Genomic DNA, 70,792 nt, shown 5'->3' with positions numbered 1-70,792 from the left:
CTGGGATTAGAGCCAGAGCCTTGCACTTACTATGCAGGCAATTTGCCATGCTCCCAGCCCTGGAGTTTGTTTTTAGATAGTGTCTCATGCTCTTTGTTTGGCCCTGGACCAAGGTCCTCCATGATTCTCCATCTCCTGAGTAGCTAGGATTATAGGCAGGTGCCACTATGCCTGGACTTTTTTCCTTGTTGTGCCAGTACTGCTGCTTGAACTTGGGGCCTTGAATTCTTATTTGGCTCTTTTGCTCAAAACTGGCACTCTACCCTTTGAGCTACACCTTCCCTTCCAGCTTTTTGTTGGTTAATTGGAGATGAGAGTCTCATAGACTTTCTTGCCCTGGATGGCTTTGAACCATGATCCTCAGATCTCTTTTTTGTCAGTCATGGGGTTTGAACTCTGGGCCTTAGTGCTGTCCCTCAGCTCCTCAGCTCAAGGCTAGTGCTTATCACTTGAGCTACAACGCTACTTCCAGTTTTCTGGTGTTTTATTGAAGATAAAGAATTTCACGGACTTTCCTGCCCAGGCTGGCTTTGAATTGTGATTCTCAAATCTCAGCCTCTTGAATAGCTAGGATTACAAAGTGAGCCACTAGTGCCAGGCTCTGTTACGGGCTTTTAACATGGGCCCTTTCCAAGTGACTTTGAAGGGGAGAATTTGTCATCCTAGCTACTCAGGAGGCCGAGGTCTGAGGATCAAGGTTTGAAGCCAGCCCAGGCAGGAAAGTCTGTAGAACTATTTTCTCTAATTAACAAGCAAAAAACTAGCAGTGGTGGTGTGGCTCAAGTGGTTACACACACACACACACACACACGGCCTCTCCTCTCGGACTGCATCTATCGGCAGATAGATGAAGAGATGACACAAGGCTCTAGCTCTTGGGCCTTTCTCCCATCTCTTCCAAGTGGACATTTTCGATCCTCGGTCCCCAAGCCCAGCCTTTCCCTGAATGTGGCCAAGCTCTTCCAGGACCAAAGAGATTTGCAGATTGGTCTGGTGGCTCTCCCCAGAGCTTGACCCAGCAGGAAATGCAGACTATTTGGTGGTGGCTGTTTCCAGGCCTGGAAGGAGGGTCTCTCTTGTCTGCATCTCCATTGGATGAGGTCAGAGTGAAAACTAATGAGCGCCTTGTGCCGATGACGATGACGGGAGGTTGGGGCTGGTGTTCGCGTCACTGAATTCCAAGTGTTTTTGTGGTGCTGGGGATGGGGCCTGGGGCCTGGGCATGCCAGGCAAGCATCCACCACGGAGCTGCACCCTCGCCCCACCTCACCACTGCACTCATAGGAATGGCGTGTGAGCTAGGAACCTGGAAGGAGCTGGGAGGGAAGAGTAGGGAGAAACAAACTTCTGAACGGACAGCTACTTAAAAACAGCTGCTCTAGCCAGGGGCCAGGGCTCATGCCTATCATTCTAGCTGCTCAGGAAGCTGGGATCTAAGGATTGCAGTTCAAGGTCATCTGGGCAGATAAACTCAAGAGACTCTTATCTCCAATTAGCCAGCAAAAAGCCAAAAGTGGAAGTGTGGCTCAAGTGGTAGGGTACCAGCCTGCGTGAGAAAGCTAAGGGAGAGCATGAAGCCCTGAGCCCAGCGTCAGTGCTCCCTCCTGTATGTGACCACTGCAGAGGCTCACTCCTCGTGAGTGCCTGCCCGCTCCCATGCCAACCATCTCTCCCCTCCTGTGTTCCCACTGTCTGCTGCCTCTCCTCATCCAACTCACCTCCTGAGAGGAGCCCCCTGCTCTGAGTACAGGCAACCACTCTTCCATCCTTCCCTCCAGGGTACAAACCCAGTCCAGCCAATAAATCAGACACACAGCACAGGAGAGGACACCCACTCACTCTACCTGTGAAATGGCCACAAGTTCTACACCCGATTGCCCCGGCTTCTTCTGAACCTTTGTTATTTTTTTGTGTGCTGGTCCTGAAGCTTGAAGTCAGGGCCTGGGCACTGCCTGGGCTCCTGTGATCAAGGCTAGTGCTCTACTACTTGAGCTAATTGGAGATAAGAGTCTCATGGACTTTCCTGTCCAGGCTGACTTTGAATCATGATTCTCAGCCTCTTGAATAGCTAGAATTGCAGGTGTGAGCCACTGGCGTTTGGACTGATTTTTTAAATTTTGTTTTAAAGATTTAAGGTCATAAATATGTCATTGTTGTTATAACGCATTTTGACAAAACAACTCCTTCATCCCTGAAAACCTAGGGCTTTGCACACGTCCTGAGCTACATCCCAGCTTGGACCATTTAATCATTCTTGGGGTCGAAGATGACATGCGATGATATGGTATTGAGATAGGTTTATAGACCCAGATTCTATACATAGGTGAGCAATGTCCTTTAGTGAGGTGTGTGAGGTGGGGTGCGGGGAAACCTCAGGGAGAAACTTCAGAAACTCCCCAAGGAATCCAAAGCTCTGTATTTCACAGCATCTACCTGGGTTCACGTTCTTTGGAGGTGTTGCCTTTGATGTAAAAGGACAGCGCCAACAGTTCCTATGGAATGCTGTTGTGAAAATTTACTGGACTGATAATGAAGAGTGCTTGGTGTAAGGCTTCATATGTGGTGAGCTCACTGAATGGAGGCTGCCATACTGTTATTAGGACACCAGTCTCAAGGATGTTTGCTAGGCTGCCTCTTTCAGCCTCTCTTCTCCCACTCTCACTCCCCTCCCCCTGCTTCCTTGCTGTCTTCCCTGTGTTGCTTTCTTCTTTAAACAAGTATCTAAGCCTTGGCATGGTGGTGTGTGCCTGTAATCCCAGCATCTAGGAGGCTGAGGCAGGAGGACTGCCAGTTGGAGGCTAGTCAGAGCTATATTGTTAAGATCCTGAAAAAAAAAAAAAAAGCCCCAACTAACTAACCCGAAAGCTCCACCTGTTTATGGGAAGTCTGCCAGTGTGGACAGCAGGCCCTGGATTGGTTCATGAGCAGGTGGGGCTGCCACAGCGGGCAGGCACAAGAGCCAGTCCTGCTGGCTGGCTTCCACACACATGCCGCTGATGGTTCTTTTGTATTTTGAGCCTTTGCACAAATTCCTTTAGTAGCCGTTTGATTTTCTTTCGTTAAATTCCAGCAAAGTTACATTTTGGGGCTGGGAATGTGGCTCAGTGGTAGCGTGCTTGCCTAGCATGCATGAAACCCTGAGTTCGAGTCCTCAGTACCATATAAACAGAAAGAGCCAGAAGTGGTGCTGTGGCTCAAGGGGGTAGAGTCCTAGCCTTGAGCAAAAGAAGCTCAGGGACAGTGCCCAGGCCCTGAGTTCAAGCCCCAGGACTGGCCACAAAAAAAAATGTTATATTTTATAACTTTATGTTGCCCATTTCTGGGTTATGGGTCTTGTTACTTTCTTCTTTGAATTAAAAAAATTATTTACTTATTATGTCATCATCAATTATAAATGCAGTGTGTGTGCGTGTGTGTGTGCGCGCGCGTGCACGTGTGTGCGCCAGTCCTGGGGCTTGAACGCAGGGCCTGGCTGCTATCCCTGAATTTTATGTTTATGTTCTACTACTTGAGCCACAGCTCTACTTCCTCTCCTTTGGAGTCTTACTGCTTAAATTGTTACGACTGCCAATTTGATTTTTTTAAAATTTTATTTTATTTTATTTGTGAACATACTGTACAGAGGGGTTACATGAGCGGGATAATGCGTACATTTCTTACCAAGAATTGCAGCCTCCTCCTTCAATTTGATTTTTTTTTTTTTAAAGAGCATTGTTGTTCCAAGGAAAATGGTGGCCCAAGAGCTGTAAGTCTATGAGCCTCCCTCTCTGGGGATAAGATCTGGGCTTTTCTCTTGTGTCCCTACAGCACTGTGCATACAACTTGGGGACAGCCGTACTCACCTCATGCTTGTGGGAGTTCCTGGCTTCTCCGTCTCCTCTGGAGATGGGGACTGAGTTTCACATATTGTGTCTGGCATCTGGGCAGAGCCTGGCGCAAGAATTGAGGGGGCCACTGAGCAGTTCTCTTAGGGGGTTCTTGCTGGGAGAATTCGTGATGTAAGCACGTGTAGGAGTTGGACACTGGAGACAAAAGCAGGGGCTTGGCTTTTCCTGCCCAGCCCTCCTCCATCAGTGAGAAAAGGCAGAAAAAAAAGGCAGGAAATCTGGCTTGTGTGGCTGCTGGCTTTGCAGGCCAGATTTTAAAGTAGCTCTTGCATTTTGGGGGGACAAATAAACAAAGAAAACTCCAAACTTGTCCTGTGTGAAGGACAACCCTAACCAGGCTTTGTCTTTTGTAAGTTTGGGGGTGGGAGGGTGACATGAAAGTTGGGTAGCATGATATGGAAGTCTTAATGGGGACATTGCATTTTTCTGGCGCTGTGAGGTCTCTACAATCCAGACAAGTCTGAACCAGACTGCAGTCAGCAGAAGCTAAAGACATGAAAGAGCAGGGCCAGGACAGAACATTCCTCTTCCTTCTCTGGCTCCTGGCCCCACTTCACCCTTGATAGTGTGTGTATGTGTATATGTGTGTGTGTCCCGGGCTTGAACTCAGGGCCTAGGCACTGTCCTTGAGTTTTATGCCTAAGGTTAGCACTCAACCACTTGAGCCACAGCTCCACTTCTGGCTTTTTGGCGTTTAACTGGAGATAAGAGTTGTATAAACTTTCCTGCCCAGGCTGTCTTTGAACCACTATCCTCAGATCTCAACCTCCTGAGTTGCTAGGAGATCAGGTGCGACCACCAGTGCCCTACTCCTGTGTAGACAAAGGACTGTGTATCTGAAATCAGGCTAGGTAAAGTGTCCGCTCTCACCTTAGACTCAGCGGTAATGGGAGGAGGAAGAGGGTGGGTGTTGCTGATACAGCAGGAAATTCTTCCTGTAAGGTGGGTGTTCTGAGGGCAGAGCAGGTGTGAGCCTTCTCAGTCCTCTCCGTCTCTGCTTGGAAGCCTCCTCATGTCCCCTGAGATCTACCAGCCATCAAGCCCTGAAGCCATGGTGTGATCTTACCTCTCTGCCCCCGAAGTAGCTGGGATTACAGATGTGCCTCACCATGCCTAGCTTGCTCGTATAGTTAAACATACAACTTGTTACAATATTACTCAACTTTGGAGCATTTCAATGCTGATTTACATTTTTTATTTTTTTGTGCCAGTCCTAGAGCTTGAAGTCAGGGCCTGAACACTGCCCCTGGGCTTCTTTGCTCAAGACTAGCACTCTACTACTTGAGCCCCACCTCTTATTTCCAGCGTTTTGCAGTTCAGTTGAAAGTAGAGTTCCTTCTATTTATCTGCCTGAGCTAGCTTTGAACTGGATCTTAGATCTCAGCCTCCTAGGAAACTAGAATTACAGGCGTGAACCATGGTGTCTGGCTTATTTTTTGAAATTATAATCGTAGCATTTCAGCTCGCAGGGACCTTAAAAAGAAGCATGTTCAGTCTTTAAGTCATTTTCATTTTCAAAAGCTACAGCTGATCTGCAAGTCGGCAACCCTTCTTTGAAGAAGTGCTATTTTTGTCAAACACCTGTAGGACCTGAATCATCTCTGAGGAGTCTCTTTCCAAGCTTCAAAGTGAGATCTGAGAATCATTTCCACACATTGATGGTCCTGAACAGATGGGAACCCAAGCCAGGAAAGAAGTGGAGCTGCGATCAGGACATGCGCGCCACCTGTGCAACAGTGGACGCTTCCATTTCAAAGGGGCCAGTGTTTTCCTGCTCGTTTCCCAAGGGTTCCAACCCTTCCCTTTTCTACTGTTGGGGAAGATGCTGGCAGTCTGGACTTAAATGAAGGGGTCTGGGTGACTTCAAATAGATTTGGTCTTCCTCTTAGGTATGGCTGAAGGAAACTGATAGTTCCTCACCTTTCACTCCCTAGACATACTTCCTCTTTCAAGGTTTTTCTTCCTATCTTCTTCCTGTTTTTGTTTTTGTGCTGGTTCTGGGGGTTGAAGTCAGGGCCTGGGTGCTGTCCTGGGCTCCTTTTGGTCAAGGCTAGCTCTCTATCACTTGTGTCACAGCGCCACTTCTGGCTTTTTCTGTGATTTAATTGGAGACAAGAGTCACAGACTTTTCCACCCAGGATGACTTTGAACCACAATCCTCCAAGCTGACTCCTGAGTAGCTAGGAGGAGTAGAATGAGGCACCTGGTGCCAGCTTCCTTCTTCCTTTTCCTCCTCTCCTTCCTCACCCCTCATTGCCCCATTTTTCTTCACCTTGTTTTGTTCTGTTTTGGAGACAGGTCTCACCACACAGTCCAGGTAAGCCTTAAACTCAATACCCTCCTAAGTTCTGGGATCACAGGCATGGCCCACTACCTCTGGCTCAAGTAAAATGTCAATATATACTTACTGTGAATAGGCATAAGGGTTTGGAGATGTAGTTCAGTCTAGAGTGCTTGTGTAACTATGTCTGGAGTTACCTCTCCAGCATCACAACATAGGAACAAACAAAAAGTAAGTAGGCCAAGACATGAAGATCTGGAATTTTACAACCCTAAGTCCAATGTCATATTCCTGGGTCTAATATGGCCAGAAAATGTAACTGAGCCAATTTTGAAAAAGCATATGCTAGGAGATGGTCATCTATGTGGTCTTAGAGGGTATGTTGTTACTAGGCGCTGGTGGCTCACACCTGTAATCCTAGCCACTCAAGAGGCTGAGATCTGAGGATTGTGATTCAAAGCCAGCCTGAGCAAGAAATTCCACGAGACTCTTATTTCCAGTTAACCACCAAGAAAGCCAGAAGTAGAGCCGTGGCCTAGACCAGTACTAGTCTGGAAGGGGGTGGGGGGAGGTCAAGGATAGCACCCAGGCCCTGAGTTCAAGCCCCAGGACCAGCACAAAAAGAAATAAAAAAAGGGGGCATTTTTGTCCACAGGAGCCAGAAGAGATAGACACATCCCTGGGAATGTAGTGGTACCAGCCTTGCTTAGACTCCATGAGAAGTTAAACTTCTGGTTATTTCATTTCTTCAGTGGAAGGAAGTATGGGCTAGCATTTGGGTGTCCACACTGTTTTAAAGATGGGGTGGAGGCATTTCCTTCCTTCATCTTGTTTTGCCTGGGAGATCTTATTTGCAAAAAGATTATTTAAACATAAACACTTGTTTATGGCTGGCTCACCTCAGGATTCAGAACCAGAAACGTCCCTCCTCTGACCCCCATTTTCAAGATGAAAGCTTTTTGGCCTACTCAGCTAGCAAGCTATTATTTGTAGCTTAGGTTCATGTTGGAGAAAACATAGCTCATGATGGTTCATGCCACACAGAGATAGCAACATGTCTACATGTGTTATTGACATCAGGTTTCCAAAGGTATTTGCTGGTGAAGAACATGTCACTCTCATCTTCCTTACTTTTAGTCATGGGAATGGTCGAGCACACACTGGTCACGGTCTGGGGCTGGTACTATCTTTTTGACAGCCGACGAGTCCTCTTTGGTTCCACCACAGAATCAGTCAGGGAGTGAAAGGCCTGGCTATGTGTTTGCGTGGGAAGGAACAAGGGCAGATCGGTAGAGGGCTTGGAACCAATCCAGTGACCACAGGGAGAGAATGTGGTAGTGAGGAAGGGGATTTCACAAACCACTACTAAAGGTGATGGGCAAAGAGTTATCTTTAAAACTAGGGGTAGGGAAAAAGATGGAAGAGAAGGGCATGTCTTTTCCACGTTCACCTGAGCGAGGGGCTGAGCTGGCTGTCCTACCCTAGTCCATAGTGATATCTCAGATCTCAGCCAACCTGGGCAGATCAATTCAAGAAACACTAATCTCCAGTTAATCAACAAAAAGCTGGAAGTGGAGTGGTAGTTCCAGTGGTAGAAAACTAGCGTTGAGCAAATAAAAAGAGAGATCTCTGGCCTTGATTTCAAGCCCAAGTACTGGCACAAAAAGAAATAAACAAATAAAATAGAAAAGGAGAGTGTTCTCCAGGCTGCCCCTTTCCTATCCTCCCAAGACTCTAGTGTCCAAGTTTCTGGATCATGGACTCCACTCACCTCAGTGGGCAGCACAAAGCTTGTTCTCTAATGGGTCGAGATTGGCAACTCGGGCAGTGAGGTCCCAGGAACGCAGGACAGGGTGAGAGAAGGCTGGGTTCTGTGCTGACACCAGCAGGTGGCTGTGACAGTGCCCAGCTCCAAGAGGAACAAAGAGTGGAGACACACGGAGGACAGCATGGTGCAGTGGACATGGGTTTTTATTCTCAGTGCATGACAGTATCGGTTTCTGCTCATCAGCAAAAAGCTTTATTGGTTCAAAAAAAAAAAAAAAGAAAAGGTATCCCTTTGAAAACTCCTCTTCTTCCTGTCTCAGTGGAACAACACGTTTGAATTTCAGATTTGCCCAAAGAACCATATAAATACATGCAAAAACATTGTACATAGAGCTTCAATAATATCAAAATGCAAATACGGATTTGGGTGCACTGTTAAGCTGAACTGCAAATTATGGCTACACACACACACACAAGGATACACACTACTCTGTGATCGCTGTTTGCCATGCGGACCACAAGAGTCAATCCTCTGAGGTTGGGGGTCTTTGTTTTCTGTTTTTTTTTTTGTACAAAAATACCAGTGCTTGTTATATTAGTTACCGAAGAGAAGAAACTCAAAATTCCTATCTGCATGCTAATCTGAAAAGAACAACGTCCATTTGTTGGCACGTAGATATGGCATAGGCAGATCCACATATGGCGTATATACAGGTGGGCAGAACACAGGAACCAAGGGCTAGTTCAGCTGTGGCGAGCTCATCTCCCTCTGCCTCTCGGAGTCCAGAGGGAAGGGGCTGGGCAGGCCTAACTGCCGAGTTGGGAAGGCAAAAATTCTGGCACTGAATTAAGTGGAAGAGGTCTGGTCTATTCTGAGGAAGAGGCTGGAATGGCTTAAGAATAACAGCGGCTATTTATAAGTGCCCACCATCACTGGTGCAGTGGGGTGGAACTGAGACAGGAGAGGTGAACAATCGTGCGTGCACACTGGGATGGTACCATGGGTGGCTTGGGTCATAAGGCAGGGAAGCGGGAAAGAGAGGGCTGCCTTAAGAGGGTTTGGGGCCCTCTGGGTTTTCGGCAGTGAAGTAACTCACTCGGCTTTATCTGTGCAAATTTCCCCTGGAAGCTGGAAGGGAAGAGGAAACCCAAACTTTGAAGAGCCCACAGTGCCCAGAGGCGCCTCTAGGTGGTCTTGCTCTTAACCCCAGTGGGGCTGGGGAATCATTTTGGAGGACATCTAAGGAAAGGACCTAGTCCTGAGATTATCACCTAGGACTGGAATCAGCCATTGTATCTCCCCCCCCCCTCCCACGGAGCTCTGTCTCACATCTAATATATTGCACAAAATCATTCTAGGGGAGGGAAGCAGTCACAGATCAGACTCTTGCACAAAGACTCACGAATGGAAAAGTCTAGGGGGAACAGGAAGTGAAAGAACCATAAAAAAGAAATGCAAATTCCAAATCAGAGTATCCTTGAAGATCCACAATGTCTTTTGTACCAGTCTGCCAGCCAGCTGTTTAAGAAACACCCATCTAAACACAAGGCCCCTGATACTAACCACTGTTTACCAAAAGCCCAGAAACCCATGTGTTGGGACAACACATCCAGTCTTCCTGACTTTGGTCAACTTTCTCCTTCCTTGTTTTCCTTCCTACCAGTCATTCACTTCCTGTTTTTTTTTTTTTTTCTCTAGGTTTATCAAGAAAGGAATCTAGGATATTTCCTCCACCTCTCCCATTGGACCCTTTACAAATCCAAAGCACCATTTTGGGGAAAAGCGTTATTTAACTTATGCCATATTCACTTACTGCTAGTGACACTGAATAGAAAAACAACAACAACACTACCGAACTATGTATTAAAAAACCATATGCACAGAAACACAAATTGACTCAACCCCATAGCAACAAAATTTCTATTAAAAAAGTCTAGAACCCAACAAATTTTCCCCCTAAGTATAAAGATGGCTGTTTGGAGAAAAGAAGTGTGGTCTATTGGCTTTTAAACCAATTACAAATATACTAACAAAAGTCACCTGTCATGTCCAACGCTCCCTACCACAAGGCTATGTGGTACACAATGACAGTACTTTATTCTAAATCCTTTAAACAAAATACATATGACTGACTCAAAAATATCAGTTTCTGAGCTAAAGAAAACTATGTTTTTGCATAATATTTCTATATTATTTCTTACTATGGAAACTAGGACATACACACACGCACGCACACACACACACACAAACACACAGACACACACACACACACACACACGAAACGGTTGACTTTAAAAAAGTAGACACAAGCTGTGAGAAGTAGCCCAGCAGGCTCTGCGAGGGTGTTTTGGGAGCAGAAATGGTAAAACCGCCTTGGAAGCTTGCTATTGGCTTGCTTTTGTTTTTCTTTAAATGATCTGAGGTAATAAAAGACTTGACAGAACTAAATCCTCCAATGTACTTAATACACATGGGAACACTGGATGCCTGGGTGAGCTGCTCTCCCCTCCCCCCACCATGAGTGTTTAAGACAGAGATACTGTTGAAGCAGGTGACCCTGACAAAAGTGAAATCACATCGGGTTTCCTGTTTCTTACCGATGGAAGTCGGAGTGATGGGTACATTTCTTGACTCCTCCCACCTTGAACGGCTCAGGTGAGAGGAAGCAAGAAGGAAGGGGCAGTAAAAAGGGCTGGAGGAGACAGGCTCCAGGTCACCCTCCCCTCCCAAATAGAAAAGTGGAAGTTGGGAGGCTCCAGTGCCCTCTTCTCACTGCCACTGCTCAGGACAGTGGGGGTTGGCGGGGGGAGGGATGTGCCTCACTGATCCCATGGGAGATGGGACTTGGGGACAGGACAGCTTCATTCGAATAGCATCAGTGGGATTGAAAAAAAAAAATCAAACCCAAACTGGTACTCCTGTGAAGGTGAACGGGGTTCCACCTTGTCCCAGAGTAAGGAACACTTAAAAAGCCTCCTGGCAAAGTCAACTCCTGCGAGGCAGGTGGGCAGGGGATGCGCTGGGCTGTGTTCAGGGCAAGAAGGCACAGGGTTTTCCTGGGCAGCGGCCAGAGTGGGGCATGTGAGCTCAGGGAGGAGAGGGGGTCGGTTTGCCTGAGGTCAGCACAATGTCACCAGAGCCTCTCCCTTTGGGTATGTATTTCCAAAACCAGAGGATCTTTGGGAGGTTGGAAGTGTCCTCATGAAGATGTCAATGGACACAGCGAAGAGGAGAATGAGGAGCTAGTACACAGGCACCTGGGCTCAGGGTTTCTGGGGTCTGCAGGGAGGCCTGCTCAGATCCTGTCAGAATAGCTCTCTTGCTCTACCCAAGGTTTCTTAGTTAATTACTTGTTCCCCAAGAATCAGGTTCTGTGAAGAACTGTGGCAGATGGCTTTGAAAGAGATGGTGGGCTCCGTGGGAGCCCTGCCTGGACGGCCTGCCAGCGTCTGGCCCCAAGTCCCCAAGAGCAGGGAGGGGGCAGCTCTCCTTCCAACTCAGACCGACGGTAATAAAAGCTACTGACCACACACCGCAAGCCCCGCAGTCAAGGCTGATCTCTCCAGCAGCTCATGTAATGGCGGTTTAGAATTAGAAGCCAACCTGGTTGAACAAGAGGGAACTCCCACGGCCCTACTGGGAACTTTGCCTTTGAACAGAGAGACCGGTCGACCTCTAGAACTAGTCCAAGGGACCATAAGAGCCAGGGGGGATGAACGTTGACTCACATCCATCCACGTCCCATTCATTCTCTTAATTTTCACAACTTAAAAAGAACAAGAAAGAAAGCAACAAAGAAAGAACAGAGTGAACGGAGGGAAGGGTCACACCAGACCAACAGAACCTTGGAAAAGAGTGAGAGGCTGAGAGAAAGGGTAGAAATAACTAGAGACCTTCAGGTGTAAGTTTTCAACATGGAAACAAAATACCTTAACTACAATCACTCTACTGGCTGATTTTATACATTCCATCTCTGCCCAGACACATTTCACTTGTGGATATCTGTCACTCTCAATTTAGCTTGTAAATAACAGAGACTTTTCGGATCACTTCCAGATGTCAGGAGCTGGTGATGTAGGTAGAAACACCATGAATATTTAGGTTGGGGAGGTGCCAGGAGGATTGCTGTTACTTCTTTAAAAATGACAATTCACCAAAGGAGGTGGATTCTACCATTACCTGCCTGGGGTTTGACTGGGTCCTGCTACAAACCCCAGCTCAAATTGCAGTTGAAATCCTTGTGGGTGTGTGCGCTTGTTCTTTGTGGTCAGGCGAGGGATTTTTCTCACACTCGGGAGCAGCTGACATGACAAGTCCCATCACCACCATCATCGATGGGATGGATGCAAAGGAACTTAGAGAACAAGCAGGGATGGGAGTCGGAGGATGAAAAGTTCAGACAGATGTCTCCAGGCTTTGGAGAGGGCTGTCCAAAGGGGAGGCCACGATGGCATTGTTGTTTTTGTTAGCATTTGGAGAGGCCTCGCCGTCCAGCAGGAGCACCCTGGTCCCACTCTTCGAACCCTTTTCAGCATCTTCTTCCTGTCGGTTCTCCAGGAATGGTGTTTTTGGCGCCTCCTCATCTATGGAGAATTCAGGGGTGCTCATGAAGTTGTGGATGGACACTTGGCTCTTAGGTTTCTTAATGAGTTCGTGGACGGAATTATGGAATACTTTGACCACTCTGATCTATAGCCGGAGAAGGAAAAGGATGATAAGAAAACAAGGAGGTGAGAACTGGCCAGCAGAACAAGGAAGGAGTGGTGTGAGGAGAGAAATAAAACCCAAACTGTAAAACGTAATTGCTCCACACAACCCCAACCAAACACGTCAGAAGCAGTCATGGGGCACCGGCAACATTACACAGCTCAAATCTCAAGCAAAAGGGCAGGTGAGTAATGACGGCACACAACGAGAATGTCTCAATGGTTACATTCACAAAAAAGTAGAAAACCCAAAGCAAAGTTAGCATTCCTTCCTCCTCCCCCCACAATGCACTCTTAAAAGAAACCAGAAACCAATGGGATTCATTAGCTCTTTTGGATAAGAGGGCAGGATGCATTGGAACTGAGTGCAAATTAATAGCCAAACTTAACAAAGGATTCGCATGGTGGCTTTCTATGCCAAGGCCAAACATTCTGTGAATGTGGAGTAGAAAAATGACACACTAACAGTTTTGTGAACCGCGTAAAACTCTCCAAGAGCCAAGAGCTACCAGTCTTCACATAATACACAATGGGTGGCATGTGACCAGAGATAATTGTGCAGCCAGGCAGACAGACCAATCTTCATTCAGCAGCATGCAGGAAATTAAGTAAACAAAACCAATGTAACAACTGGCCTCTTCAGCCAGAAGTCATGCATATATTTAGATCCCAAACCTCCACAATGTCCTCTCCTCTCAAAGGAAGCAGAATGCCACTCTATGTCCTCCCCCAGAAAAGGTGGACCAAATCAATAAAGGTGTGGAAAAGATGGCTTCCCTTGCTCACGAGGAACACCTGGCTCTCGTGGCTCCTGGGCGTATCTGTGGCTCTGCTGCATTGCCACGGCGCCCCACACCGGCTGCCTGCTCCAGCTATTTCCATACTGTGAACAGGAGCAGGGTCTTATATGCAGGAGGGAAAGTAAGGAACCAAGAGAAAAACCTAGTCTGGGAGCCAGGCTACAAACAAGTGTTCTTTCTGATGGGATAGATGGAGAGGGGGAAGGGGAAGAAATTACAGTTTTATAGGTTCATTGGGTAAAGGGATATGCTTTGCCCTGCACCAAAGTCCTTGATCTGTTAGCCCAAAAGGAAGGGATTAATAAATAATTTGAGAGTCAAGAGAAAAAAAAAAACAAAATCTAATGATGGATTGCTGAGAAGAGCTGTTGTTTATCCGCAGCTCATTTGGGAGTTTGGCTTTTCTGAACTGTACGTCTTTCTGGACGGTGGCTTAGGAGCTACACTGGGAGAAGTGAGAAGAGGAAGGTGAGAAAGGAGAGGAAGAGGGAGGTGGGGTCCTGGACACCGGAGAGGGAGCCCAGGGAAAGGGAAGTGGTTGTAGACTAGTTTAAAAGAGATTGAGGGAGGTGGGAACTGCTAGTCTTGTCTAAAAAAGTCTCCTTCCCTCAGAAAACAAATGGGGAGGAGGACAGAAAGGTACAGGGGGATGGATGTTGGGGCAGGACCTCTCTTTCATTCCTGTGTTGTTTAAACAAAGGAAGTAGTAGAGCACAGTAGAAGTGAGGCTAACTCACAGGGTGAGGTTCCTGTGTTGGCAGGGCACTACCACTGTGGATGGAGACACTACACAGCCTCAGGTGTTCCTTCCCTCTCTCTTCCAGGCTGCACACCTACCCAGGACTGGGGGTTCGTTAGAAGGAAAAGGCCTCCTCATCACTCAACTGTATCAGCTTAACACCTTGACAAACCTGGCTCACCCTCACCATGTGAAACTGAACCACTTTCCCACCTTCTTGTGACGCCTATTGACCCTCAGATGGTGAGTTTACCCATCACACAGCCTGTGCTCCAGATTTAGGTGCGATCATTGGGTGGAATGGACACTCCCTAACCCTTGGAAGGTCCCAAATTCTGGTGACGGGCATCACATCTCATAGAGAGGCAAGGTGACTGAATGAGTCTGAACTCAAGGCCTTCTCCCTTGGTGCTGGTACAGACCCAGTCACTGGTCAAGGGAGGGGTTCAAAGCCCACCCATCCTTGTAGGAGTGATTACAGTCTGTGTTTTTCAGATACTTTTAGATGATACAATTTCTCATGACTCCTAGAGACAGCCAGCACCTGCTCACTTGCTCTTCACTGGCTTCTTTCTATCTTGGGGATTTTTTTTTTTTTTTGGCTTGTCCTGGGGCTTGAACTCAGGGTCTGGGCTCTGTCCCTAAGCCTCTCTGTGCTCAAGGCTAGAGCTCTATCACTTGAGCCACAGTGCTACTTCCAGCTTTTTCTGTTTATGTAGTGCTAAGTAATTGTACCCTGGGCTTCATGCATGTTAGGCAAGCACTCTATCACTAAGCCACATTCCCAGCCCCTCTGGATGATTTTTAAACTTCCTGCTTTTATTTTATTTTATATTTGTTGGTCATGGGGCTTGAACTCTGGGCCTGAGTGCTGTCCCTCAGCTCTTCAGTTCTACCACCTGATCTACAGTGACACTTCCAGTATTCTGGTGGTTAACTGGAGATAAGAGTCTCACGGACTTTCCTGCCTAGACTGGTTTTGAAATGAGATCCTCAGATCTCAGCCTCCTGAGTAGCTAGGATTACAGGTGTGAGCCACCAGCGCCTGATTTACCTTTTTTTTTTTTTTTAAGCAACTGAATACTCAGTTGAAATAATTATATGTGAAATCCAGGATAACAACAGCTTTTGAACATTAGGTTGGAGTGAGGTTCTGGAACCCTGCTTGCTGGCTTTTTCTTTTACCTGTCCGGGTGACCAAACAGACTGTTATGAAATAAAGGTGAACTGAGGGACAGGAAGGTACAGAACATAGGGAAAACTTGGGGGCAGGCAAAGAACAATCATTCAGCTAGACTGCGGGACTCTGGAGTTCAGGGGAGAGCCAGTCACCTGTAAGGGAAGCCTAAGTGAAGAGGAGTCAGTGGGCTAGGGATGGAGACAAGGAAGAGGAAGGGTGGAGGGCATGAGGGGCTGTGCTAGAATGTTTCTCAGCACCCACACGGGCTCAGAGAATACATGTTGATGAGCAATCACATAAAGTATTACCAGCAGCCCTTCTGGCAGCAGGGGGTCTGTTGTGAGCGGTGGGCGGGCACAGGGCCTGGCTACTGAAGCAGTGTGGGGACAGCCTCGTTCGCCATCCATTCAGCCCAATAAGTCCTGCTCTCCCACAACACTGTTTTGCAAAACCTTTGGGCCATGAGCCTGGGGCCTGACAAAGGGGCAACTTTTCGTGAACACAGGATCTCTGCCTCCTGAAGTACCAGGATAGGAATGAGTGCAAAGACCACTCTGGGGGAGCTGAGCAAGTGGTCTGATGAAGAGTCTACTTTCCCGAGCTGGGACTCAGTTGTGTTTGGGGAAGAAAAGAAGGATTAGGGTTTCCCTCCAGAGGAAAAGCTCAGCAATTACCTAACAAAGACCAGACACACATGTGAATCCATCTGGAGCTCTAGAATGGGAACAAAGGCTTTGAAAACTCCTGACTACAATCTCTAGGATCTCCAGGTAAGTGCAGGCTTTGGCCTGTCTCTCTCCCCATCGTGTAGACTTTGAAGAGGATACCCCCTTCAAGCCTCTTTGAAAGAGCTACTGGCCTCTGTGGCCTGCTTAGTTGCCTTCTACCATCTAATCACTGGGACATGTGACAATAAGCCTCCCCCGCCCCTCCCCGCCCGAGAGGGATGACAGAGCAAAGGTAGAAGCCCAGTAGAAGGGGATGGCAGAACTAGGAGAAAAAAGGAATTACATAAGGAATCTGGAAGGACTACAATGAGGGGGTCATGGCTTTGACTGACTTTGAACCTGAAGATATAATGTCTTCAAGAATGCCAAGACCCTACACCACCCACAAGAATGTTTGTCACTGGCTAGAAAGAAAACCAACCAACAAATCTAACTCTGGTCATTCTTCCCAGCTTGTAATCATGTGAACCACAAGCATTGTATCTGTTCTTTCTTTCCTCTGTCCCAGGCCTGGGTCAGAAGAGGATAGATTAAACATTAAGTATTAACCTTAAGTATCACAATATATTCAATACAGTGGAACTCCTTCCTCATCAGATACCTTAGTGGCTGCCTCAATGTCTCCCATTTGGGAAAGGTAAAATGGCCAGGAAGAGCAAGGTGCTAGCAAGGGTCTAACAACCTATCAGTGAGTGCCAGGACCTAAGTTGAGAGTATTCCCATCGAAAGACTGGCAAGGAAGGGGTTCCTAAAATGTTACATGTGAGATATGATATAAAGTGCTGGTTGGGCTGGGCATCATTGTGTCTCACACCTGTAATCCTAGCTACTCAGGAGGCTGAGATTTGAGGATCATGGTTTTAAGTCAGCTGGGGCAGGGAAGTCTATGAGATTCTTATCTCCAAGTAAAAAACCACCAGAAAGCCAAAGTAGAGTTGTGGCTCAAGTGGCAGAGTGCTAGTCTTGAGTGCAAAAGCTTAGGGATAGCACCCAGGCCAGGCCTGCAAGTGCGTGCACACATACAGGACAGACAGACACACACAGAGTTAAATAAAGGGCTGGTTGGTGAAATAAACTACAGCAGAGGAGGAACAAAATGGGTTGCTCTTAAATTCCTTAATTTTTCTTTCTTTTGAGATGGGGTCTTGTTATATAGTCACCTCGAATTCTTGATCCTCCTGCCTCAGCCTCCCAAGTCCTGGGATTATAGACATACAACTATCCTGCTCAGTTTTAAAACTTTTAGTAAATAAAAAAGAAAAGTTGATTTTGAACTTTTCATAGAGTTCTGATTCCCATATGTGAATTATTTCTTTTTGGGGGGGCTGAGAATAAGACTTGAACTTAGTATCTGACACTTTTGCTTACTGGCTGGCACTCTACCACCTGAGCCATGCCTCCAACCCCTAATTAATTCCTAAACCACAATCTGGTTGAAAGAAAGTCCCTGAGAGTAGGATAACATGGATGCTCATTTCTCTACCTCTGAGCTACAACTTTTATTGACATCAGGGCTGGTTGGAGGGATTGTTATTACGGAGCAAGTTCAACATGGATTCAATTAGGCGAAGTCCCATGGCCAGTGCAGAGTAGGTCCCTACTACCTTTCTTCAGGAGGTCCCAAACTTGCTCCAGGTAGAGTCTCTGGGTTGATATTTGTCCTAATCTTACGTCTAAGCTTAGGAGATACAGTTGAGATTCAGAGGAGCAAGAGGAGGGGAGAAAAAAGGAACAAAACAAGAACAACAAAAAAGCAAAAGCCAAAACCCAAAAAGAAAAGAATGAAAATGAAAAGCAAGCAACAACAACAAAAACTCCAAGGGAAGAAATAAGCAATGCAGAGGAACATTTAGGAAACAGGATGGTTGAATTTACCATGGTGAAGATTTAGTAGCTTTCCAACATGAAAAAAAATAAGGCAATATGTCCTGATTTTAGAAGTTGAATTTGTGTCTTTTCTTCCCTTAAGTCCAAAGATTGAAGAGAAAAAAAATCAAAAGAAAAGGTAACTACAAAGTGGATGCCACGTGCTCTCTTGTGGTCATTCTAGCAAATCATGCAGCACAACAGACTATCACTCACTGCCCATAGGAGATGAGACAGCAGCAGAGGTGGTGGGGGAAGGTTTGACGGGTCCAGCTGCTGCATAGGACGAGCTAGGACCCATGGTCTGTCGCTTTATGACGCCCTTAAAAGTGGCTCCCGTCTGGAATGTGTTAATTACTTCGATCTGCAAAGAACCAGAGGGTGAGACAGCTTTGCTCCACAGTCAGAGAAGAGAGGGGAAGGAAGAGGAAGGCAATGTCTGGAGGGCTGGTAAAGGGGATGGAAAACAACAGAGAGTCCCTCATCCACAACTGGGGAGTGTGGAAGGGAACATGAATTGTGTATCACGCACCCTTTAAGGAACAATTCGCCGTGGACTCCAAGTGCTCAGCCACAATCTAGTATTCTCTCTCCTCATATCCTGGGTGGATATCTGCGGTACACAGGTATCCAAGGATCTTGAGAATTTAAAATCCTATCTTCCAAATAGCTAGACAAAGACCAGCAGCTTATCCATTGCTTTGACTGTACTCTTTTTATTTTGAGGGTCCGGTTGTGGGGCCTGAACTCTGGGCCTGGGCACTGTCCCTCAGCTCTTCAGCTCAAGGCTAGCGCACTACCACTTGAGCCATAGCACCACTTCTGGCTTTTTTTTCTTTTTGCTTATGTGGTCCTGAGGAATCGAACCCAGGGCCTCATGCATTCAAGACAAGTGCTCTACCACTGAGCCACTTTCCCAGCCCGATTGACCTGTACTCTTAAAAATAAAGCATGTGTTGGGTGCTGGTGGCTCATGACTGTAATCCTAGTGACTCAGGAGGCTGAGATATGAGGATTAAGGTTCAGAGTCAGGCCAGGCAGGACAGTTTGTGAGATTCTTATCACCAGTGAACCACCAAAAAGCTGTAGGTTCAAGTGGTAGAGGACTGGCCTTGAGCAAAAAAGCTCAGGGACAGCACCCAGGCCCTGAGTTCAAGCCTCAGTACCAGCACCAAAAGAAAAAGTTAAAAAAGGCATGTAATCTGAGATACTGAAGGGTAAAATTCATATGACTAAATTTCAACTCAATTAACTAGACATTTGTTTCCAGATTTCCTAGAAAAATAACGTGTTTAAAGAAAAGCAGAGGCAGTGGAGTGGCCTGGGTGCCGCGGCCCTGGTAGAAAGGGCTGAGGACATGAGGCACTTAGCTCACCCTCTGCTATGGGGTCTCTCTGAGATACATTTTCTCTAGCTAAAGTGGAGTGCAGGAATCCACAGCCAGGCCCATTAGAGAGAAGGCCAGGGCACTGCAGCACTATGCATGGGAGATCCTGAAATCTGACAGGTCTGCTGACAGAGGAGGAGGCCGGCAGGTAGAGCTGTGGGATGGTGGTGGGGAGTGACTATACCAATATTCTTACCAGACATAGGCAATTCATTCCAATTTATTTCAACAATGGCTATGCTCTGGGCCTCAATGCAATCCCTGACCCCTAAGCAATGAGGAACATATCAAAAGAGATCCAGAGGTCCAGGGTGCTCATGAGTACGCTCAGCCTCCTCAGCTCACAGGGTCAGGTGCCCAGTAGAATGGCACCGATTTGGCCAGTGGCATTCTTTAACAGGTTGCCTTTGATACCTGAGTTCAATGCTGTTCTAGTTCAGCTGCCTCAGGCTTCAGTGGGGAAAGGTCGACTGCGTAAAGCTATGTAGGCAATGAGAGCACAGAGAACAGTGGAGAAGATGGAAGTTGGCAGTGGAGGGGAAGAAGACCCATAAACCTCTGCCCCCATGGAGAGGACACTGGTATAGGAGTGAGGAGGCACTGGAATGGAACATGGGGAACCTGACTAGGAAAAAAAAAAAAAAAGAGGAAGAGGACGCAGATGATCCTGAAGGAAAGAAAAGCAAAGAGGTTATTTGGAAAAGAGCAGACCCAAGGGAAAGCACTGGGGCTTTAGAGACAGAAGCTAAAGCACCAGCTTCTGGGGGCACCTGATGGACTCAGAGGCCTGGCAGGTGGGTGGGGGCAAATCTTGACACCACGAGGCAGCTGGTGCAGGTCTCCTAGGAGGAGGAACTCAGGACGGGAAGGAGCCCCATGCTTCTCCCAATTTCCCACCTATTGTGTTGCCCATGGGAGGTGAGTTCTTACTAGGTGCGTGGTTTGGAATAGTCACTGCACCTGTCATGCTAGAGAATTAAAAAAAAAAAAACCATTTGCAAGACCAGTTTTGGGGAGTGGAACATTTTGGGGGGATCACCAGCCAATTAGAAGAGAAATAAGCCTGGGCTCTTTTAGCAAACCTTTGAGATCTTAGAATGGACAGTTCTTTAAGATGGGGAGCCCGGGACTACAACAGTAAAGGAACATGGGGTGGGATCAGGGGAAGAGAAGTAGCAAGGCCTAGGCCAGCCCATCCACCCAGAAGGGAGCCACAAAGGATGCATGCATGGAAAGGGGGAAAAAGTTACTGCAGGGCTAAGGCCAGGCTACAGGTGAGGACTTAAGAGTTCCTTCTACCCCAGTTCAGAAAGTACAAGATGGTCTGGAAGGGTCTGGAGAAGTGATAGCTTCTTCTATGTCAGGAACCAAGTCTGAATGATGTCAAGGATACTCAGGCATCGAGAGACTGCTGTTGTTTTTATACACTTAACCATCAGATTCCCCATCACGGCTTTAAACTGTAAGAGGGTGCATGTCTGTTACAGGAGCCCTCCCAAGAGCATGTGTTACCATGACAGCAGCACAGCCAGTCACAGAAGTGAATACTGGGGCTATTGGCAGAGGGATGCTGTCTGCTGTCTTACTCCTTTTCTTTTCCCTCTTCGAGACAGGGTCTAGTTCTCTAGTCTAGGCTGGCCTCAAATGCATAATTCTTCTGTCTCAGTCTCCCAAGTGCTGGCATTACAGGTATGTGTCACTACACTCAGCTCTATTTCTTTAGGGCTAGTGGGAAGCTTGCTTAGCCAGCAGAAGGACTCTGCTAACAGTGGCCCAAGGCTGGGTCTACTGTCTCAAGAGGAACCCACGCACACACCCCTGCCCCTGTTGTCTGAATCTTAGGATAGAGGGCTGCCTTGTAGTGGTGAGCCTAAGGAAGGGAAGAGATGCAGGGCACCAAGACCTTCTGCCTTCTGCACCCCTGCAGAAAGTGAAGCCAGGCCAACAACTTAGTACCTGAGTCTGGATACGGCTCAAGCCCCGGAACCAGAGGACCTGGCCACGGCGTAGCTCCATCTCTGCGAGGTCAATCTCTTCGAGGCCCTCTGTTTCCTTGGAGATCTCATCATTGGAAATACCATGGCCGGCCTCCTTCAGGAACTTCAGAGACTTGGTAGGTATGGCAGAGATGACCTAAGTAAATGGGGTGCACCAGAATTGGGGGAGAAGAGCTGTCAGCTGGTGTGAATGTCATAGTCAGAGCCTAGAGAAATGCCCTTGCCTGCCACCCTTCCCGCCAGAGAGCAGCAGGAAAAGCACTGGTGTGTTCAGGAGCCAATCAGCAAGTGCCCCAGCTGCCCAGCTCATATTTATGGATGCATGGAAGAGACTTGCTTATAACACCTGCCTGGATAGATACTTCCTCTTCCTGCTTCAGTTCTTCCTTTCCAGTGCACTTTTTTGTGTGTGTGTGCCAGTTCTGGGGCTTGAATTCAGGGCTTTTGTATTCAAGCCTAATGCTCTACCACTTGAGCCACAGCTCCATTTCCAGCTCTTTGGGAGTTAATCAGAGTCTTTCCTGCCCAGGCTGGCTTTGAACCAGGATCCTCAGATCTCAGCTTCCTGAGTAACTAGGATTATATGTGTGAGCTACCAGTGTCGGGCATGTCGTCTTTTAAGGGAAACAGGACTATGAAGCAGGGCATAGAGCAGGAAGGGCAGAGATCAGGACCAGGACTGGGGGAGGAGGAGGCAAATCCGGGGAGAAGATGGTCCTACTGCACGTGAGTAGGTTAGGAGAAAGGAGCTGGCCTGTTGGTGACATGAATGGATGAAAAGATGGGAAGTTTCCCTGGGCTTGGGTAAGGAGGTGGGTGGCACAGACCATGAGGTAACGGGTGTCTGGCTATTATCAGAACACGTGGCGTGCTATGCTGCACTTGCAATTCAAAATGTATCACTGGGAGCCATCAGCCAGCACTTTATAAGTGCATGCTTTATGACAGAGCTCAGAGGGGACAGAGGGACTTCCCAGGCAGGCCACGGTAGAGCCCACAAAAATTGATTTGGAATGGGAGCCATGTGCACAGCAATGGCTGCTACCTGGCATCCGGGCTCTCAGGAGAGAGCCTCAAACAGAAGGTGAAGCAAGAGCAGGGGTAAAACTGCTGTAAGGACCCCCTGGGTATCAAACTTTAGCTAGCAGACCAGGGAGGACGAAGTGGGCTGGGCACAGAGAATGAGAGTAATGAGGAAGGCTTCAGGAGCTAGCCTCGGGGAAGCCCTGTGGCCCAGGGAGGGACCTTGGAGACTTGTTAAGGTGCAGCCTCTATGCCTCAGGTGGCAGGGCACTAAAGGGTTATTAGCTGAGATATGGGGTTTACAAAGAGAAGCACAGCCTGGTCAGAGCTGAGTGAGGATGGCATTTGAAAAGGAATGAAACTCTTATCACACTTGAGAGTCTAAGAACTATTATTAATAGCCACCAAGTACCTGGTACCAGCAGGTAGTAAGTGGCTCACAACAGCCCAGTTTTCCTAAGTTGGAACACTGAGGCAGAGTGGTTAAGTAACTTGCTCACAGTGATCTAGCTTGTGAGCAGGAGAACCGGGATTAAACTCAGCCATTCTCTCAGTCCATGCTCGGAACTATGTGCCATTCTGCTTCTCCCAAGGTCTTGAAAAATCTAAATTTATCTCAGGTTAGTGTCACATATTCCGCTCCTGTAACCCAGCATGAGGCTGGGGAGATCTGAATTATGTTTGTACTGTGGCCATACTGCTGTTCCATTAGAATAAGATTCCTTGGTTTTTAGAAAAAATGGGTTGAAAAACTGGAGTCTGTCTCAAGAGACACCAGCAGGTAGGAGTAGAAGAGACCTGAGTCTTTTAAGGGACAGCTAGTGATTATCCATTGGAGGGTTCCATGAATTGGAGCTAACTTGGAAACTTGGGAGGGAAGGTGGGGGAAGACAGCTCTGTGGGAGGGGCGAGTGCACTGGAGGGCATGCCATACTCACCTGCCCCCACAGAAGCTCTCCAATCCCGATGAACAGACACCACAACCACTGCATCAGGTTGAGCTTCGTACAGCTGAAGGGCTTACCCCCAAATTCCACGATGAAAACCTACCACAGAGAAAAAAAGCAATTTGCTCTCCAGACGTGGCTTTTGGCCCAGGGGTCCTTGTGGTACAGTTCCTGATTTGCTTACTGAAGCACTGGAAAGAAGCAATCTTGAAGGAGTTAAGGGGAAACAGATCCGGTCTTTGTAGACAGATGGACAGATGGAGTCTTTTGGTTGATCCTGGGCTTGAACTCAGGGACTAGGTGTTGTCCTGGGCTCAAGGAACCCTAGCTTCAGTCCCCCTTATTCGTGTACTCGTTTTCCTGAGTGCTTAGGGAATCCTGGCCCCCAGCTAAGGGCTTGCATCTTTCAGACCTCTTTCCGCAACTGTGGATGGCCTCTCACCTGGGCGATGAACGTGCCTAAGACTACAGAGCAGAAGATGGCGTTTCGGTGGATGCCTGCGAAGACATTCTTTTCCCCGTGGATCTTTCGGGAATTGATTTCATTGAAGAGCTGCATCAGCACGAAGGTGTTGAAGACGATGGTATAGTGCTGGCTGGGGGGCGAGTGGAGAGGTGCCTTTCTCCCACTGTCCACGTCAAACAGCTTCTCGCCTGATAGGGAGGACAAGCATGGAGGGGCCACTGTGGCCTCAATTAAGATTCAGGTTTATTTTATTTTTTCCATTGTGGGGCTTAAACTTAGGGCCTGGGCGCTGACCCTGAGCCTCTTTGTACTCAAGGCTGGCACTCTACCACTTGAGCCACCACCACTTCTGGTTTTTGGGTGGTTAATTAGAGAGAAGACTTTCATGGGGGCTTTTCTGCCTTGGCTAGCTTGCCATCACGATCCTCAGATCTCAGCCTCCCGAGTAGCTAGGATTACAGGTGTGAGCCACCAGCACCTGTCTTCAAGTTCATTTTAGAATGTGTGGAGATAGCCATGTCAATGGCTTATGGATATTATTATTATTTTGTGCCAGACCTGGAGCTTTAACTCGGGGCCTAGGCACTTTTTAGTTCAAGGCTAGCATTCTACTCTTGACCTATAATTCCACTTCAAGTTTTTTGGTGGTTAATTCGAGTTTCATGGACTTTCCTGCCTAGGTTGGCTTTGTACCTGGGCCCTCAGATCCCAGTCTCCTGAGTAGCTAGGTTCATAGGTGTGAGCCACCAGTGCCCAGCTGATCAAATATTTTAAATTGCAGCCCTGGTTTCAATTGATCTAACTTTGTGTCTTGGTTTTCTCCATTCATATTTACTTTCTTGCAAAAGGATATGGTGGACGGTATGTGCACCCATTGTGTAGTGGGAATGCACAGGGAGCATCTGGCGGGGGGTATTGGGGTGGGGTTGGGTGGGGCTGCTCTGCCTGCTCTGGGCTCTACCAACCCCATGTCACCTTCTTTCCTCAGGCTATTCTCTGTCCCATCTCCACTAGCAACCCAACTGCTCACCAGCAAAGACAAGGACAAAGATGACAGTGAGCTGGTAGACGGCATGCCCCAGGATGTTCTTCATCATAGTACGAGAGATTAGAGGTTTATTTCGGCCATAGGGGCGGCGCCTCAGTAGGGACTCTGTAGGGGGCTCTGTGGCCAGGGCCAGTGAAGCAAATGTATCCATAATTAGATTAACCCACAACATCTGCACGGCTTTCAGTGGCGAGTCCTGTGGGAGAGAAGAACCAGTCCTTCAAGCTTCCCTGAGAAGCCACCCTGCCTCCCTCACCAGCCCCTCCTTCCCTTTGGCTGGCTTTGTTCTCATTCCTGGTATCCACAGAGACTCTGAATCCGGCCACCAATAACCTTGAGAAAATTACTCAGTGTCTTCAAGCTTGGGTCTCTCACTGGTAAACTAGCTTTTTGCAAACTAGCTTTTTTTTGTTTTGTGCTGATATTGGGGCTTGAACTCTGGGCTTTGTGCTCTGGCTTAGCTTTTTTGCTCAAGGCTGGGGTTCTACCACTTGAGCCACACCTCCACTGCCAGCTTTTTGCCAATTAGTTTAAGATAGATTTTCTTGGATTTGTTTGCCCAGGCTGGCTTTTTTTTTTTTTTTTTTTTGGTCCGGTCGTGGGGCCTGAACTCTGGGCCTGGGCACTGTCCCTCAGCTCTTCAGCTCAAGGCTAGTGCTCTATCACTTGAGCCGCAGTGCCACTTCCGGCTTTTTTCTTTTTGCTTATGTGGTGCTGAGGAATCGAACCCAGGGCCTCGAGCATGCAAGGCAAGCGCTCTACCACTGAGCCACCTTCCCAGCCCCGCCCAGGCTGGCTTTGAACCATGATCTTTCTTTCATAGTGTCTTACATAGGATTACAGGCGTGAGCCCAACTGCAAGCTTGCTTTTAAAGACCATGGATAACACATCATAGTGGCTGACACCAACATGCTCAATTAATACAAGTACATTATTAATCACTCCACATACGCAGATGTGCACAGTGGACTTGGTTGAGTGAACTTGTATCCCCACGTTACTGGGGAACCCTTGTAGACAACTGAACATCTACCCATAATCCTCAGCCTCTGCTTGCCCCTCTGCTGTCAGCCCGGCTCGTGCCCCTTCACCTGAGTGATACAGGCTCCAGTGAAGGCCACAATGACGGCCACCACGTTGACGGTGAGCTGGAACTGCAGGAACTTGGAGATGCTGTCGTAGACGTTCCGTCCCCACATCACAGCCTTCACAATGCTGGTGAAGTTGTCATCAGTCAGGATGATATCAGAGGCCTCCTTGGCCACATCTGTGCCTGCGATACCCTGTGGGGTGACACGGGGAAGGAAGACAGTAAGGAGCAGACAGAGCAGAGCCCACGCTCCCATTTTCTGACCCACAGGAAACCTCAGAACCAGGTGCGTCCACTAGAGGGCTCATCAGCCACACAGAAGAAAAGGAAGCTGTCAGGTCACTAGGCTGGGCCCTGATGCCATGGCCTGACTCCTGCACACATGCGGGGAGATCTCTGATCAGCCTTTTCCCACTGCCCTCCCCCAGAAAAGGGCAAAGTCCTATCTACCCCATCTCCAAATTCTTAAGTTTCTTTGGCTGCTACCAGTATCTCACTTAAGTCATTTTGTTCTACTAGTAGTGCTCTCCAGAACATTCTATCCTTCTTCAAAATACTGCCACTGGGGAACCATGGAAGGTTTCTGAATAAACACAGCAATGGTTGGAAGCCATGCTTCGGACACAGTAACCTTTCCAGCCTGTCCTCACATGGAAGCCCTGATTCATTTTCTCAACCTGCTCTTATGTAACCTTTCTGCTCAACACCTATTGGCATATTTAAAATCTCCAAATCTCAAGCTGGCTGCTGGTGGCTCATGCCTGTAATCCTAGCTACTCAGGAGGCTGAGATCTGGAGGAACAAAGTCGGAAGCCAGCTGGAGTAGAAAAATCCATGAGACATTTACCTCCAATTAACTAGCAAAAAGCCCAAACAGGAGGTGATGCTCAAGTAGTTGTGTGCCAGCCTTGAGTTAAAAAGCCAAGTGAGTGCACCAGGCTTTGAGTTCAAACCCCAGGACTGGCACAATAAACAAATGAATAAATAAATATCTCCCAAATTGCTCGTTCATTTCTAGAGTCTATGCTTCTGTTCCCACCATGTACCCCACCCCTGAAACATCCTTTTCCCCCATACTTCCAAATCCTGTCTACCCTTAGGGCCCATTCAATTAAACCCTAACTGCTTCAAGAAGCAAACCGAAGCCATATCTTGAGATTCCTATAACCCTCTGAGTTGCTCTTTCCTTACTTTGGTAGCTATTTGTTCTCTTTACCTAGTATAGTATTGTCCTATTCAGACTGGAACAAATGAAGATTCATTACACAGTGTAATTTAGTTTCTCCATAAATCAATTCCCTAGTGTGGGGCTTGGTGGTGTACATTTGTAACCCTAGCCCTCAGGAGATTGAGGTGGGAGGATTAGAAAGTTGATGTTATAATGCAAGATCCTGTCAGAAAGAAAGCAAGAAAAGAGTTCCCTAATACAGTGACACATTGCACTGTGGAAAGAAATACAGGGTCTATATATAACTATCATGATGGAATAATCTAATTAGTTGTTAACTGAATAAAACAATTAAGTGGAAGAGTGGGCAGAATGGAGACACTTGTCTACGGAGATAAGATATAAACATACCACACATTTGATTATAGCACTAAAGACACAGGAGAAGAATAGGCCAAAACTAGGGCAAAGGCAAAAGACAGAGGAGCCAAGCATGCCTTGTTTTGTATACCTGACTGCAGCACAATCTATTTTATACAAATAAGAAAACACAATTAAAAAGCAATCTCTAAAACAGAAAGCAACATGACATAAATGAACTGCTTCTACCAACTGGTAGCACAAACTAAACCAAAGACAAATGTTCAAACTGCTTCTTAGTAATAAATTTCTGTTTGGCAATTGTTAGAAATAATTATACTAGCCACGTGCTGGTGGCTTATGCCCGTAATCCTAGCTACTCAGAAAGCAGAGATCTGAGGACTGAAATTTGAAGTCAGCGAAGGCAGGAAAGTTAGTGGGACTCTTATTTCCAAATAACCATCACAAAGTGGGACGTGGCACTATGGCTCAAGTGGTAGAGTGACAGCCTTGAGCGAAAAAATTCAGGGACAGCGCTTAAGCCCGAGTTCAAGCCCCAGGACCAGCACACATACACAAACTGGGGATATGGAACAAGCCTGAGGCCCTAAGTAAGCTTCATCTCTAATACCTCAAAACAAACAAACAAAGGACAAAATAATGTCTTGGATTGTTCAGTTAATTCAGCTAAGATGGGTGCAGTGGTACATGCCTGGAATCCCAGCCACTTGGAAAGCTGAGATTTGAAGATAATCAGGCAAAACCTTCATGACACTTCTATTGCTGGCTCACACCTGTAATCCTTACCGTAACTCAGGAAGCTGAGATCTGAGAACTGGAACCAGCCTGGGCAGACGAATCCTTCAGACTCATCTCCAAATAACTAGCAAAAAGCTAGAATTGAAGGCATGGTTCAAATGATAGGGCAACAGCCGTGTGCAAACAAGCTTATTAAGAATTTTAAGGCTCTGAGTTCAAGCCCCAGTATGGACCAAAAAACAACAACAAAAACAAAAAAAAGAAACTCATGAGATTTCATCTGAACAGAAAAAGCTGGCTGTGGTAGCATGTGCCACCAGCTACAGCAAGATGCATAAACAGGAGGATGTGGTCCAGGCTGGCTAGGACAAAAAGCAAGGCCTCTATCTCAAAAGTAAGCAAGGCAAAAAAAGCTGTGTGCATGACTCAAGTGGTAAAATACCTGCTTTGTAAGCTCAGGGCCCAGAGTTCAAACCCCAGTACCACAAAAAAAAAAAATCAGCTTGAGGCAAGGAAAGTGGTGAAGTGGTATTGGGTGGGATAAAAAATAAAGGTCAAAGGAAGGCAAGAGTTGAAACTGAGTGACAGACAGGCACATGGGAATTCATCATAAGATTCCTATTTTGCGTATTCTTAAAGTTTCTAGAATTAAAGCTTTGGCTTTTAAGTATAGAATACATCTTAAATTACCTTTTCTGCTACTTAAAAATCACCAACAGATTAGTCTGTACGGGAGGCTTTCAAGCATAAGCTACTTGAATCTGAGGCCTGTACTTTGCCATCTGGGGGCTTCTAAATGTCTCTGAACATCAGAATCAGCTAGGGTGTTTGCTTAAAAAAAACATACTCATTATCTGACTTATGGAATGGTAACCCTGGTGTACAATATCATAATAATAACAGTAAAATTATATTAAAAAATCAAACACTTCTAGCACCATTTTCGAATGGCACTGATGCTCTTGGCCTCACAAAGAAAAAGCAGAGGGTTGGGAAGGTGGCTCAATGGTAGAGCGCTTGCCTTGCATGCATGAGGCCCTGGGTTCGATTCCTCAGCACCACATAAGCAGAAAAAGCCGAAAGTGGGGCTGAGGCTCAAGTGGTAGAGCTAAGGGACCGCTGTCCCAAGCCCAGAGTTCAGGCTCCACAACTGACAAAAAAAAAGAAAAGAAAAGAAAGAAAAAGCAGAGAGGCAAACGTCCCTCAGGCACGGTCGCATGGGGTTCTTGTATCACCATCATGCTCAAGTTTCAGTTGGTAAGGGGCTCTAGGATTTCCCTGCCTGCCATCTTGTTTTCATATTACAGCACACACATATTGTTGGCCAGATAGGGAAGAGATAGAATTAGAGATGTAAGGGCTGCAGGGCAACAGACTGAGGGAGGCCTGTCCTGACTTCTGATGGAGAAGGTGCTGTGCACACATGGAGACTCGCTGTGCTGAGCTTACCATGGCAAAGCCAACGTCTGCTTTCTTTAGAGCGGGCCCATCATTCGTGCCATCGCCAGTGACAGCCACCACCTGCCGCTGATCCCCAACAGTGCTGTCAATGATGCCTGAGAACAACAGATATACGTCACAATGAGCCTACATTGCCCATGGAGGATACTTGGCAAGGGCAAGACTCTCTTTCCCAGGAGAAGGGCTCTTCCTCTTCAGTTCACCTTCTCTACTACCTCCCACCCCTTCTACCTCTTTCCTACCTTTCCCCTAAGCTGGAAGTCTATAGTAATCACCCAGAGCAGCAACTGATTCCTGGGTAGCACTGTGAGTGAAAGAAGTTAGTCCTTGGCTGGATGTGGTGGCTCACACCTGTAATCATAGCCATTCAGGAGGCTGAGATCTGAGGATCACAGTTCGAAGCCAGCCCAGGCAGGAAAGTCTGGAAGACTCTTTTCTCAAATTAACCAGCAAAAAGCTGGAAGTGGGGCTGTGGCTCAAGTGGTAGAGCTCCAGCCTTGAAAAGAAAGTTCAAGGATGGTGCTTTGACCTTGTGTTCAAGCCCCAGTACTAGCACAGTCCAAAAAAAAAGTCTTCATCTAGTGACCTGACAGAACTAGTGTGTGTGTGTAGGTTAGAGTTGGAGTTGGAGAGGGAGAGTGGCAGATGAATTTGAAGGCAGATACTTAGAGGTCAACTGCATTCCTTCTGCCTACCTACTAGGCAATCTGAGTAAGTTACTTGTCATTTTGGCTTCCAACTTCCTTACTGAGAAAATGGGAATGGTCTTACCTGCCAGGCTTAGTTCCTAGTACCTCTCATAAATGTTTTATTCTTAATTAATTTTTTTAATTGTAAAAGGCTTTATCAAGAATAGAAGAGAGAAAAGATTGGGACAGCAGCGAGGGGCAGACCTGACCTCACAGGGAATTAATTATTTTTGCCAGTCCTAGGCACATTCTCTGAGCTTTTGTGCTTAAGGCTAGTGCTCTACCACTTGAGCCACAGTTCCACTTCTAGCTTTTTTTTTTTTTTTTGTAGTGTAGTAGAGATAAAGAGTCTCATGGACTTTCCTGCCTGGGTGGCTTTAAACCATAATCCTCAGAACTCAGCCTCCTAAGTAGCTAGGATTACAAGCATGAGCCACTGGCGCCCAACTGATAAATGTTTTAAAACCCAACTTTATTCTCTGAATACTCCCCCAGGGCTCAGATGTTTGCTAAGCTGCATCTTCTCCCATTAGCCTGAGAGTTCTCACAGGACTCCTGATTTGGAACAGGAGGGTTGCTTTGGTTCTTACCTGTCCCCACCCCTCAGCTATGGCAGACACTCACTCAGGAGCCAACCTCACCTTTCACCAAGGTGTGCTTATCTGTGGGAGAAGACCGTGCCAGCACCCGAAGCTTAGGCCAGATCTTGTCCAGCTTTTCTTGCTCCACCTGCCAATACCAGACCATGCCAGGGTCAGTCAAACTCAGATCAGCTCTTGTCCACCCAAGCCCAGCTTCTGGGAGTCCTGGAGACCCTAACCCAGTGGGAAATAGTATCCTGTCCTGGCCTCTTGGGGGATGAAACCCACAAGGCATTCTCCAAGAGTGGAGCCACTGATTAGAGCCACTCAGTGCCTGTGTATTTTCTTTTTCTCCTCCCAACTTCCTAGCAGGGTACCAAGCCTTTGTTCTAGAATCCTTGCCCAGGAGGTGAGCTGGGGCCAGAAGTTGGCTCCAGAGGCTCAGGTAACATTTCTAAGGCCTCATATGTATGTGATTTCTCTGGAGACCAGGAATCTCTGGTCTACTTGACACTTACGCCACATCCAAGTACAAACTGTAGCCACCTATTGGCTACCGGGCAGTGACGTGGAAGGTGTTAGGTAGTAGGGGAAATCTAAAAAACCATCCCATGATTGAAAGGTAGGAAGGCATGCAAAAGATCAAGTGATTTTTGTCTCACAAGATAACTTGTGAATGAAGACAAACACCCCCCACCCCCTTCACCATCTGGGCAGCTTTTGTAGCAAGAGATGTTTCACTATGAACAGATTTCTGTTTAGAAGCCACCCACCTGCCCAGATGCCCCGCCCTCAGCAGCCCGAAGGCCTGGCTCCTCCCACCCAGGACCCACCTCTCCCTTCTCATTGCGGATGAGTCTGTTGAATTCTTTCCCTTCTAAGCACAAGAATTCGTCTCCAGGTGTCAGAATGCCACATTTGGTGGCAATGGCCCGAGCAGTGTTGACATTGTCACCTGTCACCATTCTGACAGTAATGCCAGCTCGTTTGCATTTGGCAATAGCTTCGGGTACCTAGGAGAAAGAAGAGAGGTGGGTATGGGGCTAGTGATACCTCACCTAAGTAGTCACACCTAACCTGCCACTGTCCAGCTACTGGCTGTACCTTATTTCTGTCCAACCCTGTATTAGTCACATCTGAATTGTTCTCATTGTCCTGCGAGTTGAAGCGAAATACCGCTTCAGAAGCCAGGTTTGAACTGAGGTGTCCCCGTAGTCCTGCAAGCTATTGGCAGGGCAGGGCAGCATCTGGGGACGAGGCCTTGGTTTTCCTTCTGTGCATAATCTCAGACCAACTCTCTGTCTACCAGCCCAGGTGCCAGCACCTCATCAGCTCTTTGCAATCTCCCAAGTTCAGGACGCCCTTGCTGGACTTGGCCTTGACCAAGGCCAGCCCATCTGTCTGCATGGCTTCGGGCATGAACTGAGAAACGGGAGGCATAGAAACACCTGTATCTGCGCTGCAGCAGTAGTGGTCAGGCAACTTTCCGGGGGTCACAACTGGACTCAGAACTAGCTCTCCCTTCCTGGGACTCCATAAATGGCCTCTCATTAGGCTTGTGCTTAGGCTAGCAGCTTTTGGGAGATGGTGGTTCATATTTTCTTGCTCCTTCTCCAAGACAAAGCCTCACCTCTGGACGCACAGGATCCTCAATGCCCACTACGGTGATGCAGGTCAGCTCCGTGAGGATTTCATTCTCATTTTCCCACAAGGGCTCTGCATCATCGAAGTCCCGGTAAGCTATGCAGATGGTTCGGAGTCCCTCGCTGGCCATGGGCTCGATGACAGTGTGGACCATGTTATCTCGGTCCTTGGTCCTGAATGGCACCACTTCCCCATCCTTGTTAAGGATTTGATTACACCTGGAAAAGCCCATAGTCAGACATCAGTGTTTCCTTCCCTTCCCACTCCACCGGCTTGCACAATCACAGACACTATCCCTAAGAACAGTCCTCTGTCAAAGTTCTCCTTTATTCATCACCCCGCTGAGTCCTTCTAAGGAGGCAGGGGAAAGGGTGTCCCAAGGATCTGTGGGGTATAGGTGGGCAGGGCACAAGGTAAGACACTTGTAGATCATCTGCTCTTCTGAACTCTTAAAAATAGAGAGATTTTTCAGCCAGGTACCAGTAGCTCATGCCTATAATTCTTGCAACTCAGGAGGCTGAGATCTGAGGATCATGGTTTGAAGTTTAGACAGAGCAGGAAAGTATGTGAGACTCTTAGCTCCAATTAACTACCAAAAGGCTAGAAGTGGAGCTGTGGCTCAAGTGGTAGAGGACTGGTTTTGAGCAGAAGAACCTGGGGACTAAGCCCCTATAGGCCCTGAGTTCAAGCTCCAGGACTGGCATGTGCGTGCACATGAGTGCTCATGTGAGCGTGCATGCACACATGCTTGCCACACTCCCCCCCCCCAAAAAAAAACAAACAAAAAACACATAGGGTTGCTAAATAGGAATGTGTTGATGAAAAGAAGGTGGCTGAAGTCAAGCTGGGATGTTGAAGTTGGGGTGCTGGTTAAACTAGCTCTACCTGACCTATACTCAAGTTGGTTCAACTAGCCACTTTATGTGTGTGTGTGTGGGGGGGGTATTGGAGGCTTGAACTCAGGGCCTCAAACTTTTTTTTCCTTTTTCACAGATGGCACTCTACCATGTGAGCCAACACCTACACTTCTAGTTTTTGCTGGTTGGCTAGAAATAAGAAGCTCGAGGATTTGTCTACTGGGGCTGACTTTGAACCAAGATCCTCAGATCTAAGCTTCCTAAGTAGCTAGAAATTCTATTCTCTGGATCTCCTTGAACAAATTGCACAACTGCCTTGGCACCTCTGTTTTCTCATGGTAACAGAGAGGCGATTGCTATGCACCTGAGTTGGGAGGATTAAATAAAAGGAGCCACCTGAAGTACTTCAATACCAATGTTTGGTTAGTGCTTAGATGTCAGTGAGGTGTCACAGGCTGGCTGGAGGGCTTGCTCATCATTTAGAGTGGCTCAGCGTGGGGCCTGTCACCACGACCTTCCCAAGGGGACCATGATGAAGGCAAGGAGAAAGGGGGATGGGTACTCACTTGCGCAGCATGATCTCAGAGGCGCCCTTGCTGAACATGCGGAAGCCCCCATCGGGCTTCTTGATGACGGTGCTCATGGACTTGCGCACGGAGTTGAAGGTGTAAACCTTGTACAGCGACTCCTCGGGCACCTCATTGCGTATGGCCTGGTAATCCTGCTTCAGATCCTTGACAAAGCCCAGCAGGGCACACTCCGTCTTGTTCCCCACCTGCCGTGGGAGGCCTCCCTCCTTCTCAGGAGGCTGAGAGGAAAAATATACACGTGATGAATGAATGACACGCGGGGAGACAGAGGGAGAACTCAAGAAGGTGAATGTCCTGGGCAGCCCCCAGCCCCCAGGGAGGCAGTGTGTGTTTTTGTCTTTTCAAAGGGTGGGCAAATCTTGACCCCAAAGCCATCCAGGTTAGAAACTTTAAATTCACTCTCGTAGCAGTGCAGGTGTCCCACCCTGTAGGGATTAGTTTCTAAGTATTTTACTCCAGATAAAGCAAGTCTGCTAAGAACATGGGATCCCTCAGAGATATCGCCATTACAGTGTAAATGGAGGACCCTCAATTTCTTTTCTTTTTTTTTTATTCTGTGCCAGTTATAGGGCTTGAACTCAGGGTCTGGGTGCTATCCCTGAGCCTTTTTGTGCTCAAGGCTAGCACTTTACCACTTTGAGCCACAGCTCCACTTCTGGCTTTTTCTGAGTAGTTTATTGGAAGTAAGAGTCTCATGGACTTTTCTGCCCGGGCTGGCTTCAGAACTCAGCTTCCTGAGCAGCTAGGATTACAGGTGTGAGCCACTGGTGCCTGGCTGGGGCCCTTGATTTCTACAGGCATCATCCCCATCCTTCCATCTACTCCCATAGACCGATCCCAAGTTTTTCCTCATACATGTTCAGTCAGGGGTGAGAAATGGGACATGGGATGGTGATGCAGGAAGAATAAACAAGAAGAGATATGTCTCTGAGAAAACGAATGTTCTCCTCCTGGTGCCCAGGTGAAGGCAGGTGGGACTTACCAGAATCTTGGAGGTATAAGCACTGTTGATAGAAATGCTATTGACAATAAGGTCCAGGACCCCGGGCACGATGACATCAGGGCTTGGGACCTGATGGTGGTGTGTCTCCCCAATATAAGCTTGTACCACTGTCATGCGATTCATAGTCAGTGTGCCCGTCTTGTCAGAGCAAATGGCTGTGGCATTACCCATGGTCTCACAAGCATCCAGGTGTCTCACCAGGTTATTGTCCTTCATCATTTTCTAGAAAGGAAAAGGGAAAGGACTTGAGAGAAGACCGACTAGGATCTCCCAAACATAGGTCAAAGGCCATGTCCTGGACCGTATTCCTCCACATGGTCAGATACTCTTTCTATAAGATTTTTTTCTTTCTTTCTTTTTTTTTTTTTGGTTGGTTGTGGGGCTTGAACTCGGTCTGGGCACTGTCCCTGAACTCTTCAGCTCAAAGTGAGCACTCAACCACTTGAGCCACAGTGCCACTTCGGGTTTTCTGGTGGTTAACTGGCCATAAGAGTTTCACTGACTTTCCTGCTGGCTTTGAACTGAGATCCTCAGATCTCAGCCTCCGAGGAGCTAGGATTACAGGGATAAGCCACCGGTGCCAGGCTTTTTTTTTTTTTTTTAAGAATTTACTGGTTTATTTAATCACTGAAGAAATGAAAAGCCATAGTGCTTCCCCATTGCCAGGACTTGTGTTCTTGTGAGATGCTGCCCCAAATCTGAAGCAGACAGAATAGATTATCCTTCCACCAAAGAATATAATCATTCCCAGAATTATTCTCTTAAGAGATGCGTATAATTTCTTCTAAAATTTAACCTTAAGAAATCACTATAGGGGCTGGGAAGGTGGCTCAGTGGTAGAGCGCTTGCCTTGCATGCATGAGGCTCTGGGTTCGACCCAGCATCACATAAGCAGAAAGAAAAAAAAGCCGGAAGTGGCGCTGTGGCTCAAGTGGTAGAGCGCTAGCCTTGAGCTGAAGAGCTGAGGGACAGCGCCCAGGCCCAGAGTTCAGGCCCACAACCGGACTCAAAAAAGATAAATAAATAAAAAATAAAAACTTAAAAAAAATCACTATAGAAGGATGTGTTCAGAAGGAATGAAAAACTCTAGTGTAGCAGTGTCAAACTAACATCAAGCATCAAAATGCTACCTAGAGACCTTGTTAAAAAAGTATGTGCTTCAGAGTCTGACCCTTGCCCTATAAAAAGCATGATCTTTGGGGTTAGCATCATAGAATTTCTGGTTTGAAGTCCCTCAAGTAACATTTTATTTGTCATCCCCATCTTTTAGGACACAGGCTCTAAAAGGTCGGGGATGTAGGGTTTCTCCATTCATTGTGGAATCCTCAGGGCTATGATCAGTGGCTGGCACACATTTTACTGCTCATTATTTGTTAGTGGAGGGAACAAACTATCTTCTTATGCTTTGGAAAGTATTGGAAACAGAAAATGCTTGGTTTGAATATCAACTCTGGAAATTATTAGCTATTTGACTTTGGGCCGTTTCAAGGTAATTTTGAAACTTACTGTATTTTTTTTTTAGAATTTAGAATTTATAGATTTGAAGTTAATTATTTATCACCTTAGTAAAGAAAACTCTGAAGTCAATGTAAGGATCTGAGATGACATATGTTTAAGAAAAAAACTTGAAAAGGGCAGGGGATCAAGAGAAAGGGCTGGACAAATGAGAAGAGGGAGAGAATGCATGCAAGAATCCAATGTATATTAAGAAGAGTGAGGGAAGGGGTAGGTAAGAGAGAATATTGAAAGAGTGACATTGATCAAGATATGTTGTAGTCATAAACTGCTTTGTTAAATAGCAACTCCTTTGTAAACCACTTAAAGGATATATTTTAAAAAAAAGTTTACACACAGAAAAATCTTTCTCAAGAACAGCATCTATGATTTCTATTTAAAAACAACAACAGCACCAACAGAATTGTTCCAGTCTCACCTTCACAGAATAGGCCAAAGAGATGGTGACGGCCAAGGGCAGCCCCTCTGGCACAGCGACCACCAGTACAGTGACACCGATGATGAAGAACTTGACAAAGTACTGAATGTAGATGGGTGTGCACTCACGTAGCCATGGCCTGCCCTGGATGATGAAGTTGTCGACCACAAAGTACACAATCAGGATGAGGACTGTGACAGCAGACATGAGCAGGCCTGTCCAGGAAAAGAAGGTGTAAATGAGCCAAGCTTGAGGGAGTTCCCAGGGCTCCAGCCACAGAAAGACCAGCCCCAAGTTGTAGCCTTTCAAAGTTGCTTTAAGACCACCAGCTTTAGGGAGTCAGACTAAAATCTTCTAAGTCAAAAGGTGCCGGTTCTAAACTCAATGGGTCTATACTCTGGTTTCTCTTCAGATCGTATAAATCTTTTGCCTTTTACTAAACTCAATGGGTCTAAAGATGAAGGTTCTATTCCCAGGCCTGCATTTGTGTGACTCATGAATTTGAATTAGCCATTGATTCTCATGGGGTCCATGTACTAGGTTACATTTCTCATTCATAAATAAGAGGATTGGTCTGCTTTCTGAGACAGCATCCTGTGATTCCATTCTACAGTCCCTAATACAGACACTGTATTTGTCCATTTACTGTAGCTTATCAATTCTGACTTGTCATCTCTTAGCCTACAAATGTGGGACAATTTACAACTTTGGTGACAAGGACACCCCTGTAGCCCTAGCACATTATCCATAGTGGTCAATCTTCTATTTCAGCACACAGGAAAGATGGCAGCAAAAATGTATATGGTGCCTACTATGGGTCAGATGTGTCCTTCACCACCACCTCACAACCAACCTATAAGGTGAATTACTGTTTCACCCCCTCTCTGGCTCACCCACTTCTCTGATACTGGGGATTGATTACAGGGCCCTGTGCGTGAGAAGCAAGAGCTATACCACTGAGTTCCATCCTCAACCCCATCACAGCCTTTTCAAGGTGATAAAATTAAGGTACACAGAAGCTTCTGGTATGGTACACTGGTAGGGTAACAAGCATCCTATATTGTCAAGTTTTGCCCTTGGCTTTTGCTGAGGGCCCGATGATTCAGAGGCCTCAGAGCAAGGCTGGGGGTAATGATACCAATGGAAGTGTATTCATTTGTAGTTGGCTCGATTAGGACCAGGACAGTCACCTGTAGCACAAAACTTAGGGAGGTGCTCACTCTCTGGGTGGGGTAAGGCACTTGCCTCCTCAGTCCTGACCTGATGTGACATATAAAACAAGCAGTAGAGACTACTGGTCAATCTTCAGAGAGCTTGCACCCCGAAGAATAATGAGGAACAGCTAGAATGGGGTTTGGTGAGGTCTCTTTAATGTTTCAAACCTGTGGACCAGATTCAATAACTTGCCTCTGTATTTCATCCCATCCAGGCTGAGTTTATATGCGAAGAGACTTCAAGATAATCAAAATTAGGCTGGGACAATACATGCCTATAGAACTTTCTATGGTGCCTAAGATGTTCTCTTTTCGTGTTGTCCAATACAGTAGCGACGCAGAAGCCCTGCTTTCCTTCTGCCAGCCTTAGTGGGTGCAGAGAAGGATACAGAAGCTGGCGATCTCCAGCGACAGGCAGGCAGCGCTGGCTGACTCACCAGCTTTCCCGATCTGCACAGCCAGGCGCGTGAGTTTGCCCTGCAGCACTGACTTCTCCTTCTTGGGTAACTTGGTTAACTTCTTCTCCTTCTCCTCATTGTCTGTCCCCTCCTGGCTGTTGAGTGGTTGGATTTCCAAGGCTACTCCATCCTGGGTCTTTGCTAGGGTGTACACATAAACAGATGAGTGAGCAGACAAGGTGGTAGCTCTGAGCAGTAGACTGGTAGAAACAACAAACAAACAATAACAACAAAAATCCTATCTTCTTCTTGGAGTGCCCTGACATTAGTTCTGAGACCACCCGTCTCCCCACCACCAGGGCCTATGGAATGGTAGGTAACAGAGGAAGAGAGAGAGAGAGAGAGAGAGTTTTGGGGCATCTTTAGGGCCTGGACTTCCTCTTCAGTGGCAGCTCCCTGGCACCACTTCAGAGCCCCAGGCTAGGTTTATTCCAGCAAAGGGGCTTATCTTGCCACTAAGTGTAATTACCAACGCCATCCTTCCTGGAATCCAGTGTTTAAATAGTGAATGTTTACTGCAGAAAAGGACTAAAAGGGGAGAGGCTTCTAGAAGGTCTTAACCTACTTTGTTAAAAATGTTTTTCCCTCCTCTCTTCCTCTGCAGCCTCTCAGACCCAAGACACCTTCCAGTCCCTCTTTATGTAAGTTAAAGGATGGGGAAGGAAACCCCCCTTTTCCCTCCCAGATGTGGCAGGGGAGGGTCCAAGATGGGATCTGAGATTAAGTATTCAGGGGAGGGGAAAGATGCTGACATAAAAGGATCCTCAGAGTAAGAGAAAGCCGAAATTTTTGCTTTTAGAAGAATTAAAGAGATCTAAAATTAAAGCACTGTTTCCGTTCAGTCCTGGTTCTCTGACTAGGTGAAGAATTAACTGTGATGTGCTAACAAAGGGAAAAGGGTCTCTCACCACTGCTCAAGAGAGTGCTTCCTGCTACATCCCCTGATTATAGCCCAGGCCCGAGGGGTCCCTTCCTGAGAGGCGGACTGTGGTGTCACACACACACAAACAAGACAGAGACAGGATGGAAAGATGGCCACCAAAAAGAGAAACACACACCAGATCAGGAGGAACAAGATAGACTGTGGCAGGAAGAAAGAAAAGAGTGGGAGAGAGAATGAGAGGAAGGGCTCTCTCCAAGCACCCTTGAGTTAGACTAGTGCAGAATCCAGACAAGAAGACACAGATGAGGCGGCTGGGAAGAGGAGGGTGCAGGATTGTTTGGTCCTCTGCCCTCCCTTTTAAGGACTGCCAAGACTTCTAACCCAGAAACCAATGACAGTGGGCAGGGAGCACCCTGGGAAGAGGAGATCCATCCTCGCACACCCAAGAGAAGCTGGAATGTGAGTTTCTGCAAGCCAACAGCAGAGGGTGCTGCTGTCCTGTCTTAGATCCAGCCTAGGACCTTCAGCCCACCCCAAATCTCTGCACCTTCCTCAGAATAAAGCATCTGGACCAGGGATAGTAGGTAACAGATTAGTGAGAGGGAAGGGGAGAAGGCAGATGATAGCCTGGAAAAACTGGTTTGAGCGTGGGCAGATAGAAACGGTAATAAATGAGTGGGTGGAGAGGTTACCTTTGTTGCGATTTTCAGAGATTCCTTGTTTTTTACCTGTTTGAACAAGAAAGAGAAAAGTGGGGTGGGGACCCAAAGAGATGGGATATGCAATTTGTTGGTCCTGCCATCAGCCCAGAGGGCTACAGTGAAGGAACAGATTGTAGGACAGGGAAATAAATATAAAAAGACTCCCATATTTCGGCTCGTTCATTCTTCCTAAACGTTCTAATGAATCTTTGGGATGACAGGCAGAGAGATCAGGTGGGTGTTCAAGCTGCTTTCTCTTGAAGCATGGCTGCCACTTGGAAAAATGGAGTGGAGGCCAAAGAGAGAGAGAGAGGTGGGCACTGCTTCTGCCCTGTGGCAAAGGCCCTGAAAGGTGTCTCCATGTCAGTGCGACATCACTACGCGACCTGCCTCCTCATTCACCTGCAGGCAGCGGTGGCAACAGTCTGCTTCTGGGATTCAGAATGTGGGCACCCACTGAACGGCCCAAGATGGTCCTCGGGCCCTGGGTGGCAGCAGCAATCCTCCTCTTCCCGAGGGGAAGATGGAAGGCTCAGGAAAATGCATTGATTTGGTTTTCGAATCTTTTTTTTTCTTTTTGCTACTTCAGGAAAAAGTGATTGCTACTTCAGGAAAAAGTGATGGGCAAAGACTGGGCTAATGTTTAAGGGAGAAGGGAATGACACTGTCTGTTCCCACTCTTCTAGCTGTGTCTTTCTGCCTGGAGAGCCCATCCTTTCAGCAGGAACCAATTTTATCCTTTGAGTCAGTTTCCCCTTAATTATGATGCTTCATTTACTCCCTGATCTTTGGGGAAAAGGAGACCTGGAGTTAGAGCACCTAGCAGCTTGCTTTGAGCCAGACTGACTCAACCTTTCACTCCCCACCCAAGACACAGGGATTGAGGCTCAAATGACACCTGGCTTGGAAGCCTGGAGTCAGCATCTGACTTCTATCAGGGCTTTCCCAAGAGCTGAGGGCTACACCTGGATCTCAGCCCAAGGAGTCTAGGGCTCTGCCTTTTCATTCTGGTAGATATTTTCATCTGGATCTGTTCTTTGGCTTTGAGTTCATCCACAGGGATGAGAAGAAAGAGAATCCCATTCTGCATGTTCTTTACCTTTCTTCTTCTTCTCCTCCTCCTGGTTATCATCATCACTGGCCCCTAAGAGGGTGAAGATGATTCCTGTCTGGGAGTTGATCCCGACAGCAGTTACTACTATTCGTCCAGAACCTTCCATCACATGGGTCCCTAGAATAGGAAAGAGAAAAGATGAGAAGGGGTGTTATTTATCCCTGGACAGGATTTTGTATGAAGCACAAATTTAAAAGAAAACATCACCCCTCCACCATCACCACCACCTTTCTTAGCAGAGCGTAAAAACAAAAGGTCACAAACTGAGCCCATTTAAAACAGCCCAAGCAAGTTGAGGTTAAAGTAGGAAATGTATTTAACTTTGCAGCAATCTCTCAGGCAGCAGAGTCCCTCTAAGGCTTCTAGAGTGCCTGCCTGTCTCATAGAAACCTCTTTTAGGTTCCCTAATACCTTTGTGTTTAACTCACGAATAGACTACTGCCCGAGCTGGTCCCAAAGGAAGAAACAGGACAGGGCTAGGAGAGAGAGTGTGAGGGGAGGAAGTTAGGCAGTAAGAGGCTATACCTGAGAGCAACATGGGGTCTTTCTCCAGGGTCTTCTTGACATGGTCTGATTCTCCTGTCAGAGAGCTCTCATCAATCTTCAGATCATTCCCCTGGATCAGGACCCCATCTGCCGGAAGTAGGTCACCTGGTGCACAGGGGGAAGGAGACCATGAGGGAGAGAAGGTAGGAATCTGGTAGAGGTGGGGACCTCCAGCTTCTGCACTCCATCTCAGGCCTCCTCCCGCTGGCCCTCCCACCACAGTCCTAGCCTAGCGAGAACTCATAAACTTTAAAAGCTAACTCCAGGCTTGAAGGTGGCACACTGTCAGAGTGCTTGCCTACAGTGTATAGGTCCCAAGAGAAAGTGGGGGGGAGAGAAGGAGAGGGAGAGAGAGGGAAAGGGAGAGGGACAGGGATAGGGGGAAGGAGAGAGGGAGAGAGGGAGAAAGAGAGAGGAGAGGGAGAAAGAGAAAGGCCAAAGAAGGAAGGAAGAAAGAAAATGAGAAAAAGAGAAAGAGAAATAAAGGAGTAAGGAATGGAGAGAGAGAGAGAGGGAAGAGGGAAAGGGAAAGGAGAAAGGACGGAAAGGAGGAAGGAAGAAAAACAGCTAAGTTCATCAGGTGGGAACAGATTTCTTTTTAAACTCAAATGATTACTGATCCTCCAAAACAAACAAACAAATACTCCCCCTGGTCTGGCTATTACATATCCTCAACTCTAACACAGAGTACACAAGTCTGACCAATTTGAGAGTTTCAGCAACTGCTTTCTTTGAAATTCCTTCTATTACTTCCTTAACCTCTAGCCTAGAATCCAACACAGCTTCATGTGCCAGACATTTTTATTTTTAAACTTCTTGAGTCTTCACAAAGCCCAGCACACAATGGTCCTACTCCTCAAATGGGTGTGTGTGTGCATGTGTGCGTGCGTGCGTGTGTGCGTGTGTGTGTAGTTGATATAAGACACATGGCGCTCTCACCGTATTTGATCTGGGCGATATCTCCCACCACTATCTCAGCCACAGGCAGCTGGATGAGCTGACCATTCCGGATAATGGAGAACTTTTGCTCCTGTTCGATGCGGCTCTGCAGCCCCCGAAATTGCTTCTCTTTGCTCCAGTCGTTGAAGGCGGTCACTAACACCACGATAATCACCGAGGCCAGGATGGCCGCCCCCTCGATCCAGCCAGTTTCTGCTTCCTCTGAATCTTCTGCGCTAGCTACGGTTTGACCACAGACTATCCAGGGAAGGGAGAGAAGGAATCACTGAGGGGCTTTTGTTGACATAAAGAATTGTAAAGTGGAAGGCCAGAGGAACAAAGCACAAAACTCCAAGGAAATCAGGACAGCAGGGTGAAGCACTGTCTCACCACCAGCATTAGATCTGTTTACGCTACTTGGAAGGAAGCACATGACTAAAAAGCAGACCCTTTGTCAATGCGGGTCACACGGAAGGACTGGAAGGACCCTAGGACTCCCAATGTGGTTGGGCCCTTTCTGCTTTTTCCCAGAGTGCCATGCCACAGTGGAGAAGCAGGGTCTTGACACTTAGCTAAAAGGGCAGAGGATGGATTTGATGGGAGGAGGGGAAAAAAGGATGACGTCACTGGGTTTTCTTTGAAGACCCTGCCAAATGATAGTCATGTGTTGTTTTTTTATGGGTCCTTGGGCTTGAATTCTGGGGGTGCTGTCCCTGGACTCCTTGTACTCAAGGCTAGCACTCTACCACTTGAGCCTCAGTGCCACTTCTGGCTTTTTCTGTGATTAAGAGTCTCATGGACTTTCTGGCCTGGGCTGGCCTCAAACTACTATCCTCAGCTCTCAGCCTCCTGAGTCAAGTAAGTAGGATTACAGGCATGAGCCACTGGCATCTGTCTAGGCATAACTTTTATTCTCTCACCTGCAAACTACCAACAGAGGGAAAAGGCGGGGGCTGGGGGGCAGGGGGGGTGATCAGAGCTGTTCACATACTCACTTTCATTATCTCCACCAGGGGGGCGATAGAAGGATAGGACCAGCGAGATGATGGCTGCGATCTCCAGGATGATGAGTGTGACATCTTGAAGTGCTTCCCACACTAATTCTAAGAAGGTCTTAGGCTTTTTTGGAGGGATTAAGTTCTTTCCAAACACATGTCTACGTTTCTCCAGGTCTGCAGGGTTCCCTGATAGACCTGAAAAAGAGATAGCAGATAAATGAATAAATGGATGAAAGAGAAGTGATAAAAGAATGTGGGTATAAAGAGACCCTCTAAAAAGATCCCTTTAAAGAAGAGTTCTTGGTGCTGGGTGTTGGTAGCTCACACCTGTGATCCTAGCTACTCATACTCAGGTGGCTGGGATCTGAGGATCGAGGTTCAAAGCCCACCTGGGCAGAAAGTCTGTGAGACTCATCTCCATTAAACTACCAAAAAAGCCAGAAGTGGAGTTATGTGGCTCAAGTGGTAGAGCTAGACTTGAGCAAAAGAAGCGTAGGGACAATACCCAGGTCCTGAGTTCAAGCCCTACAATGGGTGTGCACACATACACACACAGACCTCTTGGCTTTCTCATCTGGCTATGGGATCAACCCAGTGAGGGTGGCTAACCATCCTGCTTTGCTCAGTACTCCATGGGTAAGGAACTTTTAGTTTAAAAAAATGGGCCAACTTCAACAAGTTGGCCTTAAGACAAGAGTCTCTTGTTTCATTTAGTAACTAGGATGAGCTAACCCAGAACCCAATTTTCACCTGTTCCCATGGATTATGCTCCAGGCTCTAGTTAAGAACACTAATGCCAAAATGTTCCTTGGAGGCACACAGAACTTTCCATCAACATGGAAAGGCTGGTAAATGCTGAGCTAGCTCCCAACCAAGGCGTACAAATGAAGGCCAGAAAACACACACACACCAGGCCACACACACACACACCAGGCCACACACACACCAGGCCACACACACACACCAGGCCACACACACACACCAGGCCACACACACACACCAGGCCACACACACACACACACACACAGTTTTGATTATATTCCACACACACACACCACACACACACACACGCACACACACACACACACACACACACACACACACACACACACACACACACACCAGGCCACCTGCTCCAGACCATACCAGGTGGAAACAGAGCCTGCCCACAAGTCCTGATGCCAAGTGCCTGAAGCTGCAAGGGGTCATGGGAGCAGAGGCTTGGAGACTGCAGTAGACAGGCAGCCCCCCCGCAGGCAGCCCTATCCTGGGGCTTTCCTCTGTCTCTCATACACACTAAGTAGTGTGCACCTGCTAGGTATTAAATACTAACTAGTTCTAAGAGACATACTACTATGCAGGTTAAATAAAAAGAATGGCCGGGCAATGGTAGTTCATATCTGTAATCCTAAGGAGGCTGAAATCCTGTAATCCTAAATACTCAGGAGGTTGAGATCTGAGGACTGTAGTTCAAAGCCAGCCCAGGCAGAAAAGTCCATCAGACTCTTATCTCTAATAATCTACTCAGAAAAAGCCAGAATGGTGCTGTGGCTCAATTGGTAGAGAAGAACCTTGAGCAAAAGAAGTTCAGGGACAGAACCCAGGCCCAGAGTTTGGCAAAGCCCCAGGATTGGCAAAGACAAACAAACAAACAAATAAATAACAGAGAAAAGGCAAGGCTATGAAGATTGTGTGTATGTGGTGTGATGTGTGTGCACATGCACACGCACACATGCCCATACCCCAATACTGGGACTTAAACTCACGTTTTCCTTGCTTTTTTTTTCACTCAAGGATAGTACTTTCCTTATTTGAGCCACACCTCTATTTCTGGCTTTTTGCTAGTTGATTGGAGATAAGAGCCTTGGGGTTTTCTCTTGCTTGAGTGGCTCAGAATCAGATCTGATTCTCAGATCTCAGCCTCTTGAATGGCTAGGGTTACAGGCGTGAGCCCTCAGGCCCAGCTCTACACAGTTCTTGATTACCAGCTTCCTCCATCTAAGTGTACTTGGATATCTGCACACTTGCACCACACACACCAGTCACATCCGCAACCCACGTCACCCTCACTCACCCACCACCACATGCTGTACACACCAGTCACATCCACAACCCCATATCACCTGCACTATGTATCCTGCATGCAACACACACAACCCGTGACCACACACCTGGCTCCCCTTGTAGGCACAGTCCCAGGAGGACAAGACAGGCAGAATTGTTCTCAGTTGCCCTCCTGAAGATTTAAGGACTTGGAACTGGACCCTAGAAGGGGTAGGGGTTCCTCCAGAGCCCTTAGGGCCAGATGACACTCATCAGGTTGTTTACATACTGCAGCAAATTAGTCCTGGCTTGGGCACTGGAAGCAGTTGGCTGTCTGTTTGATGAGTTCCCTGCAGGCAGGGTGGGGCAACCTTGCTCTTAAAAACAGGTTGGCAGGGGGCAGGTGAAGAACTGGGGAAGGGGAACTTCCACTGAGCTTTACCCAGAGCAAGAGGAGAAGGTGGAGTGGAAGCTGTGGGGGGAGGGGGGTCTGCACTGAATAGCACCCAACAGCGTGACCTCAACAGCCGTGAGCAGAGATTTGAGTTAGACCTCAGGAAGACATTAGGACAAGGAAATGGTACGAAAGCAGTATTGTCATTAGGGTCTGAGACTGCTTCCACTTCCTATCCACAACAGAAGCGTTGGCCAGGTCCCGGTGGCTCAAGACTGTAAGCCTAGTTACTTAGGAGGCTGAGATCTGAGGATCCTGACTCAAAGCATCAGGGCAGAGAAGACCATGAGCCTCTCATCTCCAACTAGCTACCCAAAAGCTGGAAGCAGAGCTGTGGACAAAGTGGTAGAGAGCCAGCCTTTAGTAGAAACAGCCAAGCAAGAGCCTAAGATCTGAGTCTAAGCTCTCATGGAAACCCCCTTCCCCACTCACCAGGCCAGTAGGAGATATTCATAGATCTGGGGGAGAGGCTGGGGAGGCTGCTTGGAGGTGTACAGGGGTGGGAATGATCGGGCCTCCACTTTGTGTGGGGAGGGTTGAGGGACAGTGGAGAGATGGTGCCAGAGGCTGTAAAACAGGCCCCCTGGCAGCCCAGGGTGAGGCCTCCCTCCTGGTCCCCTGCTGAGTGGCACAGCTGAACTCAGCAGGAGAGCAGAGTTTGGACAAAGTCCTAGAAGCAAGTTGAACTGCCTTCCAGATGTTCCCTGCTTCTTCCCCCAATGCCCTGAATAGTCAGGTTCCCAAAGGAAAGGAAAGCAAGGGCCTGGGAAAAGAGAGTCCAGGCAGGGCATCTGGATCCCCAAGCAGGCAGAGGAAGGGTGCCAGGGGGCAGGTCCTTGCTGGTTCTCTCTCCCCAGAGACCAGAGATGGCAAGGCTGTGCCAACCGTGACTGCTATGTGAGAGGGTTGAGATTGCTCAAGGGAAACAGGAGTTCTGATAACGCATCAATCCAACTGGAATGGCTGTTTTGAAGAAGCAGGAGGATTCACCACATAATGGGAGAAAAAGACCTTCTCTTCTTTAATAGCATATCTGGGCAGGTCTGTAATCCCAGCTACTGAGGAGGCTGAGACTCTTATCTCCAATTAACTACCCCAGAGTTAGGAGACCATTCTGTAGGTAAATCTTGACATATGATGTTAAAATCATTTGAAGGGACATCACAATAGCTGGGTATCTGGGAGCTATCCACTCTGGGTATAGCTTTTTTTCAGCTCCATAGGAAAACCCTCTAAGCATCTCCATCTCGCAACTTCTCTTCTCTTCTTGTCTCTTCCACTCTTGCTATCTGGTTCTGTCTATTTTCAACACAGTAGCTGGAAGGATCAGCACATAGCACTCATCTACTCCCCGTGGCTTTTGCTTGGAGTCAAACTGGGTATGGAGACTTGACCATACGCTCCAGGACCCCTAGAAGCTGTGTCACCAAGTACTAGCCCAGTTCTGCTCCTTCTACTCAGAAAACACCCTCTGCACATGCTTCCATTCCAGGCCTGGGCTCCAGCCCCAGTGTCCTCTTCTCAATCCTCCTCACCCTGGCTTTGATGTTTTCCTACCAGACAAGTCTCCTCACCCTCTGTGCTAAGGACTTACTCATTTATTCTTTGTCTCTTACCCACCTCTACAAGGGCAGGGTTTTTCTTTTTTCTTTTTCCCTCAGGCCTGTAGCAGTACCTGGCACCACATAACACATACAAATCTACTGAGAAAATGGAAAGAAGAATAAACTAGGGTATGAACAGCTGGGTGACTGCTGTGTGCCCCAGGAGGTGCTACTACGAACCCATTTAACATACAGACAAACTAAGGCCTGGGGAGGGGATGGGGCTCCCTGATCTAGAGGACAGGGCCTATATCCCCCACAGGAGGTGACTGGATGCCAACCTATACCCAGCTGAAGCTTCATTCTGGTTTTCTGGGACTTGCTAGGTATTGATGGAGTTCTTGTCTCCTGAGAACAGCCCTCAGTGCCAGCCCACAGGGTGCTTGGTCACTCTACTGCTTGCATCACAAGGTAGGTCCACGTGTGTGTAGCTGTACTCCTCGCTGTGAAACGGTCAGCCCAGCTCCTGTGGTCTATAATTGGGGTGATTAGTCCTGGTGTTTTTCCTGTCCTCAGGGATAGTGACATCAGGTCTGTTAAGAGTCCAACCCATGAATCTCATACTTAAGGCCTTCTGGGGGCCCCAACAAGCAAGGCATGACACATTATGGCCCACATAAAAACTCAGGCCTGGCCGGGCGCTGGTGGCTCACGCCTGTAATCCTAGCTACTCAGGAGGCTGAGATCTGAGGATCGAGGTTCAAAGCCAGCCCGGGCAAGAAAGACCGTGAGACTCCTATCTCCAATAAACCACCAGAAAACCGGAAGTGGCGCTGTAGCTCAAGTGGTAGAGTGCTCGCCTTGAGCTGAAGAGCTGAGGGACAGCGCCCAGGCCCAGAGTTCAAGCCCCACGACCGACAAAAACAAAACAAAACAAAAAAAAACTTAGGCCTGTTCTTGCGACATGCCATCAGTTACACGTTTGCTTCCTTTTTGCCATTTTCTCCACAAGTATCTGATCTACCTTAAGTCACCCTGAGCTGGTATAATAGCTACCTTAAGAAGTCAAGCGGCTGACCCAGTTCCCAGCAAGCCTTGCGGCAGGGTGGGGCAGTGAGCTGGAGTAGCCTTGGGAATCCTCTCTGACACAGAGCTACAGGGAAAGACATGTGGGCTGGGAACTCGGCCAAGCCCCAATTCTGGGGGCTTTCCATTCCATTCTTTTAGCTCCAGAGGGGATTTGCTACCCTGATCTGGGCAGCTGTAATTTCACACCAATACTGTTTGGGGCCCTGATCTCTGCAGGGGTTTCTCAAATGCTTCCACAGCTTCCTGGAGCGAAGAAGGAAAAGTTGGCAGGAGAGGATGCTGCAAACACAGGAAAAGGGTTTCCCCAAGAACTTCATGGGGAAAAGGAGAGGAAATGTGTCCTTAAGAACAGCGGAGAGAATGTCCCACCCAAACCACAAGCACTATTGGCCCCGAGAACCGGACTGCACCCATAAGCTGGAAAGGCAAGGAGAAGGTTCAGCCATGAAGTCATCGCCCCCACCCGAGGCTGGAGCCCAGTCAGAGTGCACATCCATGTCTACTGTGAGCCTGTGCAGGGCCCAGAGCCTGGGAGAAGTGGAGCCCACCCAGCCCCCCCCTCAGGGGCCTCCGGGAGGGAAGGGTCTGGGCCATATCCTCAGGCAGCAAGGGTAGTGTGGGCAGAGACACCCTTTTTCAGAAACCATTCAGCCCCAGGAAGGGTGGGGCTGCTGGGGCAGGCAGACATCAGGAAGGACTTCCCAGATGTCTGTTGATACCTTGCCAACAGAGGCAGTAGAAGCCTCCCCCACACAGATAGTACAAGGCAGAAGTTTCTCAAGGTTGACTGGCAGGCAGTTCATAGGAACAGGGATCAGAATACTTTCGAAGAGCTGGGGGTGCAGCTCAGGGGTAGAGAGCCTGCCGAGTATGCAAAGGGGTTACATTCTCAGCACCCACCACACACACACACACACACACACACACACACACACACAATGCATGTTATAAACATGAACACACACATCTATACATACATCCATGCATATATCATAAACACATGTGTACATGTACGTGCATACACACATATAAATAACAAAAAGTGCCTTTTGAGTCTTGCTTTAAGGTCCTCAACTAGGTACAAAGGGAAGGGAGTAGGTTAGAGGACCTGTGGGGTGGAGCCAGCTCCTGATGAATGCCACCCTTTCAAGGAGAGTGGAACATTTTCCCTGTTTCTGTATTTCCAGGTTGCTCTCTATCTGCTAGAATCCACTGAGATAAAGCAATTGAGCCAAGATCAAGGCAAGAAGATACTGGACTAGACAAGGCTCCTTCCTTTCCTCTTTGGCTTCACAAAGCCTAGCCTGCCCAGTGGGCAGTTTCCCCAGGGCATGCCTCCCTTTCTCTAGGGCCCCCTCCCCCAATACTCTCTGCCTTCTTTGGAAACCTTCAGCTCTGCTCCAGAGAAGAGAAAGCTCCTTGGGGAACACTCCTCAGCCCTGTGCTCCATCACCTTCTAGACTGCATGCATGTTCTTCCTTCCAACCAGTAGCACATCCCCAGGGCTCACACCTTGGAGCTAAATAAAAAGAGGGAAAGCTCCACTTCTGAGGGTAGGCACAGTATCAGCCTCAACCCAGGAGGGAGCCGTCTTCTTTCCTGCCCCTGACTGAGGGTGAGGGTTCAACACAAGGGCACTACAAGAAGTTTACAAAAAAAAAATAAATCAAGCCAGGAGCCAGGCACAGGTGGCTCACATCTGTCATCCTCAGAAGGCTGAGATTTGAGGATTGAAGTTCAAAGTCAGCGCAGGTAGGAAAGTCAGTGAGAATCTGATCTGCAAGTAACTAGCAAAAAGCCAGATAGTAGAGCTGTGGCTCAAGTGGTACAAAGCCAGCCCTGAGCAAAGAAGCTAAGGAACAGTGTCCAGGCCCTGGGTTCAAGTCCTAGTAGTGGCACTAAATAACTAACTAAATTCAGGGGCTGGGAGTATAGCTCAGTGGTAAAGTGTCTGCCTAGCATACACAAGCTCTGGGTTCCATTCTTGGCACTGGGGGTGGGAGGGAGGTAAAGGGGAGACCAAACTCAAAGCAAGTTACAAAAGTTGCTGAGCTACAGGTGGGTAGCTACGTGGAGGGTTCCAGGCCTGGAGGAGGAGGGAAGAGTGGAGTGAGGACTCCTAGGTTTGGGAGATTTCACCACATTTTCCCATCAAGATCTTTCTCATCCCTGCCTGTCAGTATCATGCCAGTGAGTCCAGAAGCTAGCTACAGCCAAGGGGGTTGGGTTGCGAAGAAGAATGAGCAGCATGCAGTTGGGCTGGGAAGACAAGGCTGACTACTGTGGCAGCCCTAGGCATGAAACTTAAAGCAGACAGGGAAGTTCCCTTCTGGGGAGGAGGGACAGGGAGGGGACTTCCATTCTCCCTGGTCTTTCCCATTTGCCACCACCTCTTCCAGGTTTTATGAGTCCATCCCTGCTACCAAGTACTAAGAATTTCTTTCCCTTTTCCCTCCCTCCTCCTTTCTTCCCTTCCCATCTCTAAGCTTTTTTGCTCAAGGCTAGCATTCTACCTCTTGAGCCACAACTCTACTTCTGCCTTTCTGGTCGTGAACTGAAGATAAACATCTCAAAGACTTTCCTACCAGGGCTGGCTTCAAACTTTGATCCTCAGATTTCAGCCTCTTGAGGAGCTATGAGCCACAGGCATTGTTGTTAACAAGTTTAGTATACTAAAAATTTCAACACTGGGGAGTATAGCAAAGTGGTAAAAATAACTTGCCTAGCATGTTTGCGGTCCTGAGTTTAATCCCAAGTACTGTACACAAAATTTTAAAAAATGAGAAAGAGGCTGGGAATGTGGCTTAGTGGTAGAGTGCTTGCCTAGCATGCATGAAGCCCTGGGTTCCATTCCTCAGTACCACATACACAGAAAAAGCCCAAAGTAGTCTGTGGCTCAAGTGGTAGAGTGCTAGCCTTGAACAAAAGAAGCTCAGGGACAGTGCCCAGACTCTGAGTTCAAGCCCCAGGACTAGCAAAGAGAGAGGGGGGATGGGAGGGAGGGAAGAAGGGAGGGAGAGAGAAACAGAGAGAGAGAGAGAGAGAGAGATCTGCATTTTGCTCTGAGGAAAAGCCCAGTTCTAGTATATCCCAGCTAGTGGCTACATGACAACTCTTTTAGAATATGCCATTGTCCTGAAAAGGCATGGTGACAGAATACCATAAAATCCCAGGAATCTTAAGGGAATGGGAGACATTGATCTAGTGCTGAAGTTAATGAACCACAATCATAATTCAGGCTATCTTCAAACAGATTCTTTTCCTCTTCTGCCATCAAATCCCCAGAGAATCTCAGCTTCCTGTACCCAGACGCTACTAACAATTATGAAAGCAAAGATGCTTGAACTGTAAGCCAGGAGCATTCAGGAAATGGTACAATCACCATAGAGTGTGGCCATGCTGGAGCTCCCCTGGGTAATTCCTAGATGATACAGGAGTTCCATCTCCAACCTCTATGCCCCTTCCTCTCCATGCAATCCCTCTAGCTGGGTGCTCCCACAATGCCCTGCTCTCCAACGTGGCATTCTGATACGGTTTCTGAAACAGCTGCCATTTTCATGCAACTTCTTTTAGCCTGGAAGCTCTCCAGAAGGAGGGGCAGAGTCTACCTTGTGCCTCTGGCACCATGTGGGTATTACATAGTTATGTGTGACTGAACAGGATTTGTGCCACACCACCACTCTGCAGAGGAGATGAGATACAGGCAGGTACATGGGAACACAAAGTAGAGCATCCCACCGATGTCTATTGGGAAATTATCTTTAGTCTTTTGAATGATGTTCCATGATTGATGATTTACTATGTATTAAAAACCCTCTTTTTGATGGATATTTCTAGATTTCAAGATTCCCCTGTTTCTGTTGTACTGTGAGGCACAGCATTAATAGGCTAAGAGCTAGAAAACATGAACCGTTCTATCACATTCTATCTGGTACTAATCCCTCAGGCAGGCCACTGGAATTCTTTAGCCTAGAGAAAGAAAGATGAAGTCTACATCCATTTAGAATTGTGTAAATAAGGGTAATAAAACCATGTTAGTGTCAGGAATGGTATAAATCCCAAGTTCCAGAGCCCTTTAGTAGCTATGTCTAAAAAAATTTAAAAAATTCCTGTCAATCTATAATATACTATTGATTTACAGAAAGTACAAGGAAAAAGGTCTATATTCTATGAACCATTATCCTCAATATCTTTCTGTCTGTCTATCTATCTGTCTGTCTGTCTGTCTCTCTATTTCTGAATTTTGCTATGTTCGTTCTATCTATCTATCTATCTATCTATCTATCTATCTATCTATCTATCTATCTATCTATCTATCTATCTATCTATCTCTGAATTTTTCTATGTTGCCCAGGCTGTCCTTGAACTCCTGGGCTCAGGTGAATCTCTCAGCTTTGGCTCCCTGAGTAGATGGGCTGACAGGCATTCCACACCGTTCCTAGCTCTAATCTCTTTAATCTATTTCATCTTGGCATCCAACTAGAAGAAGTCAAGCCCTGGGTAAATAACTTTATTCCTATTATTAGACTGCAGGGGCCTCCTGCAGGTGACAAAATTATGCTAGGCTGTCAGGCACCTGAGTGTGGTCTTCTGTGAACAGGCTAGCTTTTTATAGCACCAGCTCAAGGGGCATCTGCATTTCATGTTGTTGTTCTTCCTGCTGGCCCAACTAAATAGCTCAGGATCAGTCTTGTTGTGGGTAGAGACTCCTATATCTTAGCTGTTCGGTGTCCCCTTTGCTACCACTCTATTTCTCTCACAAACAAAGAGGTCACTGTTGGAATGAGGGGCTAAAACTTAGCAATGAAAGGTTGCTTCCTGAGCAGATGGATTCTCCAGTTCTGGGACGTGCAGTATGGTAAATCTCATATGAAGACGAGTCAGAAACTAGGTATAGTAGCAAATACCAGTAATCCCAGAACTCAGGATAAAACAGAATATCAAGAATCAGAGGCTAGCCTGAGCTACACAGTGAGTCCCAGGCCATACTGAGACCTTGTCTTAAAGAGGATGAAGTATGGCTCAAGTGGGAGCTTGCTTGCCCAGCAAATGTAAGGCTCCAAGTTCAAACCCTGGGACTATCACTCAAACCAAACCAAGCCAAGCCAAAAAACAACAACAAAAAGACAAAACCAACCAGTAACAACCAAAATTAGGACACATATTTGTGATCTAAGGAAGCTGAATGGCAGGGGGCAGCTGTGCCACTTTGGAGTACGGGGATGCAAACATGGACAGAGTCTGTAGCCAGAGTAGTTCCTGCTGTCAGAAGTGGTGGCTTTTTAACACAGGGCTGAAACCAGGAGTAGAAAAGAATCTAGCATCATTTACTGTGTCTATGACAGTTGATTTCCAATGCTGCAGAGAAAAGTAGAAAAACGTGCTTGCTTTGGGGATAGGAGCTCCTGGGGAGTCAGAAAGTGAACTGTCATGGCTGCATAAAGGGATTGAAAGTTGGAAAGCCTGCATGCATCCTGCTATTCGGGACCTCCCCAGGGTCCAGCCTATCCGAGCCTCTGAGGTCCACTTTAGGGGAGAAACATCTGACCAAAACAGCATGAAATGAGAAAAAGAAAGACCCTGCTTCAATTTTTTTTTTTTTTTGGTCAGTTTGTGGGGCTTCAACTTGGGGCCTGGGCACTGTCCCTGAGCTCTTTTTGCTTGAGGCTAGTGCTCTACCACTTTGAGCCATAGCTCTACTTCTGGCTTTTTTGGTGGTGTGTTGAAGAAAAGAGTCTCATAGAGTGACGCTGTGGCTCAAGGTAGAGCGCTAGCCTTGAGCTGAAGAGCTAAGGGTCAGCACCCAGGCCCAGAGTTCAAGCCCCATGACCTCCAAAAAAAAAAAAAAGAACATACACGCTGGGTGCTGGTGGCTCACACCTATAATACTAGCTACTCAGGAGGCTGAGATCTGAGGATCACGGTTCAAAGCCAGCCTGGGCAGGTAAGTCCATGAGACTCTTATTTCCAATAAACCACCAGAAAACCAGAAGTGGTGCTGTGGCTCAAGTGGTAGAGCTCTCTCCTTGAGCTGAAGAGCTCAGGGACAGCATCCAGGCAGAGTTCAAACCCTATGACAAAAAAAAAAAAAAAAAGTCTCATGGACTTTCTTGCCAGGGCCAGCTTTGGACCGTGATCCTCAGATCTCAGCCTCCTGAGTAGCTAGGATTACAGGCGTGAGCCACTAGTGCCTGGCGCTGCTTCAGTCCTGATGGGTGTTTGTAAAGCCTTGTATAATCGCAGTGAAAAGAGGAGGAGGTTGAAACTCACCTTAAGGTCAATACTGCTTCAAAAATTGGTGAATAATTTGAAATGTAGCAGGCAAGAAGTGGGCAATGTCCAAAAGCCTAGGTACCAGTAAGGCCAAGATTGCCATCTTAGCTACATTTCTTTCTTTTCTTATCTTTCTTTCTTTTCCTTCTTTCTTTTCTTTCTTTCTTTCTCTCTTTCTTTCTTTCTTTCTTTTTTTGGTGTGTACATGTGCCAGTACTAGGGCTTATGTTGCTTTTTTGTTGAAGGTTGATGCTCTACCATTTGAGCAACAGCTCCACTTCTGCATTTTTTGGTGGTTAGTTGAAAATAAGAGTCTCATGGACTTTTCTGTGCAGGATGACTTCAAAAGGTGACCCTCAGATCTCAGCCTCTTGAGTCACTAGGATTACAGGCATGAGCTACCCACACCTGCTCAGATCTCTTTTTGAGATCGCACCATGAGCAGGGAAGATGGCAGCCTCAGTTGCACATGCAGTAACTGCACCAGATGGAGATAAACACTGCTCTCCACACGCTCTGACTTATGTGCTGGGACACGTCCCCAGACACACTGGTTCTGTTTTAATCTGGGACAACTCATTTATTGAATCCCTACTATAAATTTGGACTTGTATAAACATTATATTCTTTAATTCCAATATCTCTAGGAGCTAGATATCACTATTATTATTTTTTAAAGAAGAAATAGATTCAGGAAGGCTGAGTGAACTCTTCAGTATTATTCTGCTAGTAAATGACTGAGGCAGGAATATATGAAGCTGGATTCTTTAGATTCCCCTTTAAAAATAGATTAAGAAGAACTATATTAGCTTGCTAGTAAGAAGGCTGAGACCTAGAGGATGGAACTTCAAAGCTAGCAAGGGTAGAAAAGTCAAAAGGCTCCATCTCCAAAACAACCAGCAAAAAGCCAGACTGGAGGCGTGGCCCAAGTGGTAGAGTACCAGCTGAGCAAACAACTTAGAGTGAAAGTAAGAGGCCCTGAGTTCAAACTGTGGTACTGGCCAAAAAGAAAAGAAAAGAAAGTTATTAGACTAAGTGAAGTGGCTTATGACTATACTCTGCAGCTCCGGAGGACGAGAATTAGAGACCAGACAAAAGGCTACTGAGACCCTCACCTCAACAAACAATCTGGGAGGGGGTACACATCTATAGATGCACCTATTCAGTAGGATTATGGTCTGAGGCTGGCCCTAGGCAAAACTGTTAAGACTGGGGGGGGGAGGAAATGGAAAAATAACCTAAGGGCATGGCTTAAGTAGTAGATCACCTTCCTAGGAAGTACAAGGCCTTGGGTTCAAAAGCCCAGTACAAACATACAAAAAAGGTGTATCAGGCAGGTTCAAAAAATTTCATTGATAATCCATGACAGAAAACAGATATGGTGGACACAACTATATATACCTTAAGATTTACCATCCTACATCTGTGTACAGTCCAATAAAGTGTTCAGATGGCTAGATGGAGAACTAGAGGAAGAACTGTGTCTTAAACTGTTTTGTAGTCAAAGACCGATATAGAATAAAGAACTTGAAGGTGGCTCAGTGGTAGAGCGCTTGCCTTGCATGCCTGAGGCCCTGGGCTCAATTCCTCAGCACCACATAAGCAAAAAAGAAAAAAGCCGGAAGTGCGCTGTGGCTCAAGTGGTAGAGCGCTAGCCTTGAGCTGAAGAGCTGAGGGACAGTGCCCAGACCCAGAGTTCAGGCCCCATGACCGGACCCCCCCCAAAAAAAAGTTGGTATCATAAATAATTTATAAATTAAACATTCTCCTTTCTGTATACTGATACAGAAAAAATAATAAGGGAAAAAAATGGTCTTCAGCTGGGCACTGGTGGCTCATGTCTGTAATCCTAGCTATACAGGAGGCTGAGATATGAGGATCCTGGTTTGAGGTCAGCCCAGAGAAGGAAAGTCCCAGATTAACCACTGAAAGGCTGGAAGTAGAGCTGTGGCTCAAGTGGTAGAGCACTAGCCTTGAGCAAAAAGCTCAGGGACCGTGTCTAGGCCTGAGTTCAAGCCCTGTGACTGACCAAAAAATATGGTTTTAGAGGATACCACAGTCCCTAAACATCAGCAATGTGGGGCCAAGCCTCCTCTCCAGGCTTTAGACTTCATACTTTTCCACCAGGCAAAAACATATTAGTTAGCTCACCAGAAACGTACCTTCTCTAGAAGCTGGAAATTTCTATTTTGAAACACTAGCCTTCTTTTCCCAACTGCCCACCCCTAAAACGGCCTTTACCTTCCACAGGAGAGGTTTTCAGTTTAGCGCAGAGATTGGCGACATTTCCGTAGCGGACATTGATATGGTTCAGAGCATCCGCTGAACGTAGTTCCATGAGCTTCCTTAGTTCCATCAACGTACAACCAAATTCCCCATCACGGCTCTCAGTTACTGAGTTCGCCGGCACACTCTGTCCCGAGGAGCTCGTCATTTTGCCTGCAGTTACTAGTCCCTCAACCACAGAAGATGTGAGGTTTTCTTTTCAACTGGCCAGTGTCACCTGTGTTCTTGTCCCCACTTCTTTCTGTTTCTTCCTTTTTTCTGGGGGCCCAGTTACAAAACAGACGGACTATATCTTGTTCAGGAAGCTTCAGAATAGAAACCCCAAATCTAGATCCTTTCTTCTGAAGCCTGACAGGGGAGGGGGGAGGAAGAGGATGGGGGAACTGAGTAGAAGATGGACTTTGTGTCACGATGATTGGTGTCCCCCCCTGGAAGGGGGTGGTGATGGAAGTAGCTGTCCAGGGCAGGTAGGTTCCTAGCTTAGACTGATGTGGCCAGATAGAGGTGTAAACAGGATGAGCATGTTACCATGGAGGCAACCTTAGCAACAATCAGCAACGGTGGTGGTAGAGCGTCAGCAGGAGGAGGAAGAGGAGGGCTCCCTGGATACAGATGGCAACTGGATTTCTGGAATAAAAATTCAAAGACAGACAAAAAGAAATGATTAGAACAGCCATGAGGATCTAGGGTCTGCCAGGGCAAAAGGTAGTCAGTCAGTCATTGTAGCACAAGGGTTGAAGCCTATGCCAAGTGACCTGACCACAAGAGGCCCCAATGATGAAATAACTGAAACAGAGAGAGGTTATTTTAGATAATCTGTCTTCAGGCCTTACCTCTCTCATCCCAACCACATAAATCCCTCAATTTCAATGTTTCCATTTCTAATGTTCTCTGTCTGAGGGATCTGGCCTTACCTGTAAGAGGTGAGAAGAGATTAGGAAGGCAGTCCAGACCCAAGTGATCTAGAAGGTGGCCTGCCGGTGTGCCACCCTCTCCCCTGCTCCACATTCTTCCCCACCCCAAACACAGACATTTACAAACCAGTAAAGTGTCCCAATAGAAGATCCCTCAATCCACCAAGGTCCCTTAGAACAGCCTGTCCTCGCTGTATGGAAACTTGCTGTCTGAGACAGTTATCAGCCAATGATGTTGGGGCTTGGGGGCTAAGCCTACCCTCCTCCCTTTCCAGAGGCTTCTGGGGTGGGGTGGAGGGGGAAAAAATGAAATGCTCTGGCAGTTTATGATACAAGGTGGAATCTTTTTTTTTTCCCTTTCTAAAGGAGATAGATATAGTTCTGAGGAGTGAAGATAGTGGTTATGCAGCTTATGAGAGTTAAAGTTTCTACAGTGTGTGAAGGATAAGGGAGCTATCGGCTCAGCTAGAGCACAGGGCCCCTGCAAGGTCATCAGGAGAGAGAAGCTGGCCTGCACGTAAGGGACGCTGGGGGGGGGGGTCACATCATGATGCACGTATATACATCAGACAGGGGCAGGCATCTCTCCTGAGCAAGACAAGTGGCATTTTACATAACTAAGGCATGGGGATGGAGCTACGGGTGAGGCGGGCAGAAGACAGAGCTGAGCTCTGTTCTCAGCTTCAGAGAGGTGCTGGCAGTGTGTCACCTCAGAGGCACTGTCACACACCCGCCATTCAGTATAAGGGGCTCTTCCTGAGACCCTGGATACAAAGTCCTGATTGTCTGCTATAGGCTGATCCAGAAACAGACACAGCAGGTCAAGCTGTTCGGTTATGAGGGGGAGGCAAGGATCCCCTGGTTGGCTTATCTAATAAACACAACATTTTTTTATCAGTTAATTTCCCCCCAAATCATAATGGCCAGAGTCTGGTTTCCAGTAGGTTCCTCTGGAACATAGATTGTTACACCCCTCTCTCTTTCAACATGCCTCCACCACCTTGCCTACTGTTCCATATACAAAGATTTAAGCAGGCAGGGTTTTGTCTGTTTTAAATATATTTTAGATGCCATCAGGGAATCCTAGGGAACAAAATCAGAGAAGAACCTGAGCCATGGTTCAGCGTCTCTTCATTTAGCCTGCTATTGAAACAGGCAGGAGGGTAATCTGTTTTTATTCACTGCCCGTAGAAAGCGGATGAGGATGAGAGAGAGAGACAGAGAGAGAAAGAGAGAGACAGAGAGAGAAAGACAGAGACAGAGAGATCATATTCACATAATTTTATTCCATTTTATCTATCTGTCTGTCTGTCCGGTATTAAAGTTTGAAACCTCTTACTCTCTCAGGTTCACAGCTCCAGTTCCATGTTCAATTTTATTAGTTATTGTGATCTTTCATTATGCCTCATTTATAAATTAAACTTAATCCTAGATATGTTATGCTTAGGAAAAATATGGTATGTATAGGCTCATATTATCAATAGGTTCAAACATCCACTGAGTTATCGTGGAACACAATCCAGTGGATCAGGAAGGAGGACTGTACCCAAGACTTTCTCTCACTTTAGCTTCTTCTCCAAGCCTGAAAGGAGGGGGAGGGGGACCATACCAGCGAGAAGCAAATCTTGATCCTTAATTAGAACTCAACCTTTCAAAAAAGATGCTAGGCCAGAAACTAGTGGCTCACATCTGTAATCCTGGCTACTCAGGAGGCTGAGATCTGAGGATCACAGTTCAAAGCCAGCCCAGGCAAAGAAATCTGAGAGATTATCTCTGATGAACCAGCAAAATGCTGAAAGTAAAGTTATGACTCAAGTAGCAGCCCTCCAGCCTTGAGCAGAAAAGCCAAAGAAGATGTTGGGAAACTAAGACTCGGAAGGTGTGACTTGTTTTGTGTCACTGCTTGATGAACATAGTGATTTTTCCCTACTTGCTCCCTAGTGCCTACAAAAAAACTTAACACACAGTGGCCACTCCGTTGACATTTTTTTTTAATTTTATTTTTTTTGGGGGGTCGGGTCGTGGGGCCTGAACTCTGGGCCTGGGCACTGTCTCTCAGCTCTTCAGCTCAAGGCTAGCACTCTACCACTTGAGCCACATGGCCACTTCCAGCTTTTTTCTTTTTGCTTATGTGGTGCTGAGGAATCGAACCCAGGGCCTCATGCATCCAAGGCAAGCACTCTACCATTGAGCCACCTTCCCAGCCCCTCGGTTGACATTTTCTAGGTCACTTCAGATGCAGAATCAGGTGTGCCCTTTCCTTAGCCAGTCACCTGTTGGCAAGTCCCTTCACCTTCTGCAGACTAGTTCCTCGCAAACTCTTTGCAACTGGGAAACGAATCACATTATCTGAAGAAAGTAATACGTGAAAATGGTATTTTAGATTTAAAAAATTCTTAGCAAGATGTCTAATGCCACTCAGGTAAGGGGTGGGGGGCAAGCTTCATTTGATCTGAAGCCAGTCTTTTTGACTTCTCCCTTTAAGGAGAAGACCTCTCCTCCAAAGAATGGAAAATTCCAAGGCAGTTTTCTTCACAATAGCCATTGATTAGGTTATAACTATTAGCAATGGCCTCTGGCAGATACAATCGAGGGACTGTAGAGTAAAAGAAGGCATAGTTTGAGTCCAGATTCCTTGCCATAGGTACCAAAGGAGAGAGAGAGTCTTCCTCTCACATAGGGAACAGACTGGAAAGGGCGCATGAGAAGAAAAGCCATGGGTCTGAAGCCTGAATGTGGAAATGGCTGAGGTGTGGTGGCTGTGGGGTCAACTGGGCAGCGAGTGGTTAAGGTGGACTCTCCACAGATCTGTTGAAGTAAGGAGGTTTATCATGGTGTCCAGACTTCTTTCCAATCCCTCTGAAATATGAGCTCTTTGCAACTGCTGAGCTTGCCTGGCCCCTAACCTTATTAGGCAACTGCCGAGGCACAATCTGCCCACAGCCTTTCAGCCAGGCAGGGAGGCGCACTACCTCTGTCAGGTCAGTTAATCATTCGGTGAAAGGTATGCTGGGTAAGGTATGTTCTCACTCCTGTGTCTGGCTTTTTGCCAGCCTAGGGGTTGAGAGGATACAGGGGTGAACTCTCCCATCCCTCCTCCTGGGGCAAAAAAATTATGTGATCATTGTATCCTTTTAATTATTTTCCTCTTAAAGTCCTGTAACATGTTCTATAATTTGTAGATAACACGTAAAATAGGCATTCTTGACAGGACCCTGCTGACCGCTGACTGCTGACCTCTGACCCCCAATACAGGGAGGCCCAAGAGAGAAAAAGTGATGGGTCTTTGGCAAGTCAAGGCCTTGACTGCCTGGTGATCTTTCTTTTTCTTCTTCTCATTCCTCTGTCTCTCCCCTCCCTTCCTTCCTTCCTCCCTCCCTCCCTCCCTCCCTCCCTTCCTTCCTTCCTTCCTTCCTTCCTTCCTCCCTTCTTTTCCTCCCTCCCTCCTTTCTTTTTGTGCTACTACTAAGGCTTGAATTCAAGACCTTTCTCTCTCTTCTGGCTTTTTTCTGGTTAATTAGCAATAAGAATCTCCCTGGGCTGGGAAGGTGGCTCAGTGGTAGAGTGCTTGCTTTGCATTCATGAGGTCCTGGGTTCAATTCCTAAGCACCACATAAACAGAAAAAGCTGAAGTGGCACTGTGGCTCAAGTGGTAAGAATGCTAGCCTTGAGCTGAAGAGCTGAGAGACAGTGCCTAGGCCCAGAGTTCAGGCTCCAGGACTGACTTTGAACGGGGATCCTCGGATCTCAGCCTCCTGAATAGCTAAGGTTATAGGCGTGAGCCACCAGTGCCCTCCTTGTGTCACACTTTACTTCCTCCTTTTCTGAGAAACATCTGAGAAGCTCCTTGCTTTTGTCCTTTGGTAGAGGGGTGACCTTGAATTCCTAGGCTCAAGCGATTCACCTGTGTCAGCCTTCTAAGTCGCTGGGACTGCAAGCATTCACCCACCACCACACCCAGCTTATGAGATCCCTTAAAAGAGGCCTTTCCAGGGTACAAAAATACATGCTTCCAATCGGGGATGTCTCCCCCTTTCTCTTTTACATTTCAGAGTTAATGACATCCCAGGTAACACAGTAAACTAGTCCTCCGCACTGCTGAAAAGCACAGGTCCCTATGCTTCCTGCTAAGCCAATCGGGAGCAAGGCTCATTAGCAAGTCCCCAAAATAAGGAGCTTCCAGTGACAAAGCCCTCATGCCCTAAAGCCACCCAACTGCCAACAGCAGCCAGACACTAATTTCCTCCAATTCTGTCCAGGGAATCCCTTTCTCTTGGAAGTCTTCCCGGAGTGCTGGAGAAGAGAAAAGGGTAACTCCCCGTGGAGATTACACAGAAGGGCATCTTTGGAGATGTGGAAGAACTCCCTTTCCCCACCCCTCAAATCTTCCAGGCCAAAGGCTCTTCTTGAATCTGGTGAGGCCCAGGAAGCACAGGTGGAAATGGGGAAAGGAAGCAGGGAGTGGTAGTGGGGGCGGGGGTGTATAGGCCTTGGAGCTGGTACAGCACTATAGGACATGCCTGAAATAAACAGCAACTGCCCTCACCCTGTCCTGCTCTCTCCCTGCTTGGGAGCAAGATGGTAGGTAGCATTTGTGGACATCCGGGCATCAATTCTAGGAAGGAAGTGAAAGATGAAGGGAAACCCTTGGAGGAGGGAGGTGGGCTGGTCCCACCTGTGTTCATATCCCCCATGAAGCTGAAAGCCTCCTCCAGGCCCCCAGCAATAACGCTGATCTTCTCTCTGACCCAGACTTGCCCTCATCCCATATGAGGCTCTGCTTCTCTTCAGGGCAAGGAGAAGTGGGAAGGAAGGGAAGTTATATTTCTGGAACATGTCTAACGTGCCTGGTGCCGTACTAGATACTTTATGTGAAAATTAGAGCACAATTAAATGCAGGTAATATCACTGCAAAAAGTGCCCACACAGTGGCTGACATACAGCAGCTGATCTGTGAACAGTAGCTATGATCATTACTACAGATAGGAAGGGCCAGCATGCTGGATGGAGGTAGCTCACACCTGTAATCCCAGCTCCTTGGAGGTATATAGGAGACTTGCAGTTCAAGGCCAGCCTGATCAAAGTAATCTAAATCTTTTTTTTTTTTTTTAAGTTGAGGGTTTAGGTTAAATGACGGAGTGTTAGGCCCTCGGTTCTACCCACCACCACACTGCCACCATCCCAAACCAGACGCCCATGCCCACGTCAGTCTAGTACCAACCAAAACTGGGATGAGGGGGCGAGGATGTGGGCTTCCTCCTTCCTCCACATTGTCATCTCCCACCCTTGGCCTTGCCAGGGATCTGAGAGAGCCTCTTTGTGCTAATTCCTATGTGTCATCTGGACTTTTCCCTTGTGTTGGTACTAGGGACCAAACTTGCTAGGCAAGGTTTCTACCATTTAAGTCCCTTTTTGCATTTGCTATTTTCAAGAAAAAGTCTCATTTTATGTCCAGAATCCTCCTCCTTGTGTTTCCTGTCACTGGGGATGACAGGTGCATGTCACTGCACCCCACTATGGTTGAGATGGAGTCACATGAATGTCTTTTTTGTTGTTGTTGTATGTTTGTTTGTTTTTGGTCACTTGTGGGGCTTGAACTCAGGGCCTGGGTGCTTTCCCTCAGCTTTTTCCGCTCACAGCTAGTGTTCTGCCACTTTGAGCCACAGCAGGACTTCAAGTTTTTTGGTGGTTAATTTGAGATAAGAGTCTCACAGACTTTGTTGCCCAGGATGGCTTTGAACGGTGACCCTCATATTTCAGGCTCCTAAGTAGCCAGGATTACAGGTGTGAGCTATCCCACATCCCGCATGAACATCTTTTTTTTGTTGTTGTTCAGGTTGGCCTTTAACCTCAATTCCCCGTTCTCCACCTTGTCTCGAAGCAGGTAAAATTACAGGCTCAGGTCACCAAGACTGGGAAGCACCAGAATGTCTCAAGTTTTTCTGCTTCCCAAAGGGCTGTTTTCTGTCTTAAAAGTTGGCACAAACCTGGCTTTGCGGGGTGTGCTGGTGCACATACAGGAGGCTGAGGCGGGAGGATGGGAATTGTAGGCCAGCCTGGCGTACAAGACGACTCTGGCTATGGTCGGAGCAGCATGCTATACCTGAAACAGCCTGAGCTGGCCTTTCTTGCTGAAGGCATGAATCCCACTGGAAGCTGCTCTGCTCTCATTACTGACCCCTTATTTCTAAGACTCAGCTTCCCCCAAATGTGGCCACCATCTGTCACATGGCCTAGTGGCCCTCCTTGCTGTGGCCTGGGTCCCTCCTTCCTTCCTTATGCTTGCCGTACTGAGCTAACACTGGCTGATTCACAGAGCTAGCCTGAGCACACAGCCTCTGTGGAAGGCATGGGAAGAAGGGCCCAGGGTGCAGGTGAAAGCTCAGGCAACAGCCACACTCATGGCACTTGGGCTAGAGAGTCAATGCCAATACTCTGTTAGCCCCTAAAAGGAGAGCATTTGGAGAACACTGCTTCTGGGTTAGGAGGGAATATGTGTGAGCTTCCTTGCTTTCTCTCCCCTTCCTGAAGTCTGCTACTCCTAGAGTACCCTCTTCAATTCAGCAACAGAAATACAGAGCAAGAATTAGAGCAACTAGGTGGAGAGAATATGTCAACCTTTGACTCCTGGGTCTCAGGGATGCAGGATTCCCCTCTCTTCCCAGAACACTTGGATGCTTCTTAGATAAATGAAGTCTATGCACACAGGTGATGCAGCTGTCTACTCTCAGCTGTATATCCCAAAGGAGCTTTCACATAGGACTCAAAGAGTGCGCATGCCAGGATGTTTATTATCCTAGTGTATCATTTGTAGTGACAGGGAAGTTGGAAGCAATCTGAGATTCACTCTCCCAGTGATGGATCGCTGCAATATACTAGCCAGGGAGCATGGACTATTAGCAACAGTTAGATGTACAGATTAGAGTGACAATACTGGGGATGTTTTTTAAAAATGCGGTGCCAATAGAAGAAAAAAAGATCAGGTCACAGCTTTACAGAAATTAAGCACAGGCATCTAAACAATGATATACATTTGAAGATATACATAGACCAATATCTACCTATATATGTGTAAGAGAAAGAGAGAGAGACAGAGAGAGAGAGAGAGAGAGAGAGAGAGAGAGAGAGAGAGAGACTTAAGCAGAGAGTCTAGTTCTTTAGGAGTCTGAGATCTGAGGATTCTTGTTCCAAGCCAGACCTGGCAGACAAATCTTTGAAAGATTCTGGAACTGGTGCTATGGCTCAAATGGCAGAGCACCAGCCATGAGTGAAAAAGCTGAGCGAGTGTGTGAGGCCATGAGTTCAAGCCCAGGACTGGCATATTACCCTGGCCCTCCTCCCCATTATCTTAGCATATTAGAAGGCTTCCCATGGCAGGAAAAGAGTGAGCAAAAGCTGGGCGCTGGTGGCTCACGCCTGTAATCCTAGCTACTCAGGAGGCTGAGATCTGAGGATCGCGGTTCAAAGCCAGCCCGGGCAGGAGAGACCGTGAGACTCCTATCTCCAATAAACCACCAGAAAACTGGAAGTGGCGCTGTAGCTCAAGTGGTAGAGCGCTCGCCTTGAGCTGAAGAGCTGAGGGACAGCGCCCAGGCCCAGAGTTCAAGCCCCACGACTGAAAAAAAAAAAAAAAAAGAGTGAGCAAAGAAGGGTCCTCACATAGATCACTGACAAATCCATAGGGCAATGGACTTACTCCTCTGCACCTGAAGTCCAAATGTACGGAAACAACACACACCATGCTGCTAAGATCCTCAGCTATGAAGTGGTCGTTGAGTTGTCTAGGAAATGCTAGGAGGAGGATGGCAAAAGTTCTCAGTGGTGTCCAGATGCCTCCAGAAGGCAGGGGAAAGGAGCAGGTAGGACTCACAGATGGGACAAGTCTTCTCCACACAGTGATACCAAGAATTACCCTGGGGATCAATAGCCTGCTCTGTCATCTGACCTGCTGAGTCCCAGCCTGGGTGGGAGCTCCCAGGATGCTCCACATAACCACAGAAGTTCTGTGGCATGGGCAGGAAATAGCATGTGGGTGGAAGCAGGAATGTGTGCAAGCAGGCAATGTCACCCCCTGGCTCCATCCTAAAATAGCATCAGTATTATAAGATGAAAAGGGCAGCCCCTTGGGCCCAAGCCACAGGGAAATCACTCTCTCTAAACAATCGGGGTCACATTGGCCAGGGTCACCTCTGTATCCTCCTGTGACTTGGAGGAAGGGTGGCAGGGGGAGTAACTAAAGGCAAGCTAGAGCTCAGGAACTAACAGCAAGCTCAAATGTACAGAATGTAAGCATAATACTGACCATATCCTTCTGTTGGTTAAGAAGGAAGAGAGCAGGTGTTAGGTGGGGGTGACTGCCATCTACAAGGCCTGTTGTTTACTGAGGAGAGCTGGCAGCCTCTCATCCCTGCCACCTGATGGTGGGAAATGCTCAGGGTAAGGGCTGGTCTGAGATCTGCTTCACACTCCTTAGAATAGGGACAGGAAGCCACCAGGCCCCAGACAGGACGCAGACTGGGGGCGTGCCACTCATGCGTTCAGTTACGTACGCGTGCTCTGGGACCACAGAGATTGCCTTTCTTGGGGCTGCTGGTGGTTTTTCCATGGTTTGGTTCCAAGGGAACAAAGGGGCTTTTTAGCAGCTGGATTGGATCTGGGATTATTTTTAGAAACGAATTTCAGCAGATACATGTCATGCTCCTGGAGAGGGAGAGGAGGTTCAATCTCCCCTGGCTACAGGGGTGTCAGGACCTGCTCCATTCCTAGACTTCAGATGGAGGAGGTCTTATCTTACCTAACATGAGCCACAGAGGGCTGTGGACAGCTGCTCCGTCCCCAGAGGCTCAGCAAAGTAATTCCTGTGGGACCCAGATTTGCATGGGGCGGGGAGGGAAACTGGGGATCTCCCTGGCTGACACTCCCACTAGCCTCTCTACTCCCTGATGACCGCCACCCCCTGCTTGTCCCAGCCTTCTCTCAGCCCCACTATCTCCCCAAGTGACAAGCAAATGAGCAAAGGCTCCGTGCTGAAGTTTATTAAGAGGGCCAGTGGCACTCCCTCCCAACCTGTCTCTTCTGGGGCCTTGTTTAACTCTTCCTTGTTCACACAGGGCACAGCCTGCAGCCACTAAGGTGGCCTGACCTTTCTCCAGGAGACTCATCCCAACTCTCTGTACTTGTGCAGGGTTTTAGAGGAGTGATTCTCAGACATGGGTGGGGGGCTGATGGGGGAGAGTGGGAGGTGGTGCCAAGACCCCTAGGGGGATGGTAGTGAAAGCCTAATGCTGTGCCCTTCCCAGAACCTGGAAGGGTTGGGGCCAGACTAAACTGGGCATTAACAAGGAAAGGGGCTGTGGTTGCCTCAGGGAACACACTTTGAGAACACCATTGAGGGGGAGGGTGTCCCTGAAGCATGTCTGCCACCCTGCTCAAGAAGCTCTCCAACACCACCAGGCTAGGTGCTCTGAAACCTGAATGGCCAGGCCTGCCTAAAGTCTCCTCCATCCTCTGGGGAGGGTAGTCTCCTTTCCTTCAGCTTGGAGGAGAATCTTTCTTAGGAGATTCATGGGCTTCCCAAGGAAAACAGATGCGGGGGAGAAGGCATCAGAGTACGCTATATGCTATGCTATATCTCAGGGTTAACCGGAGATTCCAGATCCCCTGCCTGGGCCCTTTCAGATCAGAAACAAGCCCCACACACTGGGGTCCTGAGTCTCCATGGGAGATGAGGGCCCAACAAAGCCAGGGACACCCAAGACTCGCTTCCCTTCTGCTCCTGTCCACATGGACCCCAGGCTGCCTTCTCCCTGACCCCAAGGACCAGGCCCAGGGCCTCAGCAACACCCCCAGGGAGCTGCCCACTGCTCCCAGGCCAAGGGCTGGCCGTGCTGGTGGGGCGCAGCAGCTGCTGTTTTCCAGGCGGGCTGACAGCCTGTTATAAACACTCGTTTTAGGTTGCTATGGTAAAGGGAATGTGTAGCCCAGGCTACGGTGAAGCTATTTATGTGCCTGAAATGGCAGAGTGGTCTGTTTTTTATTATTTTACTTTCAAAGTTTTTCCTTTCTCAACCCCCTAAAACAGCTAAAAAAAAAAAAAAAAGGTAGCAGTGTGTTGTGTGTGTGTGTGTGTGGTATAATCACAACTTTCTCAGGAGAAAAAAGAGCATAGGCCAGGAAGGAGGGAAAAAAAAAAAAAAGACAGGCCAGAAACCAGCTTATGCCTTGAGTCAAGAAGGGAAAGCTGGAAGGAGGATCCTGGATAAGCTCCTGGGAAGAAGGCTTTGGGCCACAGGCCTGCTTGATCTCCTGGGAACCTCCGCCCCACCTCCTAGCATCTCAAGGAGAGAGGCCAAACCAGGCCCGCGTCACCTCCTCACAATGTTTTCTTTGTCTTCCTCCAGCCACAGCATTCCTCACTGTCCTAGCCCCACCTGCCTCCAATCAGGTGGAAGAGCCTCAGATCCCTCCGGAACCGTGGGAAGAGCCTCAGGGCTCCCCACGCCCTCCAGCAATGGCTTCCCACTGGAGGTTTGCAGGGAACAACATCTAGAGCTGCTTCTAAAAGTCACCTGTCTCTCCACTTGTCCAGAAAACTTTCATCTAATACTCATCTCCCCAGGAACCTTGGGGTGAAGAGATATCCCTGCATAGTCTAAGATGGAAGCCTGGGGACTTCTCTTTGGGGACCCCCTTGGGATGCAGAGTCTGGTTACTTTCTTTTATGGTTTCCCTTTCATTTTCAAGTAAACTCATTCTGTTTACCTTAGAACATTTTTTTTTTCTCTTCAGGCCAGGAGTAGGGGGAAGGAGAGGGAGGGACACTCTCTCACTCCAAAACAAAATAAATAAGAAAAAAGAAAAAGAAAGAAAGAACAAAAAGGAAGCCAGGCCTGGTGGCAGCTATGCATAATCTCAGCCCTTGAAAGCCTGAGGCAGGAGAATCTCAAATTCTAGGCCAGCCTAGATTACACAATGAGTTCAAGGCTAGTCTGAACTAAAGAGAGAGAGACAATAAGAAAGATTCAGGAAGCTGAGATATGAGAATCCAGTTTCAAAACCAGCCCATGCAGAAAAACAGTTGAGATTCTTCTGTCCATTATCCAGCCATATCTCCAGAACTGGAGAAGTGGTTCAAGTGGTAGCATGCCATCCTTGGGTGAAAAAGCTAAAGTCAAAGTTACTAGCTACTGTGGTAAATAACACACACACATACACTCTCTCTCTCTCTCTTAAGCTGAAAGTGTGTACTGACAGACAAACATGCTGTAGGTTACTACAGGTAAGACATACCTTCTAGAAATCTCTAGTTGGAATACAGAAAATGCTGTAGGATCTTAACCCTCTTCTCCACAATATTCTATATGCTTTCTGATTGGCATGTCCTTACTAGGACAAACCCTCCCACTGCCAATGGGCATATTAACCAGATTAAAAACAAGTTTGATGCGGCTCAGTGGTAGAAAGGTTGCCTACTAAACAAGTCGAAGGCCCTGGATTCATTCTCAAACACCACAAAATAAATAAGTAAATAAATTAACAAAATGAAGGCAGTGTTAAAAAAAAAAAAGAGCAAAACCCACAGATTGTCCTAATTCCTTCCATCTCAAAGATAACAGAATGCCTTCCTGATGCTGGCAAGGCTGGGGAAGGATATGGAAAATAACCCTAGTGGGGAGAATGGTGAAGGTTCCAGAAGGGAACCTTCTGCTGCCCCAGGAGAAGTCAAAAGTCTTCACTGACAGCCCTGGTTAGCTGTTAAAGTCGTGTTGGAAAAATCAGAACTTGCGATAGTTATCAGTCTTGGCAGAACCTTGAGGTCAAAAGAGCAAAGCGGCCGGCATTTTGGAGCCTGTCAAACCCACTGTCATCACCACCCGAGTCCCCTGAGGACCGAAGACGGGAGGGGTGAAGAAAGGATCCAATGTCCTAGACGATGTAAGTAGGCGCCCGCTATGAACTTCAGTTCTACAGAATCAGTGTCTCTCCTAGGACCAGGGACATTGACTCCAGCTGGGTTGGCCATTACTTGGGAAAACCTAAAAAGATTACAGACACAGATGTGTCTCAGAGTCCCAAGGTAGAGTAAGCTTCCAAAAACTATAAAGAGCTATAAAGAGCATCTATTCAAAAGGCCTTGGCCCACAGTGATGGACACAGGGCGTCTTGTGGAGAGAGACAAAAGGCAGGCAAAGTGGTGACTCAGCCCCAGCTGGTCACCGTTGATGGCAGTCTCTCAGGGGAAGAGAGAGTGCCGGTTCCGTGTATTTTTCTCCTGAAAGAGCTGGGGAGTTCTGCTGCCTCTCGAACCCAACCCAACGAGGCTCAGGTGTGGCACACCATGGGCCGTCCTTTTCTTCTCTGAGCATTCATTTCCAAGG

At 47.5% G+C, this 70,792-nt stretch overlaps 1 protein-coding gene across 1 annotated transcript; it reads right to left on the bottom strand.

Moving 5' to 3' along the window:
* Window positions 1-11,180: 11,180 nt before the first annotated feature.
* On the bottom strand, window positions 11,181-58,108 carry Atp2b4 (ATPase, Ca++ transporting, plasma membrane 4). The gene is made up of 20 exons (XM_013017443.1): window positions 57,457-58,108; window positions 43,810-44,007; window positions 42,815-43,072; window positions 41,855-41,980; window positions 41,315-41,446; window positions 40,207-40,242; window positions 38,611-38,772; window positions 36,960-37,174; window positions 35,006-35,248; window positions 34,000-34,241; window positions 32,563-32,794; window positions 31,766-31,945; window positions 30,993-31,080; window positions 29,651-29,757; window positions 25,916-26,107; window positions 24,806-25,019; window positions 23,752-23,963; window positions 23,301-23,408; window positions 21,299-21,475; window positions 11,181-12,625 (listed from the first exon to the last, which is right to left on the bottom strand). The coding sequence occupies exons 1-20, from the start codon at window positions 57,647-57,649 to the stop codon at window positions 12,332-12,334; spliced, it is 3,609 nt and encodes a 1,202-aa protein (XP_012872897.1). The 5' UTR covers window positions 57,650-58,108; the 3' UTR covers window positions 11,181-12,331.
* Window positions 58,109-70,792: the final 12,684 nt, after the last annotated feature.

This window comes from Dipodomys ordii, unplaced genomic scaffold (assembly GCF_000151885.1).
Source record: "Dipodomys ordii isolate 6190 unplaced genomic scaffold, Dord_2.0 Scaffold35, whole genome shotgun sequence".
Lineage (NCBI taxonomy): Eukaryota > Metazoa > Chordata > Mammalia > Rodentia > Heteromyidae > Dipodomys > Dipodomys ordii.
This window is presented reverse-complemented; position numbering and strand designations above follow the sequence as displayed.

Bases quoted from the DNA above. Each gene is read 5' to 3' on its own strand.
- Atp2b4 (XM_013017443.1), bottom strand. From the start codon at position 57,649: ATGACGAGCTCCTCGGGACAGAGTGTGCCGGCGAACTCAGTAACTGAG. The intron at 41,981-42,814 runs GTGAGAGCGCCA...CCTGTGCACCAG, and splicing joins TATCGCCCAGATCAAATACG to GTGACCTACTTCCGGCAGAT. The intron at 34,242-35,005 runs GTAAGTCCCACC...TTTTCCTCTCAG, and splicing joins CTTATACCTCCAAGATTCTG to CCTCCTGAGAAGGAGGGAGG.